This window comes from Ictidomys tridecemlineatus, chromosome 10, assembly GCF_052094955.1.
Source record: "Ictidomys tridecemlineatus isolate mIctTri1 chromosome 10, mIctTri1.hap1, whole genome shotgun sequence".
NCBI lineage: Eukaryota > Metazoa > Chordata > Mammalia > Rodentia > Sciuridae > Ictidomys > Ictidomys tridecemlineatus.
Window position 1 is genome coordinate 29,795,156 of NC_135486.1, and position 60,948 is coordinate 29,856,103.

General features: G+C 51.3%; 1 protein-coding gene and 1 non-coding gene across 2 annotated transcripts; one reads left to right on the forward strand and one right to left on the reverse strand.

Annotated features, from left to right (window-relative positions):
• Positions 1-12,358: 12,358 nt before the first annotated feature.
• Positions 12,359-60,403, forward strand: Pkp1 (plakophilin 1). The gene is made up of 14 exons (XM_005330367.5): positions 12,359-12,887; positions 22,924-23,030; positions 41,194-41,588; positions 44,411-44,555; positions 45,285-45,492; positions 46,194-46,371; positions 47,524-47,638; positions 49,616-49,771; positions 50,486-50,662; positions 51,842-51,995; positions 52,306-52,492; positions 53,161-53,245; positions 56,106-56,212; positions 57,604-60,403. The coding sequence occupies exons 1-13, from the start codon at positions 12,686-12,688 to the stop codon at positions 56,178-56,180; spliced, it is 2,184 nt and encodes a 727-aa protein (XP_005330424.1). The 5' UTR covers positions 12,359-12,685; the 3' UTR covers positions 56,181-56,212; positions 57,604-60,403.
• On the reverse strand, positions 24,600-24,722 carry LOC120887735 (small nucleolar RNA SNORA40). Its single transcript, XR_005731066.1, has one exon. It is a non-coding gene; the product is annotated as a small nucleolar RNA SNORA40 (small nucleolar RNA).
• Positions 60,404-60,948: the final 545 nt, after the last annotated feature.

The window sequence follows — 60,948 nt, forward strand, 5'->3', positions numbered from 1 at the left end:
GGGGTGGGATCATCCAGAGAGGTTTCTCAGGAGACTGTTGTTGTACAAGAGCCTTGTTCCTTGTGCCTTAGGACACAGACCTAGAAATGTCTAAGTCTCCCAGAAAAGGCCTTCATTAGGCCACATCCCAAAAGGGACATGGAAGCAGATACTGAGGTCTTGTCCCCTGGCTCCCTATGCCTTTATGAGGCATATAGGGCATCTAGAAGGTTCTGCATGCCTCTGAGGGAGCTGCAAAAGAGGCTGAGAGTGCTGACTGGCAGATTTTCCAGGGAGTCACTGTTGGAGCCAGCAAAGCAGCCAGAAGACCTCAGGGTGTCACACCCAGGCTGGGATGGAGTCCTTGTTACAAGACTTGGGACATCTTCTGGACAAACAAGCACTGAGATGGGGGCGGGATCTGACCAGCAGGGGAGATGGCCACACTCCAAGAGAGTGCCCCACTTCAGACATGGCAGAAGACTCTAGAAACAAGGCAGAGGGCAGACCACACCCCCTCCACACTCTCCCATGAGCACACATTTGGAGGCAGAGGATGTAGGGCATGGAAGCCCCCTTCAGCTGGGTAGGAATAATTTTGAAGGGATCCCAAAGAAGATGTTGTAAATAAGCATCTCTCCTTAAATGGGCAAGTCGGGTTTGTTTTCTACTATCGATTCCCCCAAATCAGCCAAAAGGGGCTGAGGTTCAATAGAATTGGGTATAGACAATAAAGTCACTTATTACCATCTGGTCTTCCTTCCTCTCTTCACCTTTTGTACATTTAAGTATATGATTAAACTTCGCACATCTGAAAACCTTCAAGGGGTCAGACACGTTCGTCAAGTTCAAGATCAGAAAACCTTCATACCTGGAAACTAAGAGATATCTTAATGTTGTTCGGGGCCTCCCCAAGGCCTGGAGAGTGGGATATGATAGGTGGAGGCTGAGACAGGACTCGACTGACACTGCATTTGTCTCTCCCTCTCTAGTGGCTTGGGCTCTGGCCTGTAGGAGGCTGCTGTTTCATGGCCAGGTGGGTGAATGATGGCATCCTACTGTCCCAACAATGACTATGATAGTATAATTGGCACAAACGGCAATTAGAGTAATTGTTCTGTTTAGACATAATCAGACTTCATGCCATCGGCCGGCAGTGGGCTGTGTACCGCTGTCAAAGTGTCCTGCTCAGGCTGGGGGAGAGGATGGGATGCTGAAGTGGGGGTGGGAGGCTGTGCCTCTTGCTGCCTGCCCATCCCCACAGGCCTACTCCACCACCACTGGGACAGGCTACTGCTCCCACCAAAACCCCAAGCACCTCCAGGTAACCAGCAGTGTCCTGAGGAAAAGAAAGGCAGACCCCTGACCTGATCTAAGTGGCCTCCACCTGCTGAGGCTGGTGTGCAGACTCCCCATCAGCTGCAGCTGGAGGCCACAAGCACAGTCAGGGGACTTGGGCAGAGGCAGCTGGAGGTCCAGCCTCTAAGACAGTAATGCTGGAGCCCTGGAGGCACAGCGTGGGACCTCCGGGACCAAGTGGCTATTATACCACCACCCAGCAGGTAAACTCAGATAAAAGAGCAGGTGAGGGTAGAAGCCTCGGCCTCCTGCAGGTCAGTTCCCATCCTGCAACTGGGGTATTGATTAAGCAGAAGAAGGTGACTGTTGTCTATGCCCCAGGTCCTCTGTGCTGCTGCTGCTCTCGGTGGTCTGACTTTTTTAACCCTCCCCACAAGCCTGTGATATAGGCACATTATCCCTGACCCCCAGGCACAGGGAAATGAAGTGTTTGCCTAAAAGGTCCTTAGCAGGTCAGAGTGCCAGAACTTGGTCTTGAAATATCAAACCTCTTAGCCCATTTACTCTTCAGACGGCACCCCGGGGAAGGTGATGACAACGAGACATGGCATTTTATAGGTCGTGAAGAGGTGACCTGACCGAGTCTGGTTCGTAGTGTGGTCAGAGACCAGCAGCATCCCGTCCCCTGAGAGCTGATTGGAAATGCACAGCCTCGGGCCCCACCCTGGGCCTGCTGCAGCAGAATTTGCATTCTAATAAGATTCCTTGGTGGTTCGTCGTGCCTTAGTTTTTAAATTTATTTGTTCTTTCTAGATGTACGTGACATATTATACATACATAGAATAAGCATACTTGTTCTAATTATGGTCCCATTATTGAGGTGGTATATGATGTGGGGTTACATGGGTCATGTATTCATATATGAGGATACAATAGATACGTCTGATTCATTCTACTGCCTTTCCTATTTCCATCCCCCGTCCTTCCCCTCATTCCCCTTTGTCTAATCCAATGAACTTCTAATTTTCTCCCTTATTGTGGGTTAGCATCCACATATCAGAGAGAACATTCTGCCTTTGGTTTTGGGGGACTGGCTTATTTCACTTAGCATGATATTCTCCAGTTCTATCCATTTCCTAGCAAACGCCATAATTTCATCCTTCTTTATCTAAGTAATATTCTACTGTGTATATATGCCACATTTTCTTCATCCCGTCATCTATCGTAGGGTACCTTGAGAAGTACTGACCTAGCGCATCTACTCCAACCCTCTGCTTTTATAAACAAGAAAACTGAAAACTAGAGAAGTTCGTGACTTGTCCAGAGTCACATGGCAAGTTGGTAGCTGAGCCAGGCCTAGAGCTCTTTGTACCTGGTCAAGGGAAGAGCCAGGGACTGCGAGTGCAGCACTCACCTCAGTACCACCCCTGCCCATCTCCCTCAACTGCCCATCAAGCTGGGCAAGCTGGCATAGCCCCAAGAAGATACACCCAATTTGGGGAGGTGGACCTAAGCTTCCTGTGAAAACCTGGAGGGCCTGATTATTGGAGGAGCCAAACAGACCTTCTGGACCAAGTTCTTGGCTGGTAGCACTGGTCAATTACAACCAAACCTGCAGAGTGGCTCTTCCTGCAGAGTACCTCGGCTTACCCAAGAAGGGAGTAACCGGAGGCCTCCCCAGGGTCATAAAGCCACCCAAGCACTCAGAATGAAAGGCCCATAGAAAGACAGAGAGCTATTATGCCTGCTTGTTGTGCTGGAGGTGAGCGCGCTGCCTCTGGCTGCCTAAGACACCCTATTAAACAGGAAAGTATGAAAATGACGGGCCGCCAGGCCGAGAGGCCCGTGGTTACGAGAGGCCAGGCCCCCCCAACTTCCTGGCAGAGGCGTATCTGGCTTCATAAATTCCTCCCAACAGAGAGGTGACGTCGCCCCTGGCCGCTTCCTTTTACCAGAGCCGTTTGGCCACCATTCTTCTCTTGGTGTCAAGTGAAACCAAAGGCAAAGACGGGTGGCAGAGGGGGCGGGTCACAGGGTGAGAGGCTGGCTGTCCAGCGCTGGCCAGGAGCCAGCTGGTCCTCGCACCGTGCCATGGCTGAGGGACTGTGTCATTCCCCCCACCTGCGGCCAGTCATGGGTCTCACACCCCCCACCAAGCTGTATGCTGAGTGGGTTTGCAGAGAGAGGCCAACAGCTCATGCCACCCGACGGGGAGGGTTTCTGGGTTAGTGTGCATATTTGACTTGTGGGGTTGCTGCAGGAACAGCCAGGAACTAGGTGTCTTAAAACAATAGAAAGTTATTATCTCAGAGTTCTGGAAGCTGGAAGTCCAAGATCAAGGTGTTGACCTGACTGGCTCCTTCCGGAGGCTCTGTTCCATGCTTTCTTCCAACTCTTGGTGGCTCCAGACCTTCCTTGGTGTGTGGCAGGACACCTGTCTCTGCCTCTGTTCCCACGCATCGTCAGCTCTGTTCAGATCCCACTCTGCCTTTCCCTTGGAGAAACACCTGCCCTAAATCCAGAATGAGCCCAGCAAGATCCTCAACTTATTTATATCTGCAAAGACCCTATTCCCAACCTAGTTGTGGTCACGGGTTCTGAGGATTAGGATATGGACATCTTTTGGAGGACACCATTCAGTTCACAATAGTGTATACCTAAGACCGCGCTTCAGCTGCTGTCTCTGCCCTATAACTGTGACATGGATGGATGTGGTGTGGTGGGAAATTGCTTGGCTCAGGATCACAGGAAGCACCTTTAAGGCTCAGATCTGCCATCAACCAGCAGTGGCTTTGAGAAAGTCACATACCCTCTCTGAGCCTCAGTCTACCCTCATCCTTACAATGGGTGATAATAGGAGCACCAACAATTCTCCAGGAAATGCAGGGCAGATTTTGAGATAAAGGACTGGAAATCACTTGGTAAACTAGAAAGCACCAGACAGGTGTGAAACATTGTCCTGATTCTGTGTACGAGGAGAGGCAAGCAGAGGCACACTCATCCACACCAGCCAGCAACCCAGAAATTGCTGGCTCTGCTTGGGAGTCATCAAATGATTTCTCTGTGCAGCGATGAAAACAGAACTCTGCTCCGGACTGCAAACCCACCTTCTCAATTCTGAAAAGTTCTCCAAATCTTGTCCCAAATGTCACATGCCTCACCTTCCCCATCTTCAGCCTGAGTTTCAGAGTTGAGCCAGGGAGCTGCCATATTAGACCTGAGCTGAAGCACAGAGGTCAGTAGGGAGTCCTAAGCTGACCCTTTGGGCCAATCCAATCCCATTGATCCCTGATTGACTGACCAGCTTATAGGACAGTAAGGTGGGGGCACAGAATCCTCTGTGACAGAGGCTGCCCAGGATCTTTCTTAGGGCAGGAGAGGCTCCCAGAGCAGACTGAGCAAGGGCTGGGACTATCAGATTGGAAGCATGTCCAGGTGGAAAGGTGTGAGAGGACCTTCCCCAGCTCTCCTAGGCTCAGCCTTGGTCACCCTGCTCCTCTACCTTGTCCCCTTGGTAGCTGTGGTGACAGTAGAGCCCTAAGACTAGAGATGACTGGAAGAGCAAAGTGTCATAGAACCCTTCCACCCACCCCCTGCCCCTGCCAATTTCTCCAAAGGTCTTTGTCAAAATGAGTCCATGGCCAGCCCCCACTCCGGAGGGTCTGAAGTCAAGGCGCAGTGGGTGTGCTCCAGCAGGATGGACAGAGGGCGCTGGACGGGGAGCTGAGGGGGCATCTGCTCACAGGGATGTCATACAGGACATGTGAATGGAATGTGGCTTGGCCACAGAGACGTTTGTCAAGCCATGTCAATATTCAGATCGTGGGCGTAGTTGTGCTGGTGATGCAAAGAGTTCGCAGTGCATAAGGGACAGCGTGTGTGCTAAGTGCCACACGCGAGGTACAATCTACTCTAAGGGTTTAGGGAGGGAGGAGTTACTTCCATCTGAGGACACAGGGCCGGGGCGGGGGTGAGTGCAGAGAAGGATTTGAGTTGGGCTCCAAAGGACAGTTCTGGGATGGGATATGAAGGGCAGTGACACAGTATTAGCTGTGTCTCTTGGAGAGTGCCCCAAGTGACCAGTCATGGACCCTCAATCAGGTTCAGTGGATGAGAAACTCCACACCCTTTGAGAGCATCCCCAAGCCCAGGCCTACTGACTGCAGCTGGGGAGCTGCCATTGCTCACTCCTGGTCATCTTATGAAGGAGACACCTCACTGGGGCTTTCGGCAGGAGGCCCTGGCCGGGCAACGCAGACAGGTTCTTAGCCTGGCCCTGGAGCATCTTGGCTCCCACCAGTGCCCATCCATGGCCTGGCAGGCTGCCTGCCCAGGGGCTCAGAGCAGAAACAGGCCAGGGAGCCAGCTGCCCTGGGTGTGGCTGCCCTGTCTGGAGGCAAGGGCGGGTGACTCATCGAATCACCATCGGGGCTGTGCAGGGCTGGGGTTGGGATGGGCAGGTGACTGAGACAGAGAGAAAGAGCACGGGGCTGCTCAGCCCTTCAGCACACACCCCAAGCTCCCGCCAGCTGCGCAGCTCCCACGGCCTGGCCTTTCCCTGGGCCTCTGCGGCTCCACCTCCCAATTACCAGCGATTCTCCAGCCCAGGACAGTGAGGAACTGCCCCTTAGATTCCTCCCCTGCCTTGGCAGCCCTCTGAAGCCTCAAGCTTGTCATCCAGCACCTACCAAGGAGGGAGAAGGGGACCAGTGCCCTATGGTGGGGGAGGCAGGACCCAGACAGACACCTGAGACCTTGTCACTAGGCCTCTTTGCATTCAGTTACCAACTCTGATGCATCAAGGGACTAGACAGGATTCTGAGGTCCCCTCTGCCTCTGAAACAGCCAGTGGTGGCAATGACAGCCACAGATGCAGACAAAAATAGGTGGAGAGGGGAGGAGAGGCAGAGGCAGCCAGGGAGGCTGTGAGTGGGACCTGAAAGCAGGTGCCGCGCTACTCCCAGAGACAGAGAGGGATACTGGAAGGTTCCAGGAGGAAGGAGGAAGAGCAGGAGCTGGGAAAGTGACCCTGGATAATATGGAGAGTGTGGGCAGTTAGGTGGGACGTAGGGGTGCTGCCGGAGGAAGGAGAGATGCTATTTTTTTAAATTAAGCACCTGCAGTATGCCAGGCACTGTTCTGGACATTTCATATGTAACACCCATTTATGGTCACAAGAACACTGTGAGGCACGTGTTCCTCACCTAATGCTACAAACAAGGAAATTGAGGCACACAGAGGTCAAGTGACTTGTTCAAGGTCACAAATGTGGGGTGCACACCTTGATGTGTTGACCCCAAAGCCCCTGTTCTCGTTCTCCAAGGTCCTCCCTGGGCAGCCCTGGGGTCTGGGCCACTTGTTGGGTCATGGAGATGACTGTGGACTGACAGGACGCTGAGGCTGTGGCTCAGGCCCCCCAGCCTACCATGGGCTGCAGAACAGTACAGCTGGTCGGGGACGGGAGGACAAAAGGAAAGGCAGGACTCTGCGAGGACAGAACCAAAATCGAGGTTGGCAGAGGGGCAGGGCACACCAGTGCAAGTTCAATGCTGACGGCAGCCGCCAGCACGGGCTGGGTCGCTGCCACCAGTCATCACCTACCCTCCCTGCTGGCTGCTGCCCCACCCACCCACCCCACCCAGAGAGACCAGAAGGACAGCTCTGAGAGAGCTCTGGCGGCAGAGGAGCCACAGGTGACACCCTGCCTCGCCCCTGAGCACGCCTGAGACTCATCCAGGCCCTCCTTTCTGGGCCTCCCGCCCCACCCCTGTGCTGCTGTCTCCTCCCTCCGCCAGCCCTGCCCAGCTCCTTCCAGGACAGACGCCAGTGGTGTGTCCATTCATAGGACCCAGGCCAGTTCCCTAATCCTGGCCCTCATGGATCAGGGATCTGAGGTCACATGCTCTGATCTTCCAATTAAGGAGCCTGGCCAAAGGGGAATGGCCTCTGCTGTTCCCATCTTTCCCAAATATCCCGTTTCCCTGTCCATGGCTGAGGGCCACTGTGCACCTCCTGGACCTTCCAGGCCAATGACCCTGCAGCTTGGCACCTAGGGTGGTCACACCAGGAGAGAAGGTTGAGTTGGTCTATTCCTGGCCTGGTCCCCTGAGGGCAGCCAGGGTCCAGGATTCTGAAAGGAGATACCACAAGGTCACTAAGAGGCATTGTTTATCTGGTTCCTAGATTGGGTTTTCCTGGGTTGTCCAGGACAGGGCAGGGCTTGAACAAATTCTGGCTTCCTGATATGAATTTCCCTTGGGAGATAAAAAAGGCAGATTCCCTACCCTCACATGGACGCCCAGAGAAGTGGGCTCCGGGGCTGTGCCTGTGCTTCTGAGGGTATGCCTGCCTGCAGGAGGTGAGATCCTAGGAGGAGGAAGCAAGGCTTGGCCAGGTTGCATGGAGCCCAACTAACTCAAGAGACCTGGGTAAAGTCTGCACAAGGCCCTGCTCTGGAGCAGATGACAGGTTCAGTTCAGCCAAATCGACAGTGATGAGCACCTGCTGTGTACCAGTAATGTGGACAGGGAGGAAGCAAAGCTTCCCCGCAGGCTGCTCAGAGACACGAATCTGACAAGTGGGTCATGGGCTACCACACTCTGGCTGGGGGGTGTCTCCTGCAAGGACAAGAGGATTGAAAGTGGCAGGAAGGCAGGAGCCCCTTGATTAAGGCCTTTCAATGGCTTCTCATTATACTTAAAACCTAGACAGAAGTTTAGAATGTCCAGCACGATCCTGCTCTGTCCAACACAGTGACCACTAGAAACATGGCTATCTCGCTCTTGAAATGTGCTGGGTTGTTCAAAAAACTGAAATTTTCTTATTATTTCATGTCATCTTAAGCAATAGAACAGCCACCACAGACAGAGCACTTCCACCATCACAGAAAGTTGTTCGGGACAGCACTGTCTGCTGCCCATCTTGGGCCTACTCTACCGCCTCCCTGCTGCTGGTCTGTGGGTTCCTAGGACATACGGGGCTCATGGGCTTTTTAAACCCACCATTCCCTCTGCTTGGAGCCCCTCCCCTCCCTCCCACAATGGGCAGCTGTGTTTCGTGTTTCAGGACTCGGTCTCCCCCCACTCCCTGTATTCTCCACCAGCCTCGCATCCGTTTCCTCCAGAGCACTTAATAATCCATAAACTTGCAACTGCAAGTTTACCCTTCGACACCACTTTAGGATGTAAGCCCCATGAGAGCAAGATGCTGTTTTGGGTATCCCCAGGGGCTGGTGTGGTGTGTCTCGTGCACTTAGAGCTTGATACATATTTAAATGGCTGATGAATGGGATCTAACACATAGGGAAAGGCACTGGGGTGGGCATCAGCATAGAGTGAGTGGTTGAGGGTCAGTAGGGAAACAGAGTGATAAGGAACACCTGGGGACTATTTAGAGATTTAAGAGGGAGCAGCATTGTTCATTGGGGAGGTCATGAAGCCTGAATTAGGCAGCCATGGAGGACTCTGCTGTCTGGCCAAAGGGCCTTAGATAGAAAAGGCCTGACAACAGAGAGTTGGCCCAGTGACTGTTGTGCAGAAAATTCCAGGTGCCTGGGATAGAAGTCAAGGGCAAAGAGACTGGGTTGAATAAGGTGAGGCCATCCTGGCAAGCAGACAGGTCCAGAAAGAAAGGTTGCTTCATCTCCCAGCCCCAAAGGGGGTCTGCATCAGTTTGGTACACAAGGGGAGGTGGTCCCCTTACCTGGGGGGTTAGAAGTTAGGTAAAAAGAACCTGAAGCCTGGTTACTCTTAGAAGCATTAGGAATTCCAGAGACTTCAGCCTTGACTGGGTCTGTCCTCTGCCTGGCCCAGGCTTCCCCTACCTCCCTATCTCTAGAAGGTAAACTTCACAGCCAGGAAGTTTGTCTCCTTTACCATTGTGTCCTCAGTGCCTAGGACAGGGCCTGTCCCATAGCAGGTGCTCATTAAATACTTGTTGAATAAAGAGAGCCGTGTGCCACTTTTTGGTGAACACTGAGTCCACAGGTTGTTTTACTCTCTTGAAGACCGGGAGCCTTGGTTGTTGAGAGTGAAATCAGGGTCATACCTGATGTGACAGGCAGACAACAGAAAATTAGAAGCCTATTCCTCATCATTTGTTCCTAAGCTCTTGAGGATGAAAATTTCCTCATCTTGTTTCATAATCAAGTCAAAATTAACTTCTTTTGGGAAGCTTTCCCCAGATCACCTGCTCATTTTCCAAACTCATTTTCCAAAAAAATTCACTCAAACTTTTCCACCATCGAAATATATGTTCTGACAGTCATCTGAAAGCATGCCACTTCAAAGATCAGTTTGTGTGACATTGCCCATGACACCTGTTCTTCATTTTAGCAATTTTTCTGGTTGATTTCCAAGATAGGGCCTCACGTGGGGTGAGGCTCAGGCAGGTGGGAGAGAGGGACAATAGGAGAACTTCAACTCACTGGCTCAAAAGCATGCACTTGAGCTCCAAACCGACACCTTCAAGCTCACATACACCTCTCTCTGCTAGCCTTGATCATGGGACTCGACTGCCCCTTCCTGCCTCCTCCTCCTAGTCCAGAAGGCTGATGTTGGCTCAAATCTAGTCTTTACCATTGACTTAATCTTCGTTTTCTCAACTGTAAAACTGTACTTCTTGGAGTGCTTATGGGGAGGACCAGAGTAGACCTGCTTGTTGGTGCACAGCAATGGCTTGGTGGGTGTCAGGGCCCCCTCGGCCTCTTGCAGATCCCCATTCACTTTGATATTGGCGGCAGGGGAGACCAAAGAGTTAGTCCAGAGGATCGGATTCAAGATTCCCTTGCTCTCCAAACCCACAAGTGGCATCAGAATTATATAGTGTTAGGACCACAGTATTAGATATTCGAACCCATTGACTATATCTCCTCACTTTACAGGTTTGGTGCAGGGGAAAAGAGCCATCATGGAACATCAGGAGACACCATGAAGCAAATTAGTGACAACTGGAAGGGGAACCCAGCTGGCCTGACTTCCCTTCCAGGTGAAGGAAATAGATGTTATGGGAAGATAGATCCATGGAAGGGTTTTGAACCCACTGTTTGTCACAAAGAAATTACAAGAAGGCAGCCTGGCACTGTCATTGAGGGTCCAGGCTCTCAGTCCAGGCTGTGTGTGCTTGGCCGAACCTGTACCAATTACCAGCTGGTTGATCTCACTGAGTGTCAGGTTCTTCATCTAAAGAAGAAATATGGTGGTGCTGATACCTGCCTCACGGGTCATGCTAAGGGTTCAAAGCATTATAAGGATGACAGGGTCCATACGACAGGCTCAGAATCATGTTTGACTTGTAAACATGGGGTGCTCGTAGGAGCATAGTAAATGATGGCTATTGCCATCAACATATCAAAATAATGTCAATACCAAAATAATGTCAATAGATCAGCAGCTAGAGAAACTGAACTTTATACTTGGAAACAGTTGTAAAGATAATCAGTTTTGGTGTCTGTGAACTTGATTTTTATAGGGATATGGGCTACTCTAGTCACCTCCTTCAGGGCCCTTCTATATCCTAGTAGGTAGCAAAATTATCATTATTTTAAGACATAATTAAGGTTAATTATGGCTAGCATATTAGGTTTTAGATAGGCCAAATGTGGGATACAATGGAGTTGCATTTTTATATGCTGTCATGTGCACTTTATAATACACTTGGGTCCTTATATATTCGGTGTGCACCCTACTTTAATGCCCATTTTATAGGACTTTTATAAGGCAGCTGGATAGTGTGGTAGAACGAGCACCAAACTGAGAGTCAGGAGGCCTGGTTTGAATAGAGATATTGCCACATATTAACTGGGACACCACAGGCAAGCTACCTCCTCTCCTTATTAGTGCAGTGTGGAGCTGGGTTGGGTGATTCCAAAGCTCTGTCCAGCCCTAGTAGACTGGAAGCAGAATCTAAAAATATCAAGTGATGATAAAGGGTTATAGGTGTTGAACTTTTGCATCTAATTATGACATGTTTTTGGTCACATGTCTGATTTATTTCTTGCTAAGTCCTTTCTCTGCAGAGTAGAAGGGCAAACTAAAAGTGATATGTATGAGCTGTGAGAAGCAATTACAAATGACCGAGGTGACAGCATCCCATAGATATCAGAGACCCCAAAATTAAGCTGACCAGACTGCACTGCTACACAGTTCAGTGATGGATGTCCAGAACGAAAGGACCAAGTCATCAAGAAGAATGTACAAGGTGCTCAACGTGGCTTTCTTTAGAAGGCAAGATTGCATGCGTTGCCTTTTAGAAAGATTCCCATCAAAGTACTTTGAAAAAACACTCAGCTGCTGTTACACACCAAATTCATTGGTGTGGCCCCCTCCATGCCTGGAGAGGATGCTACATAAATGAAGTATCTGTGTGTGTCCCCGGGGGTATGAGTGTGTATAGGAGAAAGCACACTGCAGTCCTAAAATACCAAGTCCATAGTAGGATAGTTTTAGAGATAAGATGGCTTCAGGTCTTTCAGTAAGGATCTGGGTAAGATTCAAGTTAGGCTTCATTTACCTTAAACTAGCTAGCATTCATTCATTCAAAGATATTTTTTATCGAGTGCCTAAAATATGATATTGTTTTAGGGGCTATTATGGAGTTTCAGAGAATCCATTCTTCACATGGTGTTGTACAGGAGTGTATCCATAAGCCACAGATGTGCTACTTTGCAGTTTTGTATTTGACCTCTGGTCCTTGGTGTGGCTTTCCTGCCCTCACTTCACTCCCTTCAAACATTCTGCCTTAGAGCAGAATGAGGGGTCCCCATAAGACTGGGCAATCCCCTTGGGCAGGAACTGTGCTTCCTCTGCCATAAGCCTAGGAGCTCCCAAGGATGGGGTTGGTCTCTGCCATGACCTCAGTGCAAAGGGTGATTGGCACCTAACTCTCAGGGTAGGGGGCCTGGGCAGAAAGACTCCTTTTCCTAGAGAGAGGTCTCCTTCCACTCCTGGGCTGAGCACATACTTTCTCCATGAGCCAGCAGGAGCAGAACAGAGGGGCGTCTCCCTAGAGCCTCACCTCCTAGGGGAGAGAAAGGAGGAGCGAGCAGGAACTTGAGAGCATCCCACACAGGAGAGCAGCCCTGCCCCCAAGAGCTCTCGCTCCGCAGCAGCAGTGCCCTGCAGCTGGGCGTCTGAGCCCTGGCGGCGGCGCGCAGCCCAGTGGAGTGGGTGGTGCAGGGCAGGGGTGGTATATCCTGTCTGACCGAGGGCGGGCCCTGCCAGTGCCTGGAGACGGACGAGCCAGGGTGGAGGCGCCAGGAGCAGCTGCCGGGAGCCTTCACGCGGACCACTCACTCTATGGCCATAGGGAGTCGCTGAGAGCGACAAGAGCACGCTCCCGCCAGCCCGCTGCACCGCACCTCGCCCGCGCCTCTGCTCTCCACGTCCCGGCCCGCGCACCTTCTGCCACCATGAACCACTCCCCGCTCAAGACAGCCCTGGCATACGAATGCTTCCAGGACCAGGACAACTCCACGCTGGCTTTGCCGTCGGACCAAAAGATGAAGACGGGCACCTCAGGCAGGCAGCGCGTGCAGGAGCAGGTGATGATGACCGTCAAGCGGCAGAAATCCAAGTCTTCCCAGTCGTCCACCCTGAGCCACTCCAACCGAGGTAAAGGCCTGGCGCCCACACGACCGGTGCACACCTCCCTGGCGCCTCGAACAGGCGGCGGGAACCCAGAGGCTGCCAGCTCCAGGCAGGGTCTCCGCCAAGTGGGAGCAAAGCTCCTGGCAGGGTGGAGCCGCGGCCAGCCCCTGGCTAGCAGAGTCCAAGAGCTCGGTGGTGCGCTAGTGGGCAAGGTTGGGTAGCTCCCTGGGGTGAATAGCAGGGAACATCCCTCCAGCACTCCGGGAGCCCGAGAATCTCCCTGCAGCTGTTGTTGGTGTCCCATCCCTGGATCTGGACCGTCTTCTCTTTCTGGTTTTGCTCTGGGGATCAGCCCACTATTCTGTATTGCCCAGCGGTTCACCGCCCCAGCGCTCACCCAGGGTTGTGGTCACTTCCCCACAACCATCCTTCTCGGCTTTGCGATCCTCTGCGCCTTCAGTCTGTGGTCAGCGCCCAGCGTTCAGATTCAGTGGGATCCTGATCTTAGTGGGGCTGGTGCGTAGTGGCATGGTCAGCTGAGAGAGTCACTGAGACCCGAGTGAAGGCTTGGGAGAGTTCTTCAGGACCGGGAGGTACATGGGAACCAGAACAAGTCCTTGGAACTCCCCAGCATTCTAGTGGGAGCTCACCCCAGGAAGAGGCAAATCTGCTTGAAGTAAGCTAGGAAAGTGGTCTGAGATGTTGTTTTGTTTCTTTTCTCTTCTCTTTTTCTTCTTTCTCCCCCCCCCCTTTTCTTCGAATCAGGGATAGAACCTAGCAGGGCTTAACTGTGGAGCCTGGTTTACAGCCTGTATTTTTTTATTTTATTTATTTATTTATTTATTTTTATTTTGAAACAGAGTCTTGCTAAGTTGCTGAGGCTAGCTTTGAACTTGTAATCTTTCTGTCTCAGCTTCCCCAGCCACTGGGATTACAGGCTCATGCCACCGGTCAGGGCTTGGATACTCCTGTTTTCTGCAATCAATAAGGCAGAAACCTCCTTTCCCACTGAATTTGCCCTACCCCACCCAGCTTATGTAGAAACAAGTGTCTTATGGGAAGAGTAGGGAAAGACCTCAGCAGAACCAGCATTGATACTTCTCCAAGTTTGGTTCCCAGCCTCTGTGAGTGACAAGGTCCCCCACCAGGGAAAGCAAGGAGAAAAGGATAGGACCCCTGAATCTGAAGAAGAAAGGAGCAATACCTAACTGGGGGTTGATGGTAGAGGATTTTGAGATCAAATACTTTAATATGAATAATTCCCAGTAAGAAGTCTACATGTTAGCATTCTTAATTTGTTTATTGTTTTTTTATTTATTTAGCTAACTATTAAAATGCTAGTAAAGACTGCACACAGGAGTGTGCAAGCAAGCCCAGGGCAGTCCAGACTTATTTATTAAGTCCAGCCCCAGGAAAGCAAAAGAGGCAGGACTGAGGCAGAAGGAGGCAAAAGAGATAGACCTGCCCATTCTCCCATGGGGCACACACACCAGCTCAAACGCCCTACTTCTGGCCTCTGGTCTCTTGTTTCCCCATTCTGAGTGGCCCCAGGGTAGAGATAAGGACAAGAAACATGGCTGTGGTCGATCAAGGTCTTTTCTGTACCCTTTGCTCTCGTTTCATTCCTGGTCCTTCTGCCAGATTTCCACTCAGTTGCCCCACTTCCCTTTTATTTAGTGCCCTGCTAACTCCTTACTAGCCTCTTTTGAAAGTAGGTTTTACAATGAGAAAGTGCTGCCACTTCTGGCCACAGCCCAGGGTGCAGCTCAAGCCTACTTATTCTTCTCTGCAAGAGACTCGCCTGTCCCTCCTGTCCCATCCCCACCCCATTCCACTCAGCCTCAGCTCCTGGCTCAAATCTCCAAAAAAAATCTCAACCTGGCTCCTGGTACCCCAAACAGCCTGGTCACCCCAACTGTGGTGACATGAGCTGTGCAGCTGTCATCATGGAAAGCCTTGGTCTTTAGTCTTTGTGGGCAATGCCCATCTAATAGGGTCTCAATTCTGAGTACCCAACGAGTGGGTGACCACGATGGCTAATGCATACCTATCCAGAAATTCTCCAAGGACTGACCCTGTGGGCGGGTCTCCTCTACCCTCAGCCTCTGGGGAGGTTCCCATCAGGGGCCAGTTTCTCCATCGTCATCCTAGCTGGAAAAGGCTGTTGGGCCACTTGGAGCTGGTGTTTCTGGTTTGTCTGGCTTTGTTTTCATCAGATTTCTCTGTCCTCTCCATCAGAAACGCCCAAGCGTTTCTCATTTGCTCTGTGGTAGCCCGAATGCTCATCTTGCTTGTGTTGGTCTCTGTGCTGTGAGCCTACTTTCCACGAGCTCGCCGCTGTGGAAGGACATTGGCACCTGGACAGGCTCAAATTCTCCTTCGGTCTTGTACAAAAGCAAAGAGTCTGTTTTTCTGGGTCTTTGATCTTCTCTGGCCCCCTGAATCCTATCCAGGGTCACCCTAGTTAGGAAGTTCCACTCTAGCGAAGACCAGCCCCGCCCCACAGGTTAATTGACAACGCGGCCGCTGCTTCTTGTCCCTGGCGAGGGATAATCAGGAATTGGCTACCTGTGGGCCTAGTGACAGAACCAGCCTTTCCTCAGACTCCTGTCACGAGGGTTCTTTTCTGTCTTGTCGGTGTGTTCAGAGGAGTGTGTGCCCTGAGACCTGGGAGAAGGACCTACCTCTGTGGAAAGAGTCTGGTGACTCATGCCCATCTCCATCCACACCTTCCCTGAAACCTCGCCAACGAGGCAGACATCTCACCCTGGTCACAGAGTGTCCTTGGGAGGAATAAGGGGGTCTCTGCGACTGAAGACCCTGCAGAAGGAGGTTGCTATGACCTGCCTACCCACCTAGAACTGGCCCCCAAGTGTTACTCCCCTGTGCTTTCAGGGTGTCCCTGTGTGAGTCAGGGTATCAGGTACTTTTATTTCCAGATGGTGTGCTTGTCTACAAGGCTCTCTTTAGGCTGTCTTCCTAAAGCTTCACCCTAATTTTATTTGATCCAAAACCAAATATCCCTACCACCAGGAACGCACATCACAACCAAATTCCACAGGACCTTCCCTTCCATACCACTTCCTCCAGAGAAATCATCACCACCAGTGCTATTGGCCTGCTCTGTGCTGCCTGTGTTTTGACACACGGGATTGTTAATTTCAGCCCTGGGTCTTAGTTCCCCTTCTCAGAAGTACCATTTCCTACCTGCAATGCAGAGCCTTTATTACCCTTTGCTCAGAGATCTGCTTGGAGCAACCATATTGGGGAGATGCCCAGCTTGCCCTCCATGCCTCTTGTGTCCATCCAGGCTCCTAGGGGGCAGCCTTGGGCCAGCTCCATAGACAGCGTGGTGAAGGAGTGCCCGGGGAACCCCGCCTCTGGTGGCTTTTTGTGTTTGTGTTGGGTTGTGTCTCAGCATGAACCTCTGCCCAAGGAAGGTTCTGCTCCTTCTGCCTTCTTGAAAGTTGCCCTTACCTAACCATAGGCCATGGCTGGGCGTCACTCTGGGGTTGTTTTCTCAGGACCCAAGCTGAGATGAGAGATGATAAAGGGTATTTATGCTTTAGCTTGTTTCAGTGGCAAAACATGCTAATTAAACTTCAAATGAACTAATTCTTTTTTCTTTACCATGTACCTTGGCTTGAAGTTGGGGTTTTAGTCAGAATTTCTGGTGGCCTGTTACAACACATGCAAAAATGCCGAGTATTCCCCAGTGTTTGGAGGCAATTGTTGTTTGTTTCCATGGATCCCGTCCCGTGCTCCGCTCATTGGCAGAAATTTTTTAAAAATCCAAATTCCTTCCCCTGTACCAAATTATATATATATCAATATGCCCATTGTTTTGGGTTTAAAAATCTGAGAAGTACTTCTGTGACGAGGTGGGACTTCTGGAAAGGTGTAAGATGTTTGAACAAATGAAACAGACAAATATTATTAGATATCTATTCAAAGTTCTAGATAGGCGTATGCCACACATAACATAGCACGTTATGTATGTTATGTACACATATGTATAGACAAGCACACACACACATGCATGCATACACATCACTGTATACACACATGTATGCACACACACTCAGCATGTATGAATACACACACCCAACCATGTAGACACACCTATAGCCATATAAACATGTATTCCCACACACATACACAGCACACATGCACACAAACATATATATAACACACTCCCCCACATGTTCACACACCCTTGCTATGAACATATATACATGAGTACACACACATGCTTGCACACGTACACACACCTTACAGCATGTGTTGTGGCAGGAACCCAGCCTGGCCCCTGCTGCTGGCTGGTGTATGGTGCTAGACAAATCACTACCTCTCTCTGGGTCTCTGCAACTGTCAGAAGGTGGCTTAGATCATGTCAGAAGAGCTTTGTGATGGCAAATCTCTTTGGAAGCAGATTTCCTAACTTCCTACCTCTGCAAACCCTTTGCCCAAGCTGCCTGCAGAAAGCTCCTTCCCTCAAAGCACAGTGCTCTTTGAGTTTCTCTTGCAAACATCCTAATATCCAGAAATAAAGTTCTAATCCACTATTCTCAAACTTGGTTACACATTGGAATTACCTGGGAATTAAAAAGTGCAAATGCCTGGGTCTGGCTCCCAGAGGTTCTGACTTAATCAATATGGAAGACAGGGTGGGAGGCAGCACTTTAAACTCCCAGGTGATTCTGTTGTGTGGCAAATGTCAGGAACCCATGTTGTAGTCCCCAGCCTTCAGTCACACTTGAGCCTGACACAAGGGATTGCCCCTGTACCCTAACATAACACCTCCCTCTCTCTCTCTCTCTCTCTCTCTCTCTCTCTCTCTCTCTCTCTCTCTCTCATGCATGTGCACGCACACATCTAATATAGTAGTTGCTGGTGATGGGTTGTTGCTCTGACCTCCACTAGGAAGCCACGTCCCATTCTTGCCCACTCTAACCTACTGCCCTGCCCCCCGTGGCAGGCCTGTCCCCACAGGATGCTCCCACGCTCCACCTAGTCCTTGGGTTTGGTGGTGGCCATGCTTGGATTATCAGAAAGAGCCACAGATTCTGATAGAGCTGGGCTTGACATGTCCCAGCAGAATCCTGGGGAGTCACGTGTGCTGGTGAGGGAGAGGAGAGAGCACCCAATTTGTTTCGGCATTTCTATTCTCTGCCGGTGCCCAGGTAAAGGCCGAGAACCACACCAGAGTGCCTGGTGAGGTTGCACTGAACTCCTCGCCTCCTCAGGCTCCTGGAAGCTCCAGAGTGGGAAAAGCAGTCCTCAGTGCTCCTGGGAGCCAGGTAGAGGGCCAGGAGATGGCCGGCCCCTCTCCCTGTTGGGACATGTGGCCTGTCTCTTTCACACAGCCCAGTCCTACCCACTCTTGAACATCTCTGAGGGATGTTATCTCAGAAGAGTCTTCCTGACAATTCTTGTTTCCTCATTTGAAGTCCCCTTGCTGTGGGCCTCGCCCTGGACGGAATGGGTGGAGGAGATTTTAGGGAATGAACTAAAGGCATTTCCAATGCTGAAAGCTGACGGGCTTCTTTCTCAAGCTCTTCATGTTGAGGGATCGGTGGGTTTGACTCCAATGCAGAAGGAGCCAGAAGAGACCTCAGTCTTACATAGGAGACAGAAGCAGCAGAGATAAACCTCTGGAGAAGCTGACCCGTGACATGTCCCTTGCCCAGCAAAGGGGGTAGATTTGGGAGAAGGGGGAGAGCAGAGGGGCTTCCAGGTGCCTTCTTCCCCAGGGGACTGCTTGTTGGTCAGGCAGGCCAGTGTCCTGAGAGCCCTGGTCCTGGGATGGAGAAAGGTGGATCTAGTTGATGTAGAAGATCCTAGTTTGAATGGGGGACACCCAGGCCCTGCTTTCTGGAGGAAGGCTACATAGGACACACACATGAGTACACACACACACACACACACACACACACACACACAGAGGGTATATAGCACAACACCCCAAGGGACCCACAGAGTAAGCAGTGGTTCTATTGAAGGGCTTGGAGTGCTCGGGGCTGGGTGGGGCCACCTTTCTTAGCTGAATTTTGTGCAAGGTTTTGAATACAAGGAGAGGGATTGGCTAAGAAGGAGAGAAAGAATGTTTCAGGTGCAGTGGGTGTGACCTACTTGAAAGCCTGGAGGTAGAAGAGGATGAGTCACCCTGCAATGGTTTGCCTGTCCCCATGGGAGAGACAATTCAATGTATCCTAACAGGGAGCTGCCTCCATTTTCAAAAGTTTTTGTAGGTGAGAAAGTTTGGGTTACCTCTATGGGCATAAGAGATAATGAGCCGGTCCTTGTCCAAGGCACCCAGGGGAAGCTGCATGCAGAAATTGATCTTCCAAGTGGTAGATTTTCTGACTCAGTTTTGCACATTGAAATTTCATATTGGCATAAAACAAGACAAGCTCTGTGGACAGACCAACCCCAATTGCTTGTATGTTAAGGAAAGCAATAGATGCTCAGAGGTATTTGTGTGTTGACCTTAGGGTTCCATGGGTGGGTAGATGCCTTCTGGGGATGACATGGAAGTTGGACTGGCAGCCAGCTTCACTGTGAAGCCACCATCTTTTTGCTCATGGTCAACGCACCTGTTTGGAGAGAAGAGTAGGAAGGCATGTGATTGGCTGAGAGGATGGTGGTGATTCTGTGGAGTGACCTGGGAGCAAGGACCATCTCTCTTTACCTCTCCTAGAACCAAGAATCCTACTCTAGGGAGTAGCTTTGGTTGTCTGAAACTGCACTCAGCTCCTGTCTTGTCCCATTTTATGCCACCCATTGGAAACCTCCTGGGTGGAGGAAGCCCTGGTTGAGTAGAATTCAGAGACCCTCATCCCAGTTGGCATTAAATGGAGAAGCTGAGCATCTAGGCACCAGGTATCGGAGGCCTTCACCACAGGGCTGGGCAGGGGAGAAGAATTGGTCAACAGAAACGGCCAGCTTGCACCAGTTAGATCCAGTCCCTGCTGGAGCAGTGCCCTGTGCCCCAGATCCTCAAGAAAGTAGAAATATGATTCTTGCTTTGGAAAGTGCCCAAAGTACCTGGTGGTAAAGACTGGTATAGACAGAAGACAGAGATAGAGGTATCATTAGTCAGGAAAGGCTTCTCAGAGTGAGTCTGTAGAAGTGGGGGAACTGGGTGGAGAAGGGGTGATCAACATTGACCTCATTGAGAAGTCCCATGTTCTTGCTGTTGAACTTGGCTTTAGAGGACATTGCTTACCAGCCATAACTCTGGGGTCAGGAGCAGAGGAAACGGCTTTTCTGCGTGAGTAGGTCTCTTATAGACAGAGCTCACCTGCCACCTGACCACTCAGTTATCTAGCACACTGCTGGTGTGACTTCAGGTGTATGGCATCTCTGGACTCCCTCCTCCCTTGACGCCATTGCCAAAAGTGCAGCTGCCTTATGCCAGAGAGGTAGGACTGGCTGGTGTGATGGTAGCCTTGCTCTCACAGGGAGCCAAGCAGTCCCCGGTTGCAGACAAGTCTTGAAAGACAACTTTAGCAACTTTCTGGAAGGGCCCAGAGGCCTTGGCCCAACCATGTAAAAGTTACAGCCCACACTTCTTGTCACCAGAACAGAGTTATATCTGGGACATGGTCACTGGTTTGGGGCACTATAGAGCATCCCACCCCTGCTTCTACATACATGTGTCCACCCCCTCCCTCCATGGCATACTGAGCCCCCCACCTTTGTACAGAGAAGAACATGTGAGAGGGCAGCGGGGCAGGTGTGGGGTGTGGGAGGAGGAGGCGCTTCATCTGAAGACCTGGAGGGAAAGTCCCGTCAAGCTGATCAAGGGCCGAGGCCCCAGTGGGTACCTTTGGGGGATGCCTCTCCAAGTCGGAGTCCCCCCTGGGGCTCCATAGAACCCATCTGTCACCACCCCAGATTTTCCATCTGGAAGAAGCTGGCTGACCCATGCCTGCCCTTTGGAGAGAAATACCTCTCATAAGGTGAGAACCATGCAGACTCTGGCCTGCCAAGCCTTAGCAGGGGTAATAGTGGGCTGGGAAGAGGGGAGGCAGGGACCTGGCTATCAGCTCCCTAGAGCCCTGACTGTGTGTGCCTGGCTGCACCCTCTTCTCTGTGAACTAACTAGTTCTGGGTGACCGATCCCACAAGACTCCTCCAGTCTTCCCAGAGAAGCAGCTGCAGAGAGGGCGAGAAGCTAGCTGGCTGCATTATCAGCGGTTTGGAGTAAGTCAGGACCCAGTGGGCCATGGCAGAGCCCCAGGGCTTGCTCAAAGGGGAAGGTCCTCAGTAGTGAGGCCTGGACCTGGGCCGTCGAGGATTTCAGGCATAGGGTTCTCTGGAAGAACCTTGAGGCAGGTGGCAAAGGAGGTGATGGTTAGCTTTAGATGTTTGTTCTTCTTCCTTGAAAGCTGAGCTTTGTCTCAGGAGAAGTCTGGCCCTTCTGAATGCCATTGAACTTGTGTCACTATAATAATACAACCATGCAATACTGGAGCTCTATGGGGCCTTTGGGGTACAGAGAAGCCAACACCCTCTTTTTACAGAAGAGGAAGCTAAGATCCAGAGAAAGCATGTCACTTGCCTAAGTGCCAGACGGGATTGATTTCAATAAGTCTAGTCTCTAGTCCAGGGCAAGTTGTGACTGCCACAGCCCAGTGGCCTTAATGTTCATCGGTCTTCCATGATAGGGAATGGGAGTTAAGGGAAGTGCCCTCTTCTGTGACCTATGTATGGGCATATGGCACTGGACAGAGGAGGTATCCCCAAGAAGAGATGCTGGCCTCTTTCCAATGCTGCACCTCTGATATTCCCATTGACCTCAGCTCAGACCATCCAGTCGCTGGGAAAACTCTTGAAGTCTCAGTGGTATGGCAGAAGAGGAGGGGCTGATAGGCCAGGGGACACCACCAACCAAGCCCTCTTCCCCCTAGACAGGGTTTCAAATAGGGAGTGTGACAATGGCTTTAGGAAAAAAAAAATGTGCACATTCCTGCCAGGAGCCTCTTGTTGGATCCCTCTTACCTTCATTCCCAGAGACCATATTTAACAAGAGTGTACAGCAAAACCTGCTCTAGAAGTCTGGGCCTTGGGTCCATGGCTTGACCCTCCTGAAACTCCCAGGGTAGCTGAGGGAACGGGCAGTGATGGATACAGAAGTCAGGGCAGTATGTGTTCAGAGGCTGATCAGAATGAGCTTCCGGAGGAGGTGAGTCTCGAGACCCATGAGAGTCAATGGTCGTGACCCAGGAGGGAAGGCAGTTAGCAAGGGAAATGGAGTTAGCAAAGTCATAAGAGAGTCCTGCAGAGTTGGGGATGTCCCTTAGAGCCCCCATGCCAATCTGGTGAAAGGAAGAAGTGTGTGTGGGGGGGTCCCACCAGGAACCCCAAATCTAGTTCTGCTTTCTGTGGTTCAAAGCCACTTTACCCCTAATAACCCTAATGACACTCTGTCTTCCCTTGGAGCCTGTCATTTGTGGGTCTCCAAGCACTGTGAAAACATTAATTAATCCTCACCGGTCCTTTGAGGTTGATCGCTTCTCCCTCTTCAGTTGGAGAGCCTCGGAAATGAAGGAAGAGGCGGAAGGTAACCTGGTCATCTGTTGGGGCTGGGCTTAGGTTTGAATCCAGACTCTCATCAGCCTTCGCCGCTCTGTGGCTTTGACCTTGGGGCTCTGGACCTGTAATGTCGAGATCCTGCCTGTCTTCCCCAAGTGAGAAGCTGATCTTGGCGGAATACAGAGTCATGATTCCCTGGACTGGAGTAGCAGTGCTTCAAGACCCTCTGGGCCACCTCCTGACTTGTATGTGTCAACCAGCCTCAAGCCGCAGGGAAGCTATTAGACTCTCCAAAATAGGTCAACCGAAACGCTCTGTTGCATTGTCCCTGCAACAGTCTGTGGTGGCCTTTCCCTTGGCCCTGGCTGTGGTGGGAGATGGAGATTGCCCACCCTCCTCCTTCAGGAACTCAGGTCAATCTCCTCCATGGGCGTAGGAGACCTGGATGCCGGGGATGCCCTAGGAGGATGGGGGAACATCATTGCCATCCCTGTGGTAACCCCCTTCCTTTGCTCTCTAGGTTCCATGTACGATGGCTTGACTGACAACTACAACAACTATGGGACCACCAGCCGGAGCAGCTACTACTCCAAGTTCCAGGCAGGAAATGGCTCGTGGGGCTATCCGGTAAGGGACTGCTTCCATTCAAAAGGACCTGGAATGTTTGGGGGGATTATTTGGGGTTCCAGGTGGAGAAGGCCTGCACTGGTTGCTAAGAAATAGTTATATGGGTCTTGGCTAGTGGGTCAGGGGTCATCAGTTCTGCAGTTCTTTGGTAGCTGGTTCAGCTTGTAGTCTCACCTTTGGTTGGTTGGTTATATTTGAGTGAACATTTTAGACAAAGCATAAAGAAGAGAGCATTTAAAAAGTCCATTTTCCTATATGTTTGATTCAGTCATGTATTTGAGAGAAGTTTGAATTCTTAAGGCCAATTTATAGACCAGTTTAGTTGTTTCTAGGAAAATCCTGAAAAGTGTTCCTTCTTTAGTATGTTCTGATGGCCAAGGAGGGACTCTAGAAGGTCCCCTGAGGCCAAGAGAGCATGTCCACTGCAGCGACTCCTGCAAAAAGGGGTAGGTGTGGAGTGAATCCTTGCTTGAGTTTTAAGTCAGACAAACTTGGGCTCACATTTGAGCTGTCACTCACTAAGCTAGTGACTTTGAGTAAGTTACTTCAACCTCTGGCCTCGAGTTCAGGTAAAGCAGACATTACAAATTCTACTTGGGAGTATTGTCAGGATTAAATGAACTAGTGTGCATTAAAAAAAACAGATTACAACAATTCTTTAAAAATTCATATGGCTAGAGATTATTCTAGATCCTTTAATCCTGATTCAGTCTCTCTATTCCTATATGATTTCAACCCACTTTACCCATCTGACCATTTACTGAATATATTTTTACTGAGGGGAACTCTGTGCCAAGCACTGTGGTAGGCGCTTTTGATATAATTGTACAAACCAATACAGTTTTCTTCTACTCTAAAATCAGGGGTACCAGGCACTCTGAAATTCTCCCAGTCCCTAAACTCCGACTTTCATTTATTTTCACTGATCTGAATTTTAGCATGCCTTGTTCTTGGGGATTATTTCGTGAGACATTTTGGAGATGGGAGTGAAAGTCAGTTCCGGGGCTCTGTCTTCTTGGGGCTCTGGATCAGTAGCATTTTCTTCCAATCCTGTTGCTCGCAGATGCTACTCCTGATTGTCAAAGATGCTGGGTCACGGGCTAGGAAGGAGGTGGGTGGTTTATGAATGTGGTGTTCTTTTGTCATTGGTTTAATTCAATTCTATTTTTAATATTTATTTTTTAGTTGTAGTTGGACACAATACCTTTATTTTATTTGTCTTTTATGTGTTGCTGAGGATCGAACCCAAGGCTCCGTAGGTGCTAGGTGAACACTCTACCACTGAGCCACAACCCCAGCCCTGTTGATTCAGTTATTTTGGGGACTAATATTTAGTGGCTGTGTATTTTTCACATATTTGTTGGGCACTAAAAATAAGAGAATTAAATTTGCTGCAGTTTTTCCTTGATTTCTTTTTTAAATCCTTCCTCCTGTATCACAATATGAAAATTGGAACATTTAATCAACAAAGCTGAGATTCTCATGACCTGTGCTTTTTATTAACTTCTTAGACTTAGAACCAACCTTTTCATTTATCAATATCCCATCACTTTAAGCTCTCTTAGGTACAGTATTCCTGCTTACATGTATCAAAACTCATACTGAACAATGAGCTCTGGGTTGCAAAAGAGGATTTACTTTTTGCGCTTGCCTACAAGTCTTTGTCCAAAGTTAAAAACACACACAAGTGCTATCCATGATTCTTGATGTCAGCCAACACTCTTAAAACAACATGAATACAATAGGGATGACTGAACCCAGGAAGCTGGCAGATCAAACACACATGTGAAAGGGCTTTGACACAAAGGGTGATGGCCAGAAAGACCCTGAGAAATTGTCTTAGTAATGTAGGTAAAGGGATTAGGTGGACCCGCAATCCAAGTGAGTAATCATGCTGATACTAAAGATGTTCTGTGTCCTTACATACAGGATGTCACCAGGTCAGAGCTTAGAAGTGTCACATTCCACCCTGGTTCTCTCACTCTTGGAACCACTCTGGGCATTAGTTTTCTCATCCCTAAAGTAGAAGTGTCTGCTTTCCTTGCAGGTTGATATCATACCACAATAACTGTGAGTGTTATCCAATGGACAGTGTAACCATGGAAATCTGTAGAAGAACTCTTTGTGAGGAGGTGTTTCTGAAATCCATCCTCATGTGGCTTAGGTTGAGTGCTTTGTTTCTGGTTAATTAACTCAATCCTCAGCTGTCTTGCTGACTTTAATGCTCCCACCCCTCCCTGTGCCTATTTTCTGACAACCAGTGAAAATCTCTTCCCTTCCCCGCGCCCTCAGGTCCCACCCTCCTCACTCGTTTGCTGGCAGGATGGCAGACATGACTCATGACAGGGTAGCTGCTGAGGCACGTCCTGTCTCCTCTCAGTTCAGGAGAGGCTATGGGAACAGGGAAGAGCTGAGCACACACGAGGATTTGGCAGAGGGAGGGGGACAAGCAGAGGAAGTGGAATAATTGATATTGGAGCCAGACATATAATCAGTTGAGCACTGGGCAAAACCAAATGGGGGGGATCCAGATTTAGGAAGAAGAAGAGTGGGGGAAAATAGAGATAGATCTGTGGCGTGAGATAATCCCATGCCTGTGGGATTTTCCCAGGGATGGTACACCTGGCATGGAATATTTTATTTCCCACCCTCTAGTGAAACCAATATGGCAGGTGAAGGCAGGGAGCGTGGGGAGGAGGGTGTGGTTCCCCTGCACAGCGTCGTCAGCATGTCTTCTGAGAGCTGAAGAGGGACCATTTCCTGCAGACACTTTATATTCACTCAGTCAGCCAACTGCTATTGAGCAACGGCTGAGGCATGGCAGTAACTGAAGGGCGCTGCAGAGACAATTGAAAAGACTCTGGCTTTGTCCCCACTGAACTTCGAGTCACGTTGGGATAAGCACAGAGGTCCACAAAGAGGATGCAGGTATTCGTTGCTAAACTCGAGAATTCCACTAATACTGTCCCTGCTCAAAATCTCAAGATGTTTCTAGAACCTCCAAACAGTTTTACTTTTTATTCTTTTCTTTTTCTTTTTTGAGATGGGATCTCACAATGTTTCCCAGGCTGGCCTCCTGATTCCTGGACCCGAGCAATTCTCCTGCCTCAGCCTCCCCCATACCCCCACCCCAAGTATCTGGGACTTACAAGCTCAAAACACCATTCCTGGCTTAAATATTTTAAAATAGAGCTGTCTGTAGTGTACATATTTGAAGAGCCATACAAGAACCAGTCTCATTTCTTTATGGTCATGACCTATGTTGGACCAGAAAATATTACCCACTTTAAGGACTTCATTCCTCAAATTTGGCTCCAGTTCCAAATATGGAAACCATCCTCAAATAACAAATTTTTGTCACTAGTGAGCAGATATTTAAATATATGAAGTATTACCTTAGAGTTTTGCTTTATATTCTATCAGCAATAGCCTTTTAATTTAAAAAATCATACTGTTTATAAACTATGATCAATCACCTATACCATAGATTTAGCAATTGACTATAGAGAGTCTTGTAAGGCTTAAAACAAAGTCTGACATACAAAAAGCATGGAGAGGATTAAGGAAAAGACTAGTCCAGAGAAATTAATTGGCACAGACCGTCCTTGACTTCTGGCCACTCCAGCCTCCTCCTTCAGAGACCAGGATCTGCTGGAGAACAGTGTTGGAGCCCCAGAATCCTGCAGACCTCAGCGATTGTAGGGAGCTGGCCAGTTGGGGCAAAAGATGGGGCCGTTGGTAGCCCCACTACCTGGTTTTTCAGATGGACAGAATCAGCTCCAAGGCTCTGGTTCTCAGAACGGAACTCATAGGATATTAGAGTCCCCACAGGGTTTACATTTTGCAGTGAGGAAACCCAGACCCAAAAAGGACAAACTACTCCCCGAAGGTCACACATCTGCCTAATGGTACAGCCAAGATCCTCTAACTCCCAACCTGATGGAGTTTGGTTATGTTACCCCAAACATTTGCAATCTCTGTGATGACCATTTTATGGGTTTTCACAATCTCCATATTTTAACACTGCACCCACGTTCTAGGGACTTGCAAGAGACCCATGAGTTCAAATTCCTTCATTCCACCCCTCCCTGCTTTCCAACCACTCTACTCTCCTTGGAGGGCACCCTAGGTCCAACACAATAAGCAGGGCATGGTCATGATTTTTTCCCTCCTAGATTCAAGCTGGGTTCCCTTGGCTATAAGCCAAAGTAGGATTCCAGATAAAATATACCAAAGTACAATATTTGGGACATAATTATACTGAAAAGTTGTTTGTTGTTTATTCTAAATTCAAATATGATTCCACATCTTGTGCTGCTGAAGAGAGCTGAGTCTGGTAACCCTAGAGGATAAAAGTAAGACTGCTTTAAGCACTTTTATCCTATGCTAGGGACCCAAGCATAATTACTTTAGGTCACATCCATTTCTATGGAGGCTTTTGGTCCATCTAGTTGTCCTTATAATGGGTCATTTAAATACCTTCCTCTGAGTCAGCTAAAATCGGGATGAGGGGAATAGAGAGCTATAACCACCGTGCAACATATGATGGTGAGCGCCATGTTAAATCACTCAACCATGCTCAGTTCAATCCAGCCTGGCATGCTTAAGAGTGAGAATCTCCAGTGGAAGGCACAGCCTTCTATTCCAAAAAGCTGAAAATAGATTTCTATCACATGGATTGGTCTCTAAAGAGGCTGAGTCAATTGGATTATCTTGATTCCCAGGCCATGCATGTGCGATTAAGATAGCCATTCCCCTTTCTACCAACTCTAGGACTAAAGGGTTTTTCTTTTTTCAAACTAAGAGGCTCATCTTGAGCATTCAGTTCTTCTGGGAGTCCTATCAAGTAAAATATTCTTTGGTTGTGGATTGGACTGGACCATCCTTCCTATGAGCTAAACCTTAGAGGAAAGAAGCCAGGAGGTCTAGAACATGGCATACCACAGTGACTGCCATATTAAATCATTCAATCATGCTCGGTTCAATCCAGCCCCATGTGCTTAAGAGTGAAAATCTCCAGGAATATTATCAAGAGAGAATTCTTTGTACTAGATCTTTTTTCCAGCCCTTTGCCTACTTGATGTTGCTATTTGATGATTCCATCATGACAGAGTCTTATACAACATGCTAGAGACTCTTACCATGAGGAGATCTGATCTTATCCACTCAAAGCAACCTGCATGAGTCTTATTACAGATGAGGGAACTATGGTTCCGTGAGGCTTCAGTAAGGGATGAAAAATCAAACACTGTGCTCTCCAGGTTGGTGGTCTACCCTTGGTCAGAGTTAGTCATGTTGATTGATTGTCCACATGACAGAATCATGGGCCAAGTACTGCAGAAACATGGCAGGACCCTTGTCCTAGAAGCAGCAGAAAGAGCGTATGCTTACCAATCCACACTAACGGAGTCTATGCCCAGTGAGCTCTGGACTTTGGCCAAGAATTTTAGATTCTAGTCCTGGTTCTTCCCCTTAACAAGCTATGTGACTCTAGTCAAGTTCCTAATCTGGCTGAGCCTCAGCCTGCCCACCTGTGAAATGGCTGAAAGTTCCTATCTCAAAGAGATGTAAGAGAGTCATGGACATGACATCAGATCGTCAGTGGGAGACCTGGATTCCAGTCTCAGTCAGACAAACTGAGCCTTCGCCCCTCTAGGCTTTGGTTTTCTCAACAATGGAGCAAGACAGTTGGAGTAGATCTTAGCTAAAGACTCATTAAGGGTTTAGTGTGGCTTGAGAGCTGACTCAGTAGCTGCAGGGCCTCAAAGCCAAGCCCATGGTCCCTCCAGGGTCAGAAGCAGTGTCAACTCCTCCAGCCCAGCTTTCTGCTTTAGGCCTCCAGATGGATGAAGGCTTTGCATTCCTCTCTGCTTTCATGTGAGCATCTCCAGGCACCAGTTAATTAGCCCTTACAAGGGGAGAGAGAGTAGGACTGCATTTACTTTAGCTTTACGGAGAGGGAAACTGAGGCACAGCAAATAGCTCTGCTGAGCAACTACCCTGAATTAGAACTGAGACTCAGCCCTCTCCTCTGCTCCCTTACCCCGCCCCTTCCTAACTCTGAGCACCACTTTCCAGGTGTGTGAGCTGGCCTCCTTTGACAGTACTTGCTGGGCCTCTGTCTTTTCTTGAAAAGTCCAGGTGAGAGGAAGAGAGACTAGACCACAGCCTCCTGCTCCCATGCAGCATGGATCCTGCCCCACGAGGGAGTGACTGATGTGTTTGCCAACTCAGTGTCACTGCTGCCAGCTCGTGACTCACTCCCACCCAGCCCTAGGAGATAGGAGGGTCCCACAAGGGCCCTAGGCTCTCACCCAACAAGAAAAGGCAAAGATCCTACTTGCCAAGGGACAGAATGTGCCTCAGAGAGAGAATGGAGGTGAGTGAGAGAGTTGACAGGGAGGCTCCCGGGGCGCCCCTCCCTGTGGAAGGCGGTGGCCGAGCTTGTGGTATGTTTTCACAGACAAATCGCTGCTACGGGGACAACTCCCTAGATTTAAGCTGTGTAGCAAAGATCTATGTCTGGAGGGTCCCCTGGACATGGGCTGTCCTTTATAGGCCACAGGCTGTATAAGCCCTGAGAAGTTTCTGACATTCTTAGGATTGGGGCCAAACTCGGGAGCTTCCTTTCTGTGCCTGCTTTGCCCTCCATGGGAAGAGCAAGTGTGACTTGAGGCCTCTTCTCCTGACTGAAGACTGGGTAAGCCAGGGAAGCCTGTTAAGTAGAGAGAAGGAAAACCTGGTCCAGGGGCCCATACCCCATCACTACCCCCAGGTGAATGATGGGACCCTCTTCCTCCTGGGCCTCAGGTGTATCGTCACGTGCAGCTCTGACATCATACTCTGTCCTTCCTTAAGGGAGAGAAGGAGGAGGCCCCCACTCAGCCTCAGCACTGGGGGCCTACAAAGAGGAGTCTGTGTTCCGGTGATTACGTGCAAATGGTGCTCTCCCTGGAGGGGGCTCCTCCAGAGGGAGGAAACTGGGACAGGCTCCTGAGACAACTGAACTTTGAACTGGAAGTGAAAGTAAAGGAGAAGAGAGCTAGCCTACCAAGGGATGGAGGGTGGAGGAGGAGCGCTCCTGGGCCTGGGGTGCCTTTCTGACTGTTCACAAGAATGGGCATCATCCAGAGGAGGGTAGCTGCCAGCAAGCAGCCACCTCTAGAGGTCTTTCCAGCCTCCCTGGTCTCCGGTGGCCAATCCCCAGGGCCCCAGAATGCAGGATGTGCCCCAGAGCTGAGCAAGTGGGCTGCTCTCCCCCCTGTTCTTGCCCTAGGGAGGATCCAGAACCTCAGGATCCCTGTTCTGGGTGTGTTGTCCCTTGTGGGGGAGGGGGAGGAAGGCCAGGCAATTTGGCAGATTGTTCAGGGAGAGATGTCACTGCCAAGGGACTTAGTATGATAGCAGCATGGCTTGTGGGAAGTATCAGGCATAGACAGCCCAGGGCACAGTCACAGACATCCGAAGGATCGCAGGAAGGAAGGCCACTCTCCACTGAGGTGACAGAAACTTGTGCACTTGGGTAGAGCTCTGACCTTCCGGCCAGGCAGGGCAAACTCATACTTAGATTGAAACACCTGGGGCTCAGTCGCTTCCGTTCTGACCAGGTTCTGGGAGACAGGTTAATTCTCTGGCTACAGAGAATGGGATAGTGTTATCTCCTGCAAAAGGAAGTTTCTGGAAAACTTGACCAGTGCTCTCTTGCCCCTAATCCCAGTGCCACCCTTACCCCACCACTGTCACATATTTGAAGTGTAGGCTCTGAAACTTTAGAGGGAAGATTTGAAGAATCAAGGATAATTGGAAGTTTCTTTATTTCACTCCAGAAGAAATTAGTGGAGTCTTGTTTGGGGTCCCTTTTACAGAGGGCAAAAAAAATGACACAACTAACAAGTCTTTAGAGTCCTTGTAATATAGTTAATAACACCGAACAGATGAAACGACAGCCCGTGAGAGGATATGATTCACAGCTGACTCCTGCGGCACAGGCTGACCAGAACCTCTGCAGGCCTCTTTCCTCTGTAAATGAAGGGGTCGGCCCAGGTGATCAACCCCCCAAGTGCAGTGCCAGGAATCTTGGAGATGTGGGGACAGGGACCCTGGGGTCTGGGTTGTAAAAGGTACGGGCTGTGAAGCAACCTGGGTCCCACTGCCTTCTCCCAGTCAGCTCTCGCGTCCTTGGGACCCCAGTGATTCGATGATCCCTTGAGCAGGTGGAGCATTCTGAATCTACACAGGGTACTCATACCCCCATGTGCCCACCTGATCCTTCTGTGTGAGATCAGTAGGGAACCAGATGTCCTCTTTCCAGTGTGATCTGGAACAGAGCAGGGGCTCGCCTGGTGCTCACAGGTAGATTTGGCAGAGCTGAGTCCCTGTGGACTGGAGGTCGGGTGTGGCGAGCGAGCGAGGGGAGAGGGAGCCAGGAAGGCAGGGGTTGGGGAGAAAGGGGAGTCGGGTCTCTGCCTTTCTGGGAAAGTTCAAGGCCAAAAAAAGCAGGGGCAGCAAGAAGAGCCGTTGAAACAAAGTGGGGGCCTGGTGGGGAGGTGTTGGGGGAATCTTCTGATGGCTCTTTGCTGCTTTGGGAATTTTTCATTTGTGACGGGCCCCAGTGAGACAAATGCAGCAGCATTTCCCAAGTGGGTGGGAGGGCCATCCCCACCCTTTGCTAGGGTGAGGCTCAGCTTTCTCCCCCAGGGCCCTGGCAAGTCTCTGCGAGGCCGGCCTGCCCCAGGAGCGCAAACTCAGCTGAAAAACAAAATCGTATCAGGAGGCGGGGTGTGGGGGGTGCATAGAGACACCGGTGGGGAGAGATGCGGCAGGGGCCCCTCCCCTCCCACTCCACCCTACACACCAGGGCGGGGCTGCCTGGAAAGACACAAAGACAGGGCTCAGATAGGCCAGCAAGGGCTGTGACTTCAGCAAGGGCTGGTTGTAGATTGCCCAGGCCAGAAGCTTTACAGTAGGGCAGTCTGTAGTTGGGGAGATGGAGGCTCAGAGAGGTAAGCTGATTGCCCAAGGCTGCACAGCTAGACTAGAACCCAATCTCTCAGCTCTTTAACCCACACTTCCTTTGCCACTGTGAGCCATCGCATTTCCTTGAACAGAGAGTTATTTGAACTCTGATGGCACAATTTCCCTCAAACCATCATACCAACTATTGTTTACCTGTTTTTCAAGGAATTACTTTTAAATTTCATTGTATTTCCTTTGAAAGGAAACTAGATCATTAACTCAAATGAAAAAAAAATTAAAAAGAGAAAACCAGAATCCTTTGCCATAAAGGAAGGCTAACCATGACCTTAACAACAAATAATAATAATTAATAGGAAGAAACAGAACATGATTTAATTCTAGCAAGGAAGGTTTGCCTGAGAGAAAATTTTGGTTTGTTTTGCTCCAGAAAGGGAGGTTGGCAAGTACTAAGGAAACATACTGGCTCCCACCCAGGCTTTCTCTTTGTGGTTTTCAAAATGGAAAGGCCAAGAGCTTTCTGGGTGCTTCAGTGTTAGTTATTGCCATGTTCTTAAATCCCCTAAAGTCACCCGGCAGCCACCCATGGTGCATGACAGCACATGGGGGAGACTTGGGGGCAGTAGCTAATGGTTCAAGGTGGTTTTCCAGTGGTCCTGCAGATCAGGCAGAGGCCCAAGGAGGAAAGCACCCACCGAGACCTCTCACCCAGGCCACCTGCCCACTAGGCTAAATACTTTTTCAATGGAGCAGGTCCAGATGGTGTTTCTGACTGACCTCTGCCGGTCTCCATACCATCAGGGCTTGCTGAGCACTGAGCTCTGTGGGATGACTGTCCTTTGGAGCCCACCTGGAGAGGGTCCTTGGGAAAGCTCCTAGTTTCTTCCACATTCGCTTATGGCTCTAAGCTCCTTTCAGGAGTGCTGGGGGCAGAGCGGGGTTGCTCAGGGCCGGTGCAGCCCAGCCGGGGTCCGTGCAGTGGTGCATCTGTACTAGGGTGTGGTTGGAGGGACGTGAACCAGCCACTGACCCCACCAGTGCTCTTGTGGTTCTAGTCAGGACAAACTAGTTATTAAGATCACAGGGTCTCCTTGCCACATGTACCCCTTTGGCCAAAAGGTCTTTATCGTTGGGCTACTAGTAGAATTGTGTCACACAGCTGAGTGCGCCTTTTGTTCCCTCCTCCTTCCCCTGCTCCTCCCACTCCTCATACCCCTCCTCAAACCCCTCCTTCTTTTCCTCCTCCTCCTACCCCTCCTCCTACCCTTCCTCCTACCCCTCCTCCTACCCTTCCTCCTACCCCTCCTCCTACCCTTCCTCCTACCCCTCCTCCTCATACCCCTCCTCCTTCCCCTCCTCCTCCTTCTCCTACCCCTCCTTCTCCTCCTCCTCCTTCACTGGGGATGGAACCCAGGGCCTCATGCATGCTAGGCAAGTACTCTACCACTGAGCCACGCCCAGCCCTACCCTGTTCTTGAACATGTCCAAGGACTTCAATATCAGCCAGCAGAGGAGGAGCAGGCATCTCTGAGGCCTGGCATGCCTGAAGAGTGGGTCTCCTAGAAGTTGGGATAGCCACTGGCCAGAGACACTGGTAAAGTTCCTAAAGAGAAAACTTTTGACCTTGTTCCAGTCCCCAGGTTCTCATGTCAGGGCCTAGGATAGAGGTCAGAGACCTGAGTTCTGGGTCAGGGTCTGCTGCATCTTAGCCACATAGCTTTGGACAAGCCTCAAGTTCTCCAAGTTTAACAGGCTCACAGATCTTTGCCTTAACACCTCATTGGTCAGCTGGGAGAGTGGGTGGTGCTGCGAGGTTCCAACAAGGTGGTTCAGGAGGAATGCCTCTACAAACTGTAAAGCACCACCCCTGCTAGGGTCTTCTAGAACATGCTCAAGGAACTTCCCAAACCCTCCCTACCTGGAAAAGTGTATATCGCATTTGAGTAGGTGGGCAGTGTACACAGCAGTATGTGAGTGTGCATGCAGGTGTATGTAGGCACACGCACACCTGCTCATCATTAGGTAACAGCCAAGATCTTTTACCCAAACAACGGAGAGTCCAGTCAAGTGTCCCTCCCTTCACGTGTGAGATTCTTGACTATCAAATTAGGTGGATTCTTTACACCACTAGGTCTCTGGGTAGCTCTTTGGGGTCAGGTAAGAATCTGCCCTTCAGGATGTTTCCACCACATAGCTTTTGGCCCTCCTCTTCTTGAGGCTGGGAAACACCTGCAGGCTCCGTGCACAGCTGGCTTCCCCTTAATGTGCTTGCCCGAGGTGGCCCATTATCCAAGACTGCAGGAGTTCTATCACACTGAGAAGCCCCCTTGCCTTTCCTCCCTGGAGACCTGTCACTGGACAGTTGAGCTGGCCTCTAGGCTCAAAAGCCAGAAGCCAAGACCTCAGAACACGGGGCTCCTAGAAGGCTGGACAGCTGGGTCTCCAACTTGTCTGAGTTCATGGATGAGATTTGTCAGCTGCATCTGAAGTGACAGACACCTGCCTGGGAGTCCCCTTCCAGAAGGAAACAGATACCTGTGGTAGGAAACCTGAGATTCTGATTGCCACATCCATCTTAGGAGTGCCAGGCGCTGAGAAAACCTATTGCTCCCATGTAGAGGGAGCAGCGGAGGGGCACTTCAGAGGATCTGCTTAGAGACCAGGCAGGGCGCAGGGTGCAGAGACAGAGCTGGGTGCTGTGGTTGGCGCAGTTATTGGTTTGGACAGCAGATGTTTCTGAGCATCAGCTTTCAGCTGGGCACCTCCCACTGGACGCCAGGAAATGCTGCAGTTCTGACCCCCCTGGAGCCCGAGAGGCCAAAAGGCCTCCTTTACCCCAGATTCCTGACCTCAATGAACACCCCCCAGGCTGCAGCCTGAAGCTTTGTAGGTCTCTTCTGTCTGAACTTCAGTTATCTCAAAACTTTAGGAAGCATGTCCTCCGTTATCCACAAATGTTTCTAAGCATTTGCTGATGGATGCACATCACGGTTTGCACCCTATGGAGATTATAAGTGACGCTGACCATTAGTAACCAGATTTCTAGTAAAGTCTACACTCTCAAGCCCATCTTTTTTTTTTACGTTTTAAAAGTTCAGGTAACAAAACTTGCCCACCCCAGCATCGGGCTGTGTCAGGTTGCTTTCGTGCCTCTTCTGGGTAGACACACATGATTGCCCATGAGCCACTGCCCTTCAGTTGGCAGATGCCCATCGGGTGGCTTCTGGTGTTGTCTCTTACAGGCACTGATGGTCTCAGGGTCCTGGTGATGGAATAGTAGGCACAGCTCCTCTCTGCCTTGAAGGATTCCATAGTGAGGTCCACTCACCATGGCCTCCTCCAAGGCCAAATGGGATTGCTCTCTGTCCAGATCTTAGTGTTTCTGAACAGTGTGGCTGCCCTCTCCAAAGCAGTGTGCCAAGTAAAGAAGGTTAAAAAAAAAAAAAAAGGCTCAGCCCAGAGTGGAACCCCTGCTTTTCGAGAAGGATTCATGCCCAGAGGAGTCAGGGAGTGACACTCTCCTGCTAAAGTCCCATCTTTGGTGATTCAAGCCCTGGTGGCTCTCATGCTGACTCAGACTGCTGCGTCAGCAGCCACCCTGCCCCTCTGGGAAAAGTCTCCACTCCCTGGTTCCTGTGCTCCTCTAGGGCACCATGCTGGGAGAGGACCTGAACTCTGCCAGTCCCTAGAGAAGCTTAGAGGAGAGCCGCCCAGCCCTGTGTGATGTGCACCTTGCTGCCAAGGACTAGGCTAGCTCTATCCAGTCCCCCAAGCCTGACTGAAGCCCCAATAAGATGAAAGAGGGCTGCTGTGTGCCTGCTGCAGGACGGCCCCTCCGTGGGCAATGAGTGGCAGTGGCAGGGGCTAGAAAAATGACACATGAAACCTGTCCTCAAAGGGATTTTAATCAAAGTTCTTCCTCAAAAGGGCCTTCCCCCTGCCCAGGAGTCAGGAAGACCCTAGGAAGTCGTGTGTGTGCTCGCTTTCATGAAGAGGGCCTGGGGAGATCGCCTTTCTAAAGATGGCCCTGTTGGGCCCTCCTCCGGGTGTGTGACTCCCAGGGCAGAGCAGGGTGTGTCCCGTGGGAGAGCCGGTTTGGCCAGCCCCACCTGGCTGGCAGAAGCTTGGTTTCAAAATGGGCTAATAGCTAGGGACACAGACACTCTTTTCATCTTGGCCTGCTCAGCACATACCGACTCCCAGAGAGCCAGGCAGCTTCTATTTGGTCAGCCAGGGCTAGAATAGAACCCTCTGGGCTCAGCCAGCCCGCACCTCTCACCCAAGTCAGGGGGCAAAGGAAAGAATCCTGGTCCATGGTGGGCTAAACCCAGACTGTGCTGCACCCCCGGCAGGCTCGCCCTGGGTGGACCCCTCCTGCCTCCCTAGCAGCTCACTTTGCTTGTGGAGGCTCCTCTGTACCTTGGAGGCTATGGGAACCCCATTGCCCATCAGCAACCAGAATCCCCATCCCCAATATGAATTCTCCTCGCCCCTCATGGGATCCTTTTTTTATGCACATTGGCTATGAGTTCACCCCTGTTCTAGGCACAACAAAGGGCATCTTTGCCCCCAGAGAGTTTGGAGGAATGAGAGAAACCTACATTAGCAACTAGAGAGAATCCAAGGCCACAGACATGTGTGCCTGTGTCCCAGGGAGCGGGGGATTTTCAACTCTGAGTACTCTTGATATCTGGAAGTAGGGTGGGTGGGGTCAAAGCAGGCTTTGTGGAGATGACAGGTTTGAGAAGAAGCCTGGGAGTAAGTAAGATTTGAAAGAAGGTGGGGAAGGGAAGCCATGTAGGATAAAGAAGAAGCAGGCATGGCTGCTGCCGCAGAACAGCAAAGGGAATGTGTCCGGAGGAGAAGACATAGCTGGACATGCCGGCTGGGCCCAGGATGATAGCTTGCCTTGGAAGCAGCAGAAACACCTTAGGCTCTCCAGCAAGGCCAAGGCTAATGGAAGCTTTGCCTGAGGAAGGTGGAGTGATATCAGAGCACTGGAGGTCCCCAGGAGTCACCCGAGGAGAGCCATGACCACAGTCTGGGAACTCGAGGTGGCAAAGGGAGGAGGAAAGGATTCTCAGATGGAAGGACAGAAAGATACACCCTTTCCTGAATGGCTAGTTACTATCCTGTCCTATGACCTTGGACGCACAGGAGCTCTTCTGGTTTGGAAGACTCTTCAGACTGTACAGTTCTCACTCCAGGGAAAGCTACCTTATTCTGGTCATTGAAGCCCTTGGTCTTGGGCTGGGATTGCTTTGCTTAGGTCCAGTCACCCTCTTGGACTTGCTTGCAAAGTGAGGGGTGGGCCTCAGAGAGCTTCCCAACTTAAGGAGGAACAGGAGGAGGAGGAGGGAGGAAGAGAGGCAGCTGAGTCACAGGACCCAGGTCATTGGCAGAACCTTGCGCAGAGCCGGGACTGAGGAAGGTGGAGTGATATCAGAGCACTGGAGGGGACTCCCACTGAAACAGCCTTGGGCTCTGAATTCCAGGGTGGACCCTCAAGAGCCCTGTGATCTCCCAAGTGGAGAAACAAGTCTCTCTGGGGGCAACCTTGACTTCAACCTGGCTGTCCAGCTCAGTCTTCTGTCTGGTTGAATGTTCAGCTCTGCTCCCTGGAAGGTGAGTGGTTAGTCTAGAATGTTCTGACCCATGGGCCATCCCACATGAGGCTGGAGTTTCCCAAGGAAGCAAGAGATAACAAAACATGGTGTGTGTGTGTGTGTGTGTGTGTGTGTGTGTGTGTGTGTGAGACTGTCCTTTGTATTCAAAGAAGAGGAGGCTGCCAGCAGATCACTATCTACCGTGGGGGTGTGGCTGGAGACTGGCATTAGCAACAAAGGTCTCCCACCTGCTGTGAGCACATCTGCCCGCTGCTGCCCGCACATTTCCCCTGGCTGCAGCTGTTCACTCGGGACATGGAAGATAGTGTTTGGAAATGTGGGAGGGACATTTTTCTAGTCACAATGACTGCAAGGTATTGTTAGCATTTAGGGCCTGCAGGCCAGGGCCACCAAACAGCCTTTGATGCCTGGGGCATCCTGAACAATGAAGAGTTGTTCTGCCCGGATGCCTATAGCACCCATAGCACCCTCATCAGCACCTTTCCAACACACAGTCTGGCTTCACTGTAGGTGTGCCATCTGGGGGGACCAGGTTCCCCCATTTTCTGAACATATTTTGACCTGTTATGTGCCCTGGAGTAAGAACAGCGTGGCGCTCTGAATCTGGGATGCATTTCCTTCCTGGGCTCCGCTGGCTTCCTGGGTTCATCCCTTCTGGGCCAACTTGGTAGCTTTTTCAGGTTTGGTGTGGATGATGTAAAACCCTCAGCCAGATCCTAAAGGCAGCCAGCCTATCCTGAGTCAGAGGGATACAGTTGTCTCCACTGAAAAAACAATTGTGTCACGTACTGTCTTAAATGCATTACAAACATTAGTCTGTTGACTTCTCCCAGTGACCCTGTATGTTGGGTACAATTATAATCCCAGTTATACAGGTGGAGAAATAAAGGCACATTGGGCTTACGTCACTGGCCCAAGGCTACACTCCTCAGGCAAATGGCAGAGCCAGGGCAGTCTGGCCCCCGCATTGTGTTCTTGATCACCGGGTCTTCCGCTGTGTAAGCCCCAGCCCATTGGGTTTGAGGAGTACTTAGAGGCTACAGGCCAAAGTTGATTACAGGCATCTATGCAGGGAGGGATAGAGGAGGCCCGCCTCATGTGAGCAGTGGAGGGGACCTAGGCCTTCCCATGGAAGGCTCTGGCTAGGTTTGTCTCCTGCTTGTCAAAGTGATAGTCAAGGACCACCGTGATGGGAGGAAGCCATTTATAGTCATCCTTAGTCACTATCTAACAGACTAAGGACAACACCGTGGCTCCAAAAGCTGGGGGTGGGGGCGGTTTCTAGGAATGGGTGATACCAATGAGGTGTGGCCCACGGAGAGGGGGCTGGAAAATCAGTCCCCAGGCTGGGCATCCCTTCCTTGGGCACCCTGCCTGCTCCCCTGCAGGTACAGCCAGCACCAGTTCCTTCGGGCAGCCCACCCTCGCTGAGACTTGCCAGGGCCGCCTGCTGCTCCTTTTCCCAGCACAGGGGCACAGAGCCCAAGGCCTCTGTCAGGCTTAATCAGAGTGATGGCATCTCTGCTGGGTTTGGGCCAGGAGAGTGTCTGGACTCCTCATCGTGTCTGTGATGACGTCCAGGTGTGTCATTTGCTGAGAACAAGGGAGCTCCTTGTTGCATTTCCTCTTAGGGCTCAGCCTGCCACTTAGGAGCACTCAGCTTTCCTTCCAAGATGCCATCTGCCTCCCTCTTTCCCCTGAGAAGACGCAGAGTGTAACCTCATTGCATGTTTTGCATGTGATCTGCAAGGCGCCCATTCCATGTCCTGGGCTCAGGATGCTGCCTGCTCCCCTGGCCGATGCCTGGTTACTATCTGCTTCTGCCTGTTCCAACCCCCACACGCCAGTTCCCTTTGTGGATAGGTTGGTTTGACCCAGTTTGGGGAAGAAAAGTGCACCTGCCTGAGCGCACAGCTGGGTGTGTGGGTGAAGGGGATGAGCTTGCCTCTGCCAAGGTTAACAGCCTGTGGCTTCTTCATGTTGAATGCCATGTCCAATGGGTGGCTTGACACCCAGTCCTCCTGGGAGCTCGAACCATGAGAACTCCCTGTTCTCTACGCTCCCCTGCAGAGCTGAACGAGGACCAAGCTGAAGGACAGCTCCTCTCTAGTTCTGTGTGGCCCGATCCTGCATTCTGGAGAATTGCCCACTTCCCAAAGGACCTTCTGTGTACACACACACACACACACACACACACACACACACACACTCAATTCTCTCTCCTTCCCTCTCATTTTCTTTCCCCCGCCTCATGCTGTCTCCCTTTCATTCTCCCCCACCCCTCTCCTTCTCTCTCTGCCCTTCTCTCGGGGTGGGGCAGGGAGGATCTGGGCTGAACTTGGCCCTGGCTCATCCCAGCTAAGGTGAGTCCCAAGTCAGCACCTGTACAGAAACATTTTATCAGGCTCAGTGTTGATCCTCTAGTCTGAGAGCAAGTCCCAGCAGGCCAGACCCACCAGCTTGTGAGCTCCTGGGAAAGTTCTCCTTAGACAGTTTTGTCCCAGAGTTAATTCCCACCAAGTCTCTGCAGGCACCTTCTGTGGAGGCTAACCCCCAGAGGGACTCACACACAGCCTGGGTGCCTCATTGTCCCTGGTCTGTTGTCCTTTTGGATCACTCTGCCAAGTTTCTCCCTCCTGGTAGCCTGATAGCAAAGCCCAGAGGCTCAGCCTGTAACCTACCCTGCAGTCCCTGGGGCCCAGCTCCTGGTTGCAGGTGGCCCCCAGCAAGCAGTTCCTTATAACAAAGGGCCCAAGGAGCAGGTACAAGGAACCAAAGAGAATGGCAGTGTCAGAAGCTGCAGGTGTCTGGGAATGGCCCAAGGGGATGAATCCAGGGCTTGAGATTCAAGGTCAAGTCTTGGTTTTGTCCTTGACTTACTGAGTGACTGTTGGAAGACCTTCTTCTCTCTGGGTCTGCAATTTCCCACCTGAACTGTGTGGCCAGATAGGTGGCTGCTAGACTTTCTGGACTGCATCCCACAGTAAGAAGTACATTCCACATTGCAATCCAGCAGCTGTTCACTGTTCACAAACAATCTGTGTCAGTATTATGTACATTGCACTCTGGGTATTTTCTATTCCCAGATATATTGCTCGATTCTGTATTTTCAATAATGCTGAGCATAATCTCCTAAGTGACATAAATCCATAATGGGTCAAAATTCACTCCTCAAAAATCTAGCAGGGGCTGGGGCTATAGCTCAGCTGGTAGAGTATTTGTCTTGCATGAACCCCAGGTTTGATCCCCAGCACCACAAGAACAACAACAAATATATATATGGCAGATTATAGCTCTTTCTCCAAACATTCTGGGACTTTCTTTTTTTTAATATTTATTTTTTAGTTGTAGTCAGACACAATATCTTTATTTTATTTAGGTGGTGCTGAGGATCGAACCCAGGACCTCGCACGTGCTAGGCGAGCGCTCTACCACTGAGCCATAACCCGGCCCCCATTCTGGGACTTCCTGAATATTGAGGGGAGGCCGTGTCCTGTGGCCAGCAGGATCCAGGATGCCCTGTCAGGAAGCTTGACTGAGCTTTTTCCCCTTTCCCTGACCAGATCTACAATGGGACCCTCAAGCGGGAGCAGGACAACAGGCGCTTCAGCTCCTACAGTCAGATGGAGAACTGGAACCGGCACTACCCCCGCGGGAGCTGTACCACCACCGGTGCAGGCAGTGACATCTGCTTCATGCAGAAAATCAAGGCGAGCCGCAGCGAGCCTGACCTCTACTGCGATCCCAGGGGCACCCTGCGCAAGGGCACGCTGGGCAGCAAGGGCCACAAGACCACCCAGAACCGCTACAGCTTTTACAGCACCTGCAGCGGTCAAAAGGCCATCAAGAAGTGCCCCGGGCGCCCACCCTCTTGCACCTCCAAGCAGGACCCAGTCTATGTGCCACCCATCTCCTGCAACAAGGACCTGTCCTTTGGCCACTCAAGGGCTAGCTCCAAGTGAGTGCTGCTAGGCTGGGGTGGGGGCCGGGCAGGGCCAAGTAAGGGGTAAGCTGCTAGTCCAGCTCCCTCTGCACGGGGCTCCCAGGAAGTGGGGAGAGGCACAGCCTCTGTCTTGGCTTTGGTGTCAGTGCCTTGAAGAGTCCCTGGCCAGAGGTTCTTGACCCAGAGGGGCCATGACCCAGGGAGTTCAGCATGAAAGGAAGACCGAAGCCAGATAATGAGTATATAGATTTAAAGGCCATGGGGAGGTTATGAGCAGAGGGTTAGCTAACTAGAGATGATCAAGGAGGCCCGTGCTTCTCCCAGTGAACTCCTCTAACCTGCAGTGTCAGTGTCACCCAGGAATGCAATAGAAATGCTCATTCCAGCTCACCTCAGTCCCACTGACTCAGAAACTCCAGAGGGACCCAAGCAATGCGTGTCTCAATCAGCCCCACAGGTGCCTGGGAGTCATGCTAGAGTCTGAGCCTCTGGACTTGGACACATCAATCTCCATCTATGTTCTGGAAGCAAAGAAATAGGCCCTGTGTAAATGATGGGAATAGAATAGGTTGTGGGTTATGTTATAAAACAGGTAAGTCCAAAGGACAGTTAGGACAGACAGATACCTGAGGGACATGATCTAGGGCTCAGGGACAGAGCACAGCTCCCGTCCACAAGAAAGGCCACTGCCCAGGGGGAATGAAGGGAAACCAATGGGGTGGCCCATGAAGAGCCACAGGCTGGACCAGGGATGCACCTCAGAGTGCTTGACTAGCCTGAGCGAGGCTCCGGGTGCCATCCCCATTCCTGAAAAAATATGTGCCACAGGCACAGGTGAGTGACATTGACCTTGTCTTTCAGGCATCAGAGCTCAATGAACCTTAAAAATATTCTTTATCACCTAGCGATTGTTGTTCATTTATTTGACAAATATTTGCTCAAATATTTGCTGAGCAAATATCACATGCTCAGCTCTGTGGCAAGTGCAAGGGACCTGGCCCTGACAGGACAGCCTAGAGTGGTTCTGGAGCTACACAGTCCACCTCTTCTCACATCCCCAGGAGTGTTGTGTTCTTTATCTTTAACCATCACAACCCCTTCCAGGAAGGAGCTAGCACTCCACAGTAAGGAAAGGAGGAAACAAGACACAGAGATGTTAAGTAGCACCCTCAAGACCACACAGCTGTTTCTATATCCTATGTTCTCTCCACACTGTGCTGAAAATAAGCAAAATACTATTCTAAAGTAGAATTCCACTTGAAGAACATAACATATATTTATGATAATTTGGAAAATGAATAGAAATCTCTCTTTCTTGAAGACTCTGTTCAGAGCAACATCTTTCCCCAATTAGATGCCCAGAATGGAGGGCCTAGATAGGATATGGAGGGGTTGAGTGACAAGCTATTTAGATGTTTGACTGATGGATGCCGGGTGACTTTCTTTTTTTTTTTTTTTTTTAGACAGAGAGAGAGAGAATTTTTTAATATTTATTTTTTAGCTTTTTTGGCCGGCACAACATCTTTCTTTGTATGTAGTGCTGAGGATCGAATCTGGGCCACACGCATCACACACATGCCAGGCGAGCACGCTACCGCTTGAGCCACATCCCCAGCCCATGACATTCTTTCAATACAGGTCAGGGGTGCTACTAACCCAGCATCAGAGAGCTCTGCCCTTTGGGTGATTTTTCCAGAAATCAAGCTGGGCTGCCCTAGTTAAAACCATGTCTGTTTATTGAGCACCTATTTAGGCAACACCAGAATCTAGTATGAGGACTAGAGGATTCACTCTATAAATGATGAAGGATACCCACGGGGTAGAGCTGGGTATCACAGAAGGTTTGCCCCTGTCCTCAGCAAACCTATCTCTTGGGAAGCAGGACACACTCAGGACACAGGAAAGGCTGCCTGTGACTCTGGCCCTAGGAGCAAGAGGGGTTCTTAGGAGAAAGGGATCCTTCTTTGGAAGGCTTTGCAGAAGGGGGAGTGTAGCAGGTCTGCCATGGTGTGCAAGAGATCACATTATCCTCCAGATGAGGAGGTTAAAACATACAATTTCTGATTTGCAGTTCAAAGAAGGTGGACTATCAGCCATCTCCTATGGCTCAAACTAATGCATGCCCTGGGATGTCCGCCTAAGCAGTTTGAACTTGAACCTGCAGTGTGGAGGAGCTTCTGATGGTATCCGAACTAGGAAACAATACAGGGGACAGGGTTTTAGGACTATTTCTCTCGTTAAGGGCTGTAATGTGCTGGTTGGAGGAGTTTGGAAAAGGGATCCCACTAAGGGGGTCTCTGGTGACCGTTCCCTGAGAATGATCCTGATCAGGAGGAAATTGTGGCCATAAGGATGGGAAGGAGGTGTGAGTTTCTTTTTGTGTAAGAAGAGCCAGTTACACTTTGGATGGATGGATGATGGATGGATTGATGGATGGATGGATGGAAGAAGGGATGAATAAACTCACAGCCATTCTCTTCCATTTTCCCATTACCAGGTGCAAACATGACAGAAGGCAGGATAGGTGGAGAGATTACCCTCAGGGAATAGGAGTTTTGCTCATGGGAGAGACAACTGTCCTGCTTGGACCTTAACCCAAGACCAGGGCCTCACCAGAGCCAGGTTCCCACAAGGGGGAAATACAGTGGGGGAGCCTTCCCCTTGTCTGGGGGAGCTGTTCCCTAGCAAGTATTCTCCAAGAGGGCCTGAGGGCCTCGCTCTGGCCCTCTAGAAGGCAGATGAGGTTGTGGCTGCTTGTTGTGCAAGGGAGAATTCTGGGCCCGTTCATCAGGGCTCCCAGCTCACCCTGTAACACACCCCCCTGTATGTCCTCGCAGGATCTGCAGTGAGGACATCGAGTGCAGTGGGCTGACCATCCCCAAGGCTGTGCAGTACCTGAGCTCCCAGGACGAAAAGTACCAGGCCATCGGGGCCTACTACATCCAGCACACCTGCTTCCAGGATGAATCTGCCAAGCAACAGGTAATGGGCTGCAGGCTTTCCACCCTGGCAGGTGGGAGCTGAGCCTTCATTCGGAGACCCGGGGGCAGGGGTATGTACAGTTGGCTTCTTCTCACCCTTCCCAGCTGCCAGGAATAAGGAGTATGCCTGGCATTGCCCAAGGTCAGAGCTGGCATCTGAACCCTACCCCCAGAGTGTTTCTCTCTCTCTCTCTCTCTCTCTCTCTCTCTCTCTCTCTCTCTCTCTCTCTCTCTCTCGTTGAAAAGGGGACACATATACTCTGCAGTGTAGCCCAAGGATATTGCGTTTCCTAGAGGCCAGGGTTACTTTCATCAAAATTTCTGCCAAAGAAGAAAGCGTTTCCTTGGGTCCATGGGAAGATCTCCCATATCTGTGTTCTGCCTACGATTTCGAGGGAGGCATATAGACATTTTATCTCATCTAACCCTCACCACCATCCTCTAGAGGGGGAAAACAGGGCTCAGGAAAGAGGAGCAACTTGCTGAAGGTCTTCCCGTCAGGATGTCAGGGAGCTGGGACCTGAGTCCAGGTCTTCTGGCTTCTGGTCTAGGTTTGTTGCCATCACCTTTGGCTGCTAATTTATTTTGGTTGATTTGTATATTTCTGAAGTTAAAGTAGACTTTTCTTTTTTTTTTTTTTTTTTTGGTTTGGGAAAAATCTGCTTTAAGCAGAGAGTGAGTGGCTCAGCCTCCCTCCCTTGACCGGGCAACACGGCACCTCTTCCGGCAGGTCTATCAGTTGGGAGGCATCTGCAAGCTGGTGGACCTTCTCCGCAGCCCCAACCAGAATGTCCAGCAGGCTGCTGCGGGGGCCCTGCGCAACCTGGTGTTCCGCAGCACCACCAACAAGCTGGAGACCCGGAGGCAGAATGGAATCCGTGAAGCCGTCAACCTCCTGAGGAAGACGGGGAGCACCGAGATCCAGAAACAACTGACTGGTAGGGGACCATGCACGACTGGGCTGTGGCCTTCAGCTGGGGTGAAGGACGGCCCCTCCAGGCCAGGCCAAGGCACATTTGCAGATTTGTCTGGGAAAAGTGGCACAGGCCCTCGCCATATTAGTAGTGTCCAGTGGTGACCCCAAATGGTGTGCACATCCACAGGAGGTCATGGTCCATGGCTGGAGGGCAAGGGGAGGAAGGCTTGATCCCTAGACTCAAGGTGGGGTGTAAGAGAGGTCACCGTGAAGACTTTCACTTGGACTGGGAAGATAAGACCATGTAGAGTAATAGCTGAGAAGTTTTTCTGGAATGACTTTCAGACATAGAAAAAGCACCACATAAAAGACAATAAGGATATTGTGTCCACCTAAAACAAAGAAATAAATATTTTAAAAAAAAGAAGATTCTGAGTGCTAAAATTTACATGAAAAACTGCCAATCAATCAACTATATTACGGTAACCTTCCATGGGTATAATTTTGACCTAGAAAGAGAACTTGAATGTTCCTGTCCCTCAAAGTACTTTCAGACTAGAGAGGACCCTGAGAATTGGCTCATGAAAGAGTCGGACAACTGGTTGGATGGACCAAGCCTACGGGAAGGGTCCATTTGCTAGAAGAGCCCAGGCTGGAGTGACACCATGGTTTCCAAGTTTTTCGGAGCCCACAGGTGTTGAGTCGACCATCTCTGCCCCCCAGGGCTGCTCTGGAACCTGTCTTCCACTGATGAGCTGAAGGAGGAGCTGGTGGCCGACGCTCTGCCTGTGCTGGCCGACCGGGTCATCATCCCTTTCTCGGGCTGGTGTGATGGCAACAGCAACATGTCCCGAGAAATGGTGGATCCCGAGGTCTTCTTCAATGCCACGGGCTGCTTGAGGTAAGAGAAGAAGGTCCTTGGGTCTTTTTGCCCTGGCCTCTGACCCTTCTGGAGGCAGCGCTATCTTGGCCAGTATTCAGAGAACCTAGTGTCTGGCCCAGCACTGCCTCTCAAGGGCTGGCTCCAAGACACGGGACCCGGCATTGCTACCTTCCCTGACTGTGGATCAGGCTCAGGTTCCTACTGTCTCCTCCGAGGAGACACAGAGGACCTTAGTTAGAACTCTAAGGGTAGACACACCTGGATCAGAGTATTCAAACTGGTTCCACCATTTCATCCTCCTCCGCCTCGGAAAAATGCATTTCTTGTGCCATCTTGAAGAGTGTTCTTTTAGACAAAAGTCTACTGATTGGCTGCTTATGAGTCACTTTCCCAGCTGTGATGCTAAAACCACTTGCCATGTTCATTGGCACGAGACGGGCGCTGCTTTGCCCAACATTTCCGGAGTTCCATACCAGGGTGTGGCATAGTCCTTGGGGGCTGCTGGAGGAGGGGGCTGGGGGGGTTGTTCTCAGAGCAAAGGTTTGCAAGCCAGGGGTGGGGGCTGCTGCAGAGTGTGGAACAGAGGAGCGACATTCTCTGGAGGGTCCCACATTGCTCTAGTTGGGTGTGTCTTCCCCAGTTGCTGAGAAACCCCCAGAGTGGAGGGTGCAGCTGGCTCGTGCTTCTCCAAGCCTCCAGGGAGCAGGGAGACTAGGGAGACGAAAAGCCAATGTAATTAAGGACTTTAGAGGGCTGCAGAGCTGCTGGGAGCAACAGCAGGCAGACAGACAGACAGACAGACAGACACACACACACACACACACACACACACACACACACGCCAGGCAGAAGGGCCCAAAGTGCTTGGGAATGAGCTACAGCTGGGGGTGGAGTGCGGCTTGATGGACAGTGTCCCCAGCCAGCCCCCCTGAGCTGCAGTCCCCCTCCAACTCCTCACAGAGGTCCAAGCAGGTTTTCTTTACCCTCTTCACTCTTTTTCTCTTTTCTCTTCTCCTTCCTTCCTCCTCCTACCTCCAACCCCCAACCTCCACCCTATCCCGTGTGCCTGTCCCCCTGTCCCCCACTGTCTTCCACACTGTCCTCACCTCCCTCCCTGTCCTCTTGCTCACCTTGCCCACATCCTCCCGCCCTCCCCGTTCTCTTCTGCAGGAACCTGAGCTCTGCAGACGCAGGCCGCCAGACCATGCGGAACTACTCGGGGCTCATCGACTCCCTCATGGCCTACGTCCAGAATTGTGTGGCAGCTAGCCGCTGTGATGACAAGGTGAGAGTGCAGCCCTGGTGACACCTTGACCTCTAGACCCAGCCCCCGTTCTCCGTCCAGAGCGTAAAACCCGGGGCCACAACTGGAATCAGTGAGGCCAGCTCTTGGCCTCCTGGTCATGACTTTTCTGTCTCCCAGATCTAAGGAGTCAGCATTGCACTTTCTGGGTGCCTCTGAGGCCTGGCTCACTGACAGAACAGTGGCTTGGGGTCTGGGGCAGCAGAGAGGACATCTGGAGCAAGGGCATTGCACACAAGGGCAGCTCTGGGGGCCACACTGTCACGAGTGATGCTGAGCCCCATTGGCAGCCCTGGGAACACACACTCATGCTCCCAGGGTCTCAACATTTTTCCTGAAATGAGACTCCTGCCCCTGCTGCCTTTCCACTGCCTTCAAAAAGGCCATCCGCAGGCCATCTTCCTGCCCTGTCTGGACTTTGGGACATAACAGCACAAACAGAAAGGATACATCATGAGGGAAGATAAACCAAAGTCTGGTTCATTGCCACTGAGGAAGGACAGTGGTTCAGGAGTCAGGGAGACAGTGGGCTGCAGTGTTCCCCACAGCCACAGGGGACGGGCTGGGCATCACAGCAGTCCCATGAGGAGGGATTTAGCTCCTGCTCCCTCCACTGGAAGGGACAACAGGGTCTCAGGACAGAGCCTTGTCACTTGGTTGCCTGGCCTGGTTCCTGCAGACAAGGTGCTTTTCTTCTGTGCATGCAAGATCCCTTAGACCCACATGACCCCCCGAACCCCAGAAGCCAGATTCCCTCAGATCCCAACAGGACCCAAGCCTCATTAGGAGGTCAAGTCTGTGGCCACCGAGTCCTAGCCCAGAGGTACACCAAAGCCAAATGACAGAGATGGGGGCCAGCTGCTGCTGTGAAGTCCCAGATCCCGGGCCTCACTATTGGTGTGCTCTAGCACCTGTGATACGGAGGCTGAGGCGTGCTCATGGGAAGGGAGCAGGAGAAAGCAGCGGGGCTTTGGAACCTAAAGGAATTGGGCTGCTCGGGAAGGAGATTGTTCCAGAAGGGCAGCCATTTTCCTCAACACCCAGTGTGCCCATCGACACTTTGTCCATAGCAATAAAACACTCTGTATCCTACGGTGTGTAAGACCCCATGGTAGATATTCTCATGGACAGTAACACCCCAGGGGATCTTTCTAGGACCCCCAAAGATAAAAAAATTCACAGATGCTCAAATCCCTTTTATAAAATGGTGTAGTATTTGCACATAATCTATGCACATCTCATCTCTCTATAGATAGATAGATAGATAGATAGATAGATAGATAGATAGATATAGAGATACTGGGAGTTAAACCCACAGGAACTCCACCACTGAGCTACACCCCCCAGCCCTATCCCCCTTTTTAAAAAAAATTGAGACAGGTTCTAAGTTTCCCAGGCTGGCCTCAAACTTGCAATCCTCCTGCCTTAGCCTCCTATGTGGTTGGAGTTACAGGCATGTGCCTGGTTTTCTTCCCATATCTTTTAAATAATCTATAGATTACTTAGAACACCTAATGTAAATGCTACATAAACAGTTGTTATACAGTATGGTTTAGGGAATAATGATGAGAAATAAATCTGTTCATGTTCGGTGGAGACGCAATATTTTTTTACATAATTTCATCCATGATTGGTTGAATCCATGGAGGCCAAGCCCAAGGATATTGAAGGGCCAACTCTCTTCTCCATAGCCCAGTGAAGTCATTTTAGTCCCATTTCACAGTTGAGGAGACTGAGACCCATCAGGTGAGGTAAGTCACTCAAGTTTAAACAGCCAGGAAATGAAAGAAGGAGGATTCAAGTCCAAGTCCCAGGCATGTCCCAGGGAGCCCTTTCCAGACTGAGGCTCTGGTTCGCGATGGTGCTCCTATCCCTTGATGCCACTGATTAGTCAGGTAGCCCAGGAGCCCACGGAGGGCTGAGCAATGGCTCAGACACCTGCTTCTGCTTGCTCCCCAGTCCGTGGAGAACTGCATGTGCATCCTGCACAACCTCTCCTACCGCCTGGATGCCGAGGTGCCCACCCGCTACCGCCAGCTGGAGTATAACACCCGCAACGCCTACACGGAGAAGTCCTCCACCGGCTGCTTCAGCAACAAGAGCGACAAGATGATGGTGAGAATCAAGCCAGGGCCCACCCAGCAAGCACTCCACCAGGTCCGCTGCCCCATCCCACCTTTCCCCTGCCAAAGCCATGGCCTTGGGACTGTGCTGCTCTGGGAGCTCCGTCTTGCATGCGGAGGGCATCTGTAGGAGCCCAGATCAGCCCTGAGGGCAAAGGCTCTCCCCGGGCAGGCCTCAGTCTCCCCTGACTTCTCCTTAGCCCCTGAGGATTGGGGACAGCCAAGAACTCTGACCCCTCTCTGGTGCTGGTTTCCACCACTTCCTGAGCCTCCTAAAAAAAGGGTGCTGTGGAGGGGTGGTCAGGCCTCCTCCACTGGGCATGGCTGCGGAAGCCAGGTCTTGAACTAGCCTTGTGGGCCCAGGGTAGGTCAGGCCCACATTAGGACTCTGGGAGGGAGGAAGCATCCTGCTGTGAGACCCCAGAGCAGCCTCTCACAGCAGGAAGGTCTGAGCCCCGGCTGCCCAGAGCACTTCCCGGACATCAGGAATGCTCTCCACCCCCAGGAGACCTTCCCTGGCCGGTTCCCCAATTCCCTGGCAAACTGGGATGCACAGAGGAAAGCGGTGAGGGGGTGGTGTCCAGGCTCCCAGCCTCGGCAGGCATGCCGCAGCCTCCCGCCAGGCTCCACCAGGTTGGGGGACAGGCAGGAGTCTCAGGTTGTGTCCCCTCACCAGGCTCCACGCTGACCCACTCTTTGTCCTCAGAACAACAACTATGACTGTCCCCTTCCTGAAGAAGAAACCAATCCCAAGGGCAGCAGCTGGCTCTACCACTCGGATGCCATTCGCACCTACCTGAACCTCATGGGCAAAAGCAAGAAAGATGCCACCCTGGAGGCCTGCGCGGGTGCCCTGCAGAACCTGACGGCCAGCAAGGGGCTGGTGAGGAGAGCCCCCTCCCTTCTGCTCCTCCCCAGTCCTCCAACCCGCTCTCCAGGGGTGCTCTGCTCTTTCCCACCAGTGTGTTCCTGGCCAAGTCTATCAAACACAAACGGCCGTGAGCTTCATGCTGCAGACATGAGTCTCGTGTGTGCCAAGCCCTGGGCTGGACCTGGGGAATGACAAGGGTCAAGATACCTCGCTTTCTGGGAACTCTGGGATGGGGCTCAGTGGGCAGGCCCAGCCTGTTGGATTCTATTGGTACCCACATGATCCCCTTTTCCTTGCAGTTCCTGGCCTCCTGGGCTCTGCTGGGTGTCAGGGCCAGAGGTGCAACATGTGTCTAATAGGAGGAATCTCCATTTGGTGAATTAATAGAGGTAGAAAAAGAAGGAGTTTGGGACATGGACAGACAGATCCAGAGGAATACGTGACAGAATCAGTATAGGTTTGAAATCAAATAGATTTTGAGGGACATGATGGAGTGGGATTAGAGGAGGCCTGTTGCAATCCAGAAGAGCTTAGAAGGAGAAGGAGGACAGCTGTTCCCCAGTTTTACTTAGGGTGAGAGGGAAGTGGACAGGCCACTAAAGGTAAAGGAAGCTTCCCTGACCATGAGGGGAGGAGCTGGGGCTTCTGAGGACCCCCACAACCTTAGACCAGGTTACATCTGGATGCATTTGTTGCTTTGAGGCTTGGATGAACCGACCTCTCTCCAGGGAACCCCATCCATCATTGTCCCTGGCAAGCCCTCAACAAATATGGACTGAATCCTGCAGAGGTAGGGAAGTTGGAAGAAGATGACAGCCATTTTTTAAGTGACAAATGCTCTTGAACATGCAGTTCTGTGTGAGCAGATTCTTTAGGAAGGCAAGCTGAGACGGTGGGGTGGGTGACACTGTTGTTAGTTAGAAGTTGACTCTGGATCCCCCCCGAGTGAGGGAAATGAGACTTCCTCTTCCCAGCCACCTGGCTGTATGCTTTCCTCCCTGAGAGCAGGGAGCAGGGACAGAAAAGGAGGACAGGTCTGTAGTCACCCATATGGAAGCAATTTGTGAGTCTCTGCCCTTGCTTTCACTGTGAAGGAGAAGGGTTCTGGATCTGTTTGGACAGGCTGCCCCCCTTCCCACTGTGTGCATGGGAAGCCACAAACCAGCTCCTCCCTGGGACCCTCTCTTGTAGATGTCCAGTGGCATGAGCCAGTTGATTGGGCTGAAGGAAAAGGGCTTACCACAAATCGCCCGCCTCCTGCAATCTGGCAACTCAGATGTGGTCCGCTCCGGGGCCTCCCTCCTGAGCAACATGTCCCGCCATCCCATGCTGCACAGAGTGATGGGTAAGAGCGCCCACACCTTCCCTTCCAGAGAGGACACACGGGAGCCCACTGGAAGGTCACCCTTGAACCATTCCCCAGAGCAAGCGTTCAGAGGGGAAACTGGCCCAAGAGAGGGGTGGAGCTGGGAGGAGGCAGGAGAGGGGCAGGTCTACAGAGATCCCATTTGGGTTGGAGCTGGCTCCAAGGCCCAAGGGGTCACCTTGCTCAGAACTTGGCTAAGGGCAACCCAAGACTGTGGCCCAGAGAGAACCCTTCAGCCCCTCCTCTTCTTAGCAATCCTGACCCCATACCCCATCCCTTCCTCTCCCAGGGAACCAAGTGTTCCCAGAGGTGACCAGGCTCCTCACCAGCCATACTGGCAACACCAGCAATTCCGAAGACATCTTGACCTCAGCCTGCTACACCGTGAGGAACCTGATGACCTCACAGCCCCAGATGGCCAAGCAGTACTTCTCCAGCAGCATGCTCAACAACATCATCAACCTGTGCCGCAGCAGGTGGGCAGCGTGGATATGGGTGCCCGTGCCCACCTGGCCCCACATCACAGTCCCCCCCCCCCCGGCTCTGAACAGTAGAAACAAACATGGAGCAGGAAAGCACCTAGGATGGGGGAGGAGGGGGTGGGGAGCTCCAGGGAAAGAAAGTCCAGAAGCTGAGCTTTATGGGGTATAGGTCCAGCCTCCAGACCTCAGGAGAGGGGACAGAGGCAGATGCTTCTTGACAGGGTGACGTGGGGACAATGGATCCTTAGAGGGTTGGCAGGAAGCATGGAGCACTAGACCCAACTCTGTGGGGACTTTATTCTGCTCCATGGGCTCTCTTCCCAGGACAAAAGTCTAAAGGACAGGAGTCCGCTACCAGCATGTGGCCTCGGGGGTGCCTCTAGGTGGGCAGAGGTCTGGGGTTGTACTCACCGTGTAGTGACCAAGGCCCAACAGTCTTATGCACCCTGGGACCTCCCTGCATCTGTTTCTGAGACCTGGAAGGGGTCTGGGGATATAGCTCAGTGTTTGCCTTAAATGCACAAGGCCCTGGGTTCAATCCCCAGCCTCCCCCCCACCAAAAAAAAAAAAAAAAAAAAGACCTGGAAGGGAGGGTTGAGGGCGGAGTGTGTTCTTGTGTCTCCTGGAGTCTCATCTCACACACGCACTTCCTACCTTCCCAGTGCCTCACCCAAGGCTTCAGAGGCTGCCCGGCTCCTCCTCTCTGACATGTGGTCCAGCAAGGAGCTGCAGGGTGTCCTCAGACAGGTAAACACCCACACCAGTAGCCCCTTCTGATGAGGCTCTTCCCACATTTACCCTGTACCAAAGTCCCAGTGGATCAAGAAGCGGGAGGCGGATTGGCCCTCCCACCCACCCAAGTGAGGCTTGCCCCAGAGTCAGGGCAGGAGATCCTGCCCCGCAATGAACCTGATCAACGCTCTGCCCAAATCCCTGGGCCCAGGATCAACCAGGGGAGGCAAGCGGGTGGAGAGCAGAGGAGATGTGCACGGTCTTCTCTGTGGGGTGGGATTGTTTAGGAGAAAAGTGAAATGCACATGAGTCACTCAGGGGCATGACGGGTGCTCTGCTGGCGAGGTAGGTTTGGGCTTGATTACAAAAGGCCCTTCAATTTCAGGCAGAGTTTGGACTTGGCACTGGGAAACCACGCGAGGTTTTGCGTAGAGGGTCTCATGATGGAAGGAGCCCTGGAAAAACTAGTTCCATACCAATGAGTGAGGTCAAGAGGACCCTGAGGCTGCTCTGCTTGTCCAGTGTGACCTGCCCCTCTCTGTCCTCAAAACTCCCCAGCGTCGGCAGGCCCCGAGTCCCCCATCAGGCTGTGTTCTGAGACATCTCACAATGGCCCTCTCGCCCATTCCTGCACAGCCATTCTTTGGGCTGAGGTGTAGGCCATGGGGAGGTGGGAATAAAGGAGAGAAGGCAGAAGCAGCAGCATAGTGCTGATGGCACTTGAGGCTTGGAGACACTGCAGCTGCGTCAACAGACTCAGATCAGCTGGCGAGAGCTGGAGGAGGCTCTTGGGGTGGGAGTAGGAGGTTGGATCTGGATGGCTTGGGGGAGGTGGAGTGGGACGCTGGCAGAGGCTGGAGCTGCAGTACCGATTAGTGACATCATGAGAACAGGCAAGCCCCTCCTGGGGCCCTTGCCTGTGGAGAAGTCTTGGGGAACTGGGGCAGAGAGGCATGAAGACCCTCACTTGGGGGCCAAGAAGGAAGAAGGCCAGGGAAGCAGGATGATCTGCACAAGTTTCCAGAAAGGGGCAGAAGAGTAGTGCCCAGTGCTGTGGAGGGGACAGGGAGGAGAGAACTGGGAAAGGCTCTGGATTTAGCTGCTAATTCAGAAGTCTCTGGGGACCTCAAAGAGTACTGCTGGCAAAGCAAGGGGAGCATCTCGGGGCTTGTGGCCGTGGTGAGGCAGTGATAGGGACAGGAGAGAGGGGGCACAGATCAGAGGCGCCCCTCACTGCACTTTGGTTCAAGAAGAAGACAGAGGGGAGATTGAAAGAGTACTGTGAAAGACAAATGGGGTCCTAGTGTGTCTGTCATTAGAGGAGAGGGAGTGGGCAAAGAAGGGGAGAATGGAGGGGATGGGGGACAAGGAGGACAGGAGACCAATCTGGGAAATAGGAGGGACAGTTCTCCTTTATCAGAGCACGGAGACAGTAGGGGGCCTAGGAACCCTCCATGGTCCAAGATGGGTGGGAAATATGAAGGTGGACAATGGCCTTTGTTCTCCATTTGCCAATCAACCCTCTTTTCGAGCAATACTACCATGAGGGTGGGCATGGCCAAGTGGCGGCCACCCGATAGACACAGGGGTGGGTATGGGGAGACAGGTAAGGAGGACAGGGTGACACTTCCTTGAGCTGTTTGAAGATGATCCAAAGGGTTCAACTCATCCAAAAATACAGAGCCCGCTCCTGACCTAAAGACACATAAGGATTCCACCTCTTAGGTTCTCTGTGTGAATTCCTCTCTGTGCTATCCTTTGGGAACCAGTGTCCCCATTCAGTCTCCCCCTGTTTCTCCAGTTGTACTTGACAGTAGCCTTGACAGGATCTAGGTCAAGGTTTCTGTTCCCAAAGCACGTTCAGATCCATCATTAATTAGGTTGTCACAGCACAGGTGAGGCAGGTCACGTGGCTTTTGTCTCTTTTGCTGACTTCGGAATCAGAATTCTAAAGAGTTTGTCTTGATTCAGCGAGTCAGGGCAGGAGTGAGGCTGGGATCCAGAACTCTTCACTCCTGCGTTCTTTCCACCAAATTCAGCCAAGCTCAACAGGAGCAAGCAAGCAAATCTGCAGGGGGGAAAAACAACATCATGTCGTGCATGCCCAAACTCAGTAGGCCTGGGACTTTGCTGTTTGGGATCCCCTGTGTCATCTCTCTTCCTGTTCCCACAGATCAGCCATAAGCTGACCTGGCCCTCAGAGCTCAGGGCTGAACGAGGGCCCTCTTCTCAAGTCACCCCTGCCCCCAACCCTGGTGGATGACGGCTATCCTCATTCACTCTGACACTATATTAAGCACTGGCTCTATGCTAGAAGAAATAAAAGGAATGAGACCCTGTCTCCACCCAGCAGGCACTCAGGGGCTGGTGAGCTGCCAGCGAGAGAACAGAGAAGTAAACAGGACCTCATAGCACAGTGGCCTCTCACTCCAGCACCAGCCCCTGCCCCTGAGTTTGAGAAACTCTGGGCCTGGCCTCCCTGCCCCAGAGCTCTTGCCAGAATTTAAAATAAGACAGGCCGGGGCAGTCAGAGAGAAGAACCACTGGCAACGTCTTAATCTGATTTTGGGGGTTGTGTAGAGGACTGTGTTCAGGCCCTGACTCAGGTTTCTGCAAATTCTAGTAGGGAACTCCAATGCGCTGGTGGAAACCAAAACACATAGCACTACCTCCTGGATAGGCACGGCATTGGGTCTGCTTGCACATTGAATTAGTCTGTTTAGCCGTGACACATGTGCACCGTGGTCAGAGCATACCACGTCCAGAGGCTGCATGAGCCCAAGGATGTTCCGGGAAGGCTGCGGCTGGCCCTGCGGGGACCCCTATGCTATTTTGTCCTAGGATAAATCAAACAGCTCATGTTCCTCTCCTGCAGCAAGGCTTCGATAGGAACATGCTGGGAGCCCTAGCCGGGCCCAATAGCTTCAGGAACTTCACCTCCCGATTCTAAGAAGAGATTGTCCAAGCAGGTGCAGCTTGCAGGTAAGAACCAGTCCACCCCCTGCCCAGATCCCTCCTGGGCCACCCTGAAACCTTGGCCAATCTCAGAGAAGGACTAGGCCTATGCATGCCAGAGACACACAAGCATCCTGGCTCAGATCAATACAAGGACTATAAGCACAGCTATGTAGACTCCTGACTGAGGGCCTGGGCCGTCCCACCACAGAGTAGAGATGTAAAATGTCCTTATAGAATCAGAAGGGCCAGAGGGTCTGGGCAGGACGTCTGGGTACAGCTGTGTAGGTTGCCCACTGTAAAACCCAGTCAGCGCCAGTTACGTGGACTACAGTGGGTTCTATGATATGGGTAGTGGAGTTATACAATATGTTGTGCTTGGTTTGATCATCCAAATCTCACTTTGTTGTCCTTCTTATAATCTACCTTCCAGTCTCTTCACATACCCAGTGTGGGCAAGCTTATTCCAGCTGATGTTTCTAAGGACCAGAAACTCAGATCTAAAACTATGTCAAAGGTGTGCGAGCTTTAGCATTCATCAGAATAACCTGGGAAGCTTGCTAAAATGTACACAGTTGCTCCCAGCCCCAGAAATTCTGACTCTTGGAGTGGAGTCCAAGGAAATGCCTTTTAAAATGAGCATCCAAAGTGCTTCTTCTGCAGGGAATCCAAGCACCACAGGATGCTCAAAATAGGCATCAGCAAACCTAGACAGGCTCACCAGTGGCAGCTCCGGTACAAAGCCATCTGTACCGTAGCCAGGGACAAAGAGAGCCTCCTGGACTGGATTTCTCAGTCCCAGCCCTCTGCTAGCAAATCCACCCCAACCCCAAAGCCCAAGGAGGGTCCTGGTGGTCCACAGGAATATTAAATAAGACTACAGATAACTCTCATAGATAAGCTTCAGCAACTTGAGAACAGGAAAGGGGAGAAGATTAGAGATAGACGTGTGTGTGTGTGTGTGTTAGTTACTGGGGTACTAGGGATTAAACCCAGACATGCTCTACCACTGAGCTACATCCCCCAGTCCTTTTAAATTTTTTTTTAATTCTAAGGGTCTTGCTACGTTGCCCAAGCTGACCTCAAACTTTCGATCCTCCTGCCTCAGCTTCATGAGTAACTGAGATCACACGGTGGGCCACCATACCCGGCAGGGTAGCAGAATCTTCATGAGTATGATATGACTGCTTAGCAATGAACTGTGGGTGCAGGGGATGGTAAAGGTGACAGGATAAAGCTGATCTGCTTCTGAACCAACGGAGCTGTAGATGAAGGTATCTTGATGGCCCTGAATCCAAACTCAGGCCAGAGCCCGCATTAGGCCCGATGTGAGCAAGAAGACGGTGGCAGGATGAGCCAGACTTACTCACATGGAAACACTTTGCTACATGCTAACTTGAGGCTTTCTCTTTTTCCAGAAAGATACGACCTATATGAGAAGACCTCAGGCCTTGCTGGATGGGTTGTTCTGTCCATCCTGTGCAGTATTTGGAAAAGTTCGAGAGCAACTGAGAACAACCCTGAAAACTGTGGATGATGGAGATATTTTTAGATTCTTTTTTTTTTCCTTGGGGAATTGGCAGGCAGTGGGGGGTGGGGAGGTTGGGGGGGACTTTCTTGAGTTAAATGGGCTTACATCTGATGTCAATACTTCCTTCTCTGAGAAATGGTATATATATATATGTGTATAATGTAAGTGTGCATGTGCGTGTGCGTGCGCGTGCGTGAGTGCCTAACAGCATGACTACCAACTGCAAAAGCTGTATCGTTGCAACTCATAAGATAGGGCAAAGATGTCTCCATGTCTCTCCCTCCTAGGCAAGGATGACATGTGCTTTTAGGTTAGCTGCCCGTAGTTCTAGAAATATATTATGCCAGGGCAGGGGCCCTCACCAGAGTCAGGCCACAGAGGTACCCTACAGCCTTTCTGTGGCCATCTCCAAGGGCAAGTGGGAGGAAGAGGAGCCGGGCTGGAGCTAACCTCCTTAAAAGGCTGCTTTGCGGTCAGGGAGGTTGGCTGGGGTGTCAGGGCTTGGTGTATCTCATGGGAAAATCTGGTGCATCCGACAATGCTCCATTCCCACAATGCCACAAGGTGTGGGGGTTGGGCCGGGTGTGGGGCTCTGGAAGGCACCAAGACAATCTTGCTCGCCTAGCTGTGAGAGGTCGCTTTGGGAGTAGCAGCCAGAGAGATGGGACTTGCTGTTCTCTTGGGCTGTGCTGCTGCAGAGCAGCCTCGACCTACAAAGTCCCAGCTTCCAGGGAGCCTGTGCTACAGGATAAAGAAGGCAAGACATGGTGCTCGAAGCCAAAGAGCTGTTCAGAGGATGGCTATTTGGTCTCATTTTCCCAGCGGAGAAAGGAATAGTCTGGGTCTGGACATCTGCCTAGTCAGGGGAACAGGGAGGAAGGAGTTGGAAACTAACCAGGAAACTGCCTCCCACCAAAGCCTGCCAAGTCAGGTGAGGGAGGGTTTGGGTTCCCAGAAGACCAAAGGGAGGGAGTTTATATAGACCACAAAAGGGGAATCCTATCAGCAAGTCTACACCCTGTCAGGGGCCCTGCCTTCCTCCCCTGAACCCGGGCCATCCTGTCTCCTGTCTGTCTCTCCCATGGGGGAGGTGATAAGAAGCCTGCCAGGGGCACCAGGCACCCCCTACCCCCCAGACTGTGCATTTCGATGAGCAGTAGCAAAAGGGCCCCGGGAGACCTCACGAGAAGTCCGGTCTGTGGCGGTAGCCCTTAGTACAGGCCACCAAATGAAGCCGAGGGAGCACACCCAGGCTTTCTCTTTTCAGCCGGGCTGGCGTGGGAGGTGTTTGGGAGACATTAACTGCCCGGGCTGTGCCCTTCTCTAGAGGAACACAGGTGCTCCTTCTCTTCATTGTCCTCATCAGGACCAAGACTCCTTTCTGGACTCAGGATGGCTAATTTTAAGAGATGCAGCCACTGAGGCTGGGGGAGGCCAGACGTGTGGAGGTGTCCCAGGACACCTAACCAGATGCGCCCTGCTGTTGTGAGTCTCTCACACCCTCCCCCATTTGGGCTCCCCTCTGCCTCCCAGGGAGCCACGTGTGAGCCTGGTCCCACCAGACTGTCCTGGCTGTGGGCTTCAGGAAGTCTCCTCTGCCCATCATTAGCACCCAGAGGAATCCATTTCTTTAAAAAGAAAAAAAAATGTTTCTGGAGCACCCCTCTGTGCCAGGCAGTGTTCTAAGCACGTAGGATACATCAGTGAACAAGCAGCCCACACCTTTGTCATCACCTCGCTTGTGTTCTGCTGGGAGGGGTCGAGGGACACTGCACCAGGTGCTTGGCTTTAGGGATCCCCCCGTCGGAGAGGACTGTGAGTCAGGACAAGAGGGTGATAAACCACTAGAGTGAATCTCCTACACGCCCAGGGTGATGCCAGCCCCTCAGCACGGTCCTCACTTCCTGCAGCCCCTTGGTTCACTTGCTCTGTACCCACCTCAACCCCTCCCGGGTGAAGAGCCAGATGGGCCCAGTAATCTGCTCTGGGAAGAAGGCAGCTACTCGAACCTCAGTGGCCCAACAAGGGCAATTAGGTCAGCCTGATTTTGGTTGCTTCTTGTGCCCTGGCCAGTGGGGGCCTTGTCGTAGGGGCCTCTGATCCAGGCCTGTCATTGGGGAAGAGCAACATGAAGAGGGACGTGAGGATCTATTTCCTAGATAAAGGAGTTTGCTGGGCCTTATGAGTCATATCAGAGGCCTGTCTTAGGATTTGAAATCCACACTGGCCTCTGGCCACCAGGACAATGCCCCAAACAAGAAGTTCTAATTTGGGACAAAATGAGAAAGGACACAGACCCATGCCCATCTTAACTCCAGAATCTCCTGTGCTTAAGACGAATGCAGTCATTGGCCACCAGCCGCATCTTTAGTGTGGGCCAGACTAGTTGCCCAGACCCCACACTATGCCAAGGCCCCAAGAGGCAGAGGTGACCTTTGTTGTCCCCCCTCAGCCCCTGGCTGAGAGACTAGCTGGGGCTCCCTGATGGGCAGGGGAGGGAAGCCCCTAATTACTATTGGGCATCTGGCGCCTCCTTCTAGACCACCCTCCCCTTGCTTTATGTTTGTATAAGATCTTTGTGCTGGCCGGGCCCAGTTCCCTTGTATGATATGCCATGTATTTGCTTTATTTTTGGTTGTTTTGTTTTGAAATATAGGAAATCAATAAATTACTCGTGTTTCTTTGAACTTCTCTAAGCTGTGGATTATTGGGGGGTGCTGTTGAAAAATGATAGGGCTACTCACTTCCTTCCAAAACCTCCTCTGACCAACCCCATACCCGGCAAGGATGGAGAATGTCACCTGAGGGCAGAGGGATGACGCCCTCAGAGACACCTGCTGTCCCTTAGCCCATGTGAGCCTCACCATGACTCCGTGATGCTAGGTTTGTTATCCTGATTTTTACAAATAACTAAAGTGAGACTTAAGATGGGACAAATCAGCCCAGTGTCACCCAGCTTGTAAATGGGAAACCATCACAAGCACATCCCCAACTAGGTGGGATCCTGTAGGAAAGACAACTTTAAGAGTCAAGTCCAAGAAGCTCGTGTTTCCTGGACACCTGCTCTGCTAGGGCTCTGGACCAGGTGCTGGAGGGTCATAGACACAAATGATATGGAGGACCCCAGCCCCAAGATGTTCATATGTGCTACCAGGCAAGCTAGCACACACCTCTAATCCCAGCAACTAGGGAGGCTGAGGCAGGAGGATCACAAGTTCAAGACCACCCTGGA

What these genes read in the sequence shown, in the direction of transcription:
- Pkp1 (XM_005330367.5), top strand. Translation starts at nt 12,686, where the DNA reads ATGAACCACTCCCCGCTCAAGACAGCCCTGGCATACGAATGCTTCCAG. An exon ending in ATGAATCTGCCAAGCAACAG is followed by an intron (nt 44,556 to 45,284) that starts GTAATGGGCTGC and finishes CTCTTCCGGCAG; the next exon opens with GTCTATCAGTTGGGAGGCAT. An exon ending in GATCCAGAAACAACTGACTG is followed by an intron (nt 45,493 to 46,193) that starts GTAGGGGACCAT and finishes TCTGCCCCCCAG; the next exon opens with GGCTGCTCTGGAACCTGTCT.